The 72089-nt window shown below is 39.2% G+C and overlaps 1 protein-coding gene and 1 pseudogene across 1 annotated transcript; both read left to right on the top strand.

Annotated features, from left to right (window-relative positions):
* The first annotated feature begins 15693 nt into the window (after positions 1-15693).
* LOC140372000 (uncharacterized) lies at positions 15694-41351 on the top strand. Its single transcript, XM_072459242.1, has 7 exons — positions 15694-15875; positions 16008-16155; positions 16299-16422; positions 19832-19995; positions 39993-40134; positions 40193-40308; positions 41110-41351. Exons 1-7 carry the CDS (start codon positions 15852-15854, stop codon positions 41136-41138), a joined length of 747 nt encoding a protein of 248 aa, XP_072315343.1. The 5' UTR covers positions 15694-15851; the 3' UTR covers positions 41139-41351.
* Positions 41352-65179: 23828 nt separating this feature from the next.
* Positions 65180-69979, top strand: LOC140371906 (uncharacterized; annotated as a pseudogene).
* Positions 69980-72089: the final 2110 nt, after the last annotated feature.

The following is a 72089-nucleotide window of genomic DNA, read 5'->3' on the forward strand; positions in this document are numbered from 1 at the left end:
CAGAGATCTGAGCTGAAGTGACAACATGAGCCTCGGCGCGCTGCTCTGTAAGACTTTTGTTTCTTTGTAACGTGATGAAAATAATGACACAGTTGTTGTTGTTTTGCAGTTTGGGGCCTTCTTCTCGTCATCGGGACAAAGAGCTCAGCTCAAAGTGAGTGTCAAACGTGACCAGAGTTGGATCTACTCCACTGTCTGTGACAAAATGGATTCGTTTGCACTCGTTTTTATTAATCATTTGTCATTTACATGTGGACAAAGACAATTATGTTCAAGATATTGTAAAATGTTCATATTTTGGGTTCAGACATTTTGAAGAACTCTCTGTTTTAGACGTGTCTTTTTACTATAAAACCTTCTGCTTTATGCTCCTGCTGCACATGTTCTGGGCAGATTGTCCTCAGTCTGGACTTTCAGTGTTTGGACTGAGGACAATATTGACAGAGTCAATACGCGGGAATATTAGTGTAAATATTGATCCTAACTTCACTTTTCCCTTTGAGGCTGATGCCCTCCCACAAGAACCCTCAGCCTCTTTGAAGAAGGAACTAAACCTGCCTTTTGGAAAAGTTTAACTATTTTTGATAATGTCAAAGTGCAAAAGAATAAAATATAGCATTTCAATGTTTTTTTTTTGTTTATTTGTTTGTTGATTGATTGATTGATTTGTTTGTTTGTTTGTTGGTTTATTTATTTGTTTGTTGATTGATTTGTTGGTTTGCTTGTTTGTCTGTTTGTTGATTGATTGATTTGTTTTATTATTTGTTTGTTTGTTTGTTTGTTTATTCCGGGGTGTCATGACCACATGTTGTGGTATTATTGTTTTTGGTGATCAGAGTTTGTGTCCACAGATGTCCAGGGCGTGTCCCTCCCTCACAGCCCAGCAGGGGGCAGTGTGGTGCGGCTGCAGATGGAGGTGGAGGCCCCTGAACCCTGGAACCTGACGCTGGGGGCCTCTGTGGTCATCACATGCTCCGTGGACCGGGACCAGAACCAGGACCTGTCCGGGATCCGGGTCCGACTGGTTCAGACCACACTCGGGGCCATACAGGTGACCATACAGGTGACCATACAGGTGACCATACAGGTGACCATACAGGTGACCATACAGGTGATCATACAGGTGACCATACAGGTGACCATACAGGTGATCATACAGGTGATCATACAGGTGACCATACAGGTGACCATACAGGTGATCATACAGGTGACCATACAGGTGACCATACAGGTGATCATACAGGTGACCATACAGGTGACCATACAGGTGCCCATACAGGTGACCATACAGGTGACCATACAGGTGATCATACAGGTGACCATACAGGTGATCATACAGGTGACCATACAGGTGATCATACAGGTGACCATACAGGTGACCATACAGGTGACCATACAGGTGCCCATACAGGTGACCATACAGGTGACCATACAGGTGCCCATACAGGTGACCATACAGGTGACCATACAGGTGACCATACAGGTGACCATACAGGTGATCATACAGGTGATCATACAGGTGACCATACAGGTGACCATACAGGTGACCATACAGGTGATCATACAGGTGACCATACAGGTGACCATACAGGTGATCATACAGGTGACCATACAGGTGACCATACAGGTGCCCATACAGGTGACCATACAGGTGACCATACAGGTGATCATACAGGTGACCATACAGGTGACCATACAGGTGACCATACAGGTGATCATACAGGTGACCATACAGGTGATCATACAGGTGACCATACAGGTGATCATACAGGTGACCATACAGGTGACCATACAGGTGACCATACAGGTGACCATACAGGTGACGGTCTGTGAGCCTGCTCTAATGTCCCACAGTGGGGCTTTAAAGCGTCCTAATGTAGCTCCTCCTCACAGGCTTCAGGAGACAACAGAGGAATCACAGACGGTCATTACCACTTTAACAGTCAAGTCAGATCAGATGGTTTGAGTTTGTACATTTATGGATGAAATAAGATAAGATGAGATAAAACTATGATTTATTGTCAGCCCTAATTGTATTTTCACTTCTCAAAAATATCATTAGTGTTAAAGTGTGTCACATTTCAGCAGATCAAAGTGAAAACTATTGTATTTGTCGAGTAAAACCTAAAAATCTGGATATTGTGTGTGTTAATATCTGTTGTTGTGTGTGTTAATATCTGTTGTTGTGTGTGTCAATATCTGTTATTGTGTGTGTTAATATCTGTTGTTGTGTGTGTTAATATCTGTTGTTGTGTGTGTTAATATCTGTTGTTGTGTGTGTTAATATCTGTTGTTGTGTGTGTTAATATCTGTTGTTGTGTGTGTTAATATCTGTTGTTGTGTGTGTTAATATCTGTTATTGTGTGTGTTAATATCTGTTATTGTGTGTGTTAATATATGTTATTGTGTGTGTTAATATCTGTTGTTGTGTGTGTTAATATCTGTTGTTGTGTGTGTTAATATCTGTTATTGTGTGTGTTAATATCTGTTGTTGTGTGTGTTAATATCTGTTATTGTGTGTGTTAATATCTGTTATTGTGTGTGTTAATATCTGTTATTGTGTGTGTTAATATCTGTTGTTGTGTGTGTTAATATCTGTTATTGTGTGTGTTAATATCTGTTATTGTGTGTGTTAATATATGTTGTTGTGTGTGTTAATATCTGTTGTTGTGTGTGTTAATATCTGTTGTTGTGTGTGTCAATATCTGTTGTTGTGTGTGTTAATATCTGTTGTGTGTGTGTTAATATCTGTTGTTGTGTGTGTTAATATCTGTTGTTGTGTGTGTTAATATCTGTTGTTGTGTGTGTCAATATCTGTTGTTGTGTGTGTTAATATCTGTTATTGTGTGTGTTAATATCTGTTATTGTGTGTGTCAATATCTGTTGTGTGTGTGTCAATATCTGTTGTTGTGTGTGTTAATATCTGTTATTTTGTGTTAATATCTGTTATTGTGTGTGTTAATATCTGTTATTGTGTGTTAATATCTGTTGTGTGTGTGTTAATATCTGTTATTTTGTGTTAATATCTGTTGTTGTGTGTGTTAATATATGTTATTGTGTGTTAATATCTGTTGTGTGTGTGTTAATATATGTTATTGTGTGTTAATATCTGTTATTGTGTGTGTTAATATCTGTTGTTGTGTGTGTTAATATCTGTTATTGTGTGTTAATATCTGTTGTTGTGTGTGTTAATATCTGTTATTGTGTGTGTTAATATCTGTTGTTGTGTGTGTTAATATCTGTTATTGTGTGTTAATATCTGTTGTTGTGTGTGTTAATATCTGTTATTGTGTGTGTTAATATCTGTTGTTGTGTGTGTTAATATCTGTTATTGTGTGTGTCAATATCTGTTGTGTGTGTGTTAATATCTGTTGTTGTGTGTGTTAATATCTGTTATTGTGTGTGTTAATATCTGTTGTTGTGTGTGTTAATATCTGTTATTGTGTGTGTCAATATCTGTTGTGTGTGTGTTAATATATGTTGTTGTGTGTGTTAATATCTGTTGTTGTGTGTTAATATCTGTTGTTGTGTGTGTTAATATCTGTTGTTGTGTGTTAATATCTGTTGTTGTGTGTGTTAATATCTGTTGTTGTGTGTGTTAATATCTGTTATTGTGTGTGTTAATATCTGTTATTGTGTGTTAATATCTGTTATTGTGTGTGTTAATATATGTTGTTGTGTGTGTTAATATCTGTTGTTGTGTGTGTTAATATCTGTTGTTGTGTGTGTTAATATATGTTGTTGTGTGTGTTAATATCTGTTGTTGTGTGTGTTAATATCTGTTGTTGTGTGTGTTAATATCTGTTGTTGTGTGTGTTAATATCTGTTGTTGTGTGTGTTAATATCTGTTGTTGTGTGTGTTAATATCTGTTGTTGTGTGTGTTAATATCTGTTGTTGTGTGTGTCAATATCTGTTGTTGTGTGTGTTAATATCTGTTGTTGTGTGTGTTAATATCTGTTGTTGTGTGTGTTAATATCTGTTGTTGTGTGTGTTAATATATGTTATTGTGTGTGTTAATATCTGTTATTGTGTGTGTTAATATCTGTTATTTTGTGTGTTAATATCTGTTGTTGTGTGTGTCAATATCTGTTATTGTGTGTGTTAATATCTGTTGTTGTGTGTGTTAATATCTGTTGTTGTGTGTGTTAATATCTGTTGTTGTGTGTGTTAATATCTGTTGTTGTGTGTGTCAATATCTGTTGTTGTGTGTGTTAATATCTGTTGTTGTGTTTGTTAATATCTGTTGTTGTGTGTGTTAATATCTGTTGTTGTGTGTGTTAATATCTGTTGTTGTGTGTGTTAATATCTGTTATTGTGTGTGTTAATATCTGTTGTTGTGTGTGTTAATATCTGTTGTTGTGTGTGTTAATATCTGTTGTTGTGTGTGTTAATATCTGTTGTTGTGTGTGTTAATATCTGTTATTGTGTGTGTTAATATCTGTTATTGTGTGTGTTAATATCTGTTATTGTGTGTGTTAATATCTGTTATTGTGTGTGTTAATATCTGTTGTTGTGTGTGTTAATATCTGTTGTTGTGTGTGTTAATATCTGTTGTTGTGTGTGTTAATATCTGTTGTTGTGTGTGTTAATATCTGTTATTGTGTGTGTTAATATCTGTTATTGTGTGTGTTAATATATGTTATTGTGTGTGTTAATATCTGTTGTTGTGTGTGTTAATATCTGTTGTTGTGTGTGTTAATATCTGTTATTGTGTGTGTTAATATCTGTTATTGTGTGTGTTAATATCTGTTATTGTGTGTGTTAATATATGTTATTGTGTGTTAATATCTGTTGTTGTGTGTGTTAATATCTGTTGTTGTGTGTGTTAATATCTGTTATTGTGTGTGTTAATATCTGTTATTGTGTGTGTTAATATATGTTATTGTGTGTTAATATCTGTTGTTGTGTGTGTTAATATCTGTTGTTGTGTGTGTCAATATCTGTTATTGTGTGTGTTAATATATGTTATTGTGTGTTAATATCTGTTATTGTGTGTGTCAATATCTGTTATTGTGTGTGTCAATATCTGTTGTGTGTGTGTCAATATCTGTTATTTTGTGTGATAATATCTGTTATTGTGTGTGTTAATATCTGTTATTGTGTGTGTTAATATCTGTTATTGTGTGTGTTAATATCTGTTGTTGTGTGTGTTAATATCTGTTGTTGTGTGTGTTAATATCTGTTGTTGTGTGTGTTAATATCTGTTGTTGTGTGTGTTAATATCTGTTGTTGTGTGTGTTAATATCTGTTGTTGTGTGTGTTAATATCTGTTATTGTGTGTGTTAATATCTGTTATTGTGTGTGTTAATATATGTTATTGTGTGTGTTAATATCTGTTGTTGTGTGTGTTAATATCTGTTGTTGTGTGTGTTAATATCTGTTATTGTGTGTGTTAATATCTGTTATTGTGTGTGTTAATATCTGTTATTGTGTGTGTTAATATATGTTATTGTGTGTTAATATCTGTTGTTGTGTGTGTTAATATCTGTTGTTGTGTGTGTTAATATCTGTTATTGTGTGTGTTAATATCTGTTATTGTGTGTGTTAATATATGTTATTGTGTGTTAATATCTGTTGTTGTGTGTGTTAATATCTGTTGTTGTGTGTGTCAATATCTGTTATTGTGTGTGTTAATATATGTTATTGTGTGTTAATATCTGTTATTGTGTGTGTCAATATCTGTTATTGTGTGTGTCAATATCTGTTGTGTGTGTGTCAATATCTGTTATTTTGTGTGATAATATCTGTTATTGTGTGTGTTAATATCTGTTATTGTGTGTGTTAATATCTGTTATTGTGTGTGTTAATATCTGTTGTTGTGTGTGTTAATATCTGTTGTTGTGTGTGTTAATATCTGTTATTGTGTGTGTTAATATCTGTTGTGTGTGTGTCAATATCTGTTATTTTGTGTGTTAATATCTGTTGTTGTGTGTGTCAATATCTGTTATTTTGTGTGTTAATATCTGTTGTTGTGTGTGTTAATATCTGTTGTTGTGTGTGTTAATATCTGTTATTGTGTGTGTTAATATATGTTGTTGTGTGTGTTAATATATGTTGTTGTGTGTGTTAATATCTGTTATTGTGTGTGTTAATATCTGTTGTTGTGTGTGTTAATATCTGTTGTTGTGTGTGTTAATATCTGTTGTTGTGTGTGTTAATATCTGTTGTTGTGTGTGTTAATATCTGTTATTGTGTTTGTTAATATCTGTTGTTGTGTGTGTTAATATCTGTTGTTGTGTGTGTTAATATATGTTATTGTGTTTGTTAATATCTGTTGTTGTGTGTGTTAATATCTGTTGTTGTGTGTGTTAATATCTGTTGTTGTGTGTGTTAATATCTGTTATTGTGTGTGTTAATATATGTTATTGTGTGTTAATATCTGTTATTGTGTGTGTTAATATCTGTTATTGTGTGTGTTAATATCTGTTGTTGTGTGTGTCAATATCTGTTGTTGTGTGTGTTAATATCTGTTGTTGTGTGTGTTAATATCTGTTGTTGTGTGTTAATATCTGTTGTTGTGTGTGTTAATATATGTTGTTGTGTGTTAATATCTGTTATTGTGTGTGTTAATATCTGTTATTGTGTGTTAATATCTGTTGTTGTGTGTGTTAATATCTGTTGTTGTGTGTGTTAATATCTGTTATTGTGTGTGTCAATATCTGTTGTGTGTGTGTCAATATCTGTTGTTGTGTGTGTTAATATCTGTTGTTGTGTGTGTTAATATCTGTTATTGTGTGTGTTAATATCTGTTGTTGTGTGTGTTAATATCTGTTGTTGTGTGTGTTAATATCTGTTGTTGTGTGTGTTAATATCTGTTGTTGTGTGTGTTAATATATGTTGTTGTGTGTGTTTATATCTGTTGTTGTGTGTGTTAATATCTGTTGTTGTGTGTGTTAATATCTGTTATTGTGTGTGTTAATATCTGTTGTTGTGTGTGTTAATATCTGTTGTTGTGTGTGTTAATATCTGTTGTTGTGTGTGTTAATATCTGTTGTTGTGTGTGTTAATATCTGTTGTGTGTGTGTCAATATCTGTTATTTTGTGTGTTAATATCTGTTGTTGTGTGTGTTAATATCTGTTATTGTGTGTTAATATCTGTTGTTGTGTGTGTTAATATATGTTGTTGTGTGTGTTAATATCTGTTGTTGTGTGTGTTAATATCTGTTATTGTGTGTGTTAATATCTGTTGTTGTGTGTGTTAATATCTGTTATTGTGTGTGTTAATATCTGTTGTTGTGTGTGTTAATATCTGTTATTGTGTGTGTTAATATATGTTATTGTGTGTCAATATCTGTTGTGTGTGTGTCAATATCTGTTATTTTGTGTGTTAATATCTGTTGTTGTGTGTGTCAATATCTGTTATTTTGTGTGTTAATATCTGTTGTTGTGTGTGTTAATATCTGTTGTTGTGTGTGTTAATATCTGTTATTTTGTGTGTTAATATCTGTTGTTGTGTGTGTTAATATCTGTTGTTGTGTGTGTTAATATCTGTTGTTGTGTGTGTTAATATCTGTTGTTGTGTGTGTTAATATCTGTTGTTGTGTGTTAATATCTGTTGTTGTGTGTGTTAATATCTGTTGTTGTGTGTGTTAATATCTGTTGTTGTGTGTGTTAATATCTGTTGTTGTGTGTGTTAATATCTGTTGTTGTGTGTGTTAATATCTGTTGTTGTGTGTGTTAATATCTGTTGTTGTGTGTGTTAATATCTGTTGTTGTGTGTGTTAATATCTGTTGTTGTGTGTGTTAATATCTGTTATTGTGTGTGTTAATATATGTTATTGTGTGTGTCAATATCTGTTGTGTGTGTGTCAATATCTGTTATTTTGTGTGTTAATATCTGTTGTTGTGTGTGTCAATATCTGTTGTTGTGTGTGTCAATATCTGTTATTGTGTGTGTCAATATCTGTTGTGTGTGTGTCAATATCTGTTATTTTGTGTGTTAATATCTGTTGTTGTGTGTGTCAATATCTGTTATTTTGTGTGTTAATATCTGTTGTTGTGTGTGTTAATATCTGTTGTTGTGTGTGTTAATATCTGTTATTGTGTGTGTTAATATCTGTTATTGTGTGTGTTAATATCTGTTGTTGTGTGTGTCAATATCTGTTGTTGTGTGTGTTAATATCTGTTGTTGTGTGTGTTAATATCTGTTGTTGTGTGTGTTAATATCTGTTATTGTGTGTGTTAATATCTGTTATTGTGTGTTTTAATATCTGTTGTTGTGTGTGTTAATATCTGTTATTGTGTGTGTTAATATCTGTTGTTGTGTGTGTTAATATCTGTTGTTGTGTGTATTAATATCTGTTATTGTGTGTGTTAATATCTGTTATTGTGTGTGTCAATATCTGTTGTTGTGTGTGTTAATATCTGTTGTTGTGTGTGTTAATATCTGTTGTTGTGTGTGTTAATATATGTTGTTGTGTGTGTTAATATCTGTTGTTGTGTGTGTTAATATCTGTTGTTGTGTGTGTTAATATCTGTTGTTGTGTGTGTCAATATCTGTTGTTGTGTGTGTTAATATCTGTTGTTGTGTGTGTTAATATCTGTTGTTGTGTGTGTTAATATCTGTTGTTGTGTGTGTTAATATCTGTTATTGTGTGTGTTAATATCTGTTATTGTGTGTTTTAATATATGTTGTTGTGTGTGTTAATATCTGTTATTGTGTGTGTTAATATCTGTTGTTGTGTGTGTTAATATCTGTTATTTTGTGTGTTAATATCTGTTGTTGTGTGTGTTAATATCTGTTGTTGTGTGTGTTAATATCTGTTGTGTGTGTTAATATCTGTTGTTGTGTGTGTTAATATCTGTTGTTGTGTGTGTTAATATCTGTTATTGTGTGTGTTAATATCTGTTGTTGTGTGTGTTAATATCTGTTGTTGTGTGTGTTAATATCTGTTGTTGTGTGTGTTAATATCTGTTGTTGTGTGTGTTAATATCTGTTATTGTGTGTGTCAATATCTGTTGTTGTGTGTGTTAATATCTGTTGTTGTGTGTGTTAATATCTGTTGTTGTGTGTGTTAATATCTGTTGTTGTGTGTTAATATCTGTTGTTGTGTGTGTTAATATCTGTTGTTGTGTGTGTTAATATCTGTTGTTGTGTGTGTCAATATCTGTTATTGTGTGTGTTAATATCTGTTGTTGTGTGTGTTAATATCTGTTGTTGTGTGTGTTAATATCTGTTGTTGTGTGTGTTAATATCTGTTGTTGTGTGTGTTAATATATGTTATTGTGTGTTAATATCTGTTGTTGTGTGTGTTAATATCTGTTATTGTGTGTGTTAATATATGTTATTGTGTGTTAATATCTGTTGTTGTGTGTGTTAATATCTGTTGTTGTGTGTGTTAATATCTGTTGTTGTGTGTGTTAATATCTGTTGTTGTGTTTGTTAATATCTGTTGTTGTGTGTGTTAATATCTGTTGTTGTGTGTGTTAATATCTGTTGTTGTGTGTGTTAATATCTGTTATTGTGTGTGTTAATATCTGTTGTTGTGTGTGTTAATATCTGTTGTTGTGTGTGTTAATATCTGTTGTTGTGTGTGTTAATATCTGTTGTTGTGTGTGTTAATATCTGTTATTGTGTGTGTTAACATATGTTATTGTGTGTGTTAATATCTGTTATTGTGTGTGTTAATATATGTTATTGTGTGTGTTAATATCTGTTGTTGTGTGTGTTAATATCTGTTGTTGTGTGTGTTAATATCTGTTATTGTGTGTGTTAATATCTGTTATTGTGTGTGTTAATATATGTTATTGTGTGTTAATATCTGTTGTTGTGTGTGTTAATATCTGTTGTTGTGTGTGTCAATATCTGTTATTGTGTGTGTTAATATATGTTATTGTGTGTTAATATCTGTTATTGTGTGTGTTAATATCTGTTGTGTGTGTGTCAATATCTGTTATTTTGTGTGTTAATATCTGTTATTGTGTGTGTTAATATCTGTTATGGTGTGTGTTAATATCTGTTATTGTGTGTGTTAATATCTGTTGTTGTGTGTGTTAATATCTGTTGTTGTGTGTGTTAATATCTGTTGTTGTGTGTGTTAATATCTGTTGTTGTGTGTGTTAATATCTGTTGTTGTGTGTGTTAATATCTGTTGTTGTGTGTGTTAATATATGTTGTTGTGTGTGTTAATATCTGTTGTTGTGTGTGTTAATATCTGTTGTTGTGTGTGTTAATATCTGTTATTGTGTGTGTTAATATATGTTGTTGTGTGTGTTAATATATGTTGTTGTGTGTGTTAATATCTGTTATTGTGTGTGTTAATATCTGTTGTTGTGTGTGTTAATATCTGTTGTTGTGTGTGTTAATATCTGTTGTTGTGTGTGTTAATATCTGTTGTTGTGTGTGTTAATATCTGTTGTTGTGTGTGTTAATATCTGTTGTTGTGTGTGTTAATATCTGTTATTGTGTTTGTTAATATCTGTTGTTGTGTGTGTTAATATCTGTTGTTGTGTGTGTTAATATCTGTTGTTGTGTGTGTTAATATCTGTTATTGTGTGTGTTAATATATGTTATTGTGTGTTAATATCTGTTATTGTGTGTGTTAATATCTGTTATTGTGTGTGTTAATATCTGTTGTTGTGTGTGTCAATATCTGTTGTTGTGTGTGTTAATATCTGTTGTTGTGTGTGTTAATATCTGTTGTTGTGTGTTAATATCTGTTGTTGTGTGTGTTAATATATGTTATTGTGTGTTAATATCTGTTATTGTGTGTGTTAATATCTGTTATTGTGTGTGTTAATATCTGTTGTTGTGTGTGTTAATATCTGTTGTTGTGTGTGTTAATATCTGTTGTTGTGTGTGTTAATATCTGTTGTTGTGTGTGTTAATATCTGTTGTTGTGTGTGTTAATATCTGTTATTGTGTGTGTTAATATCTGTTATTGTGTGTGTTAATATATGTTATTGTGTGTTAATATCTGTTGTTGTGTGTGTTAATATCTGTTATTGTGTGTGTTAATATCTGTTATTGTGTGTGTTAATATCTGTTATTGTGTGTGTTAATATATGTTATTGTGTGTTAATATCTGTTATTGTGTGTGTCAATATCTGTTATTGTGTGTGTCAATATCTGTTGTGTGTGTGTCAATATCTGTTATTTTGTGTGTTAATATCTGTTATTGTGTGTGTTAATATCTGTTATTGTGTGTGTTAATATATGTTGTTGTGTGTGTTAATATCTGTTGTTGTGTGTGTTAATATCTGTTATTGTGTGTGTTAATATCTGTTGTTGTGTGTGTTAATATCTGTTGTTGTGTGTGTTAATATCTGTTATTGTGTGTGTTAATATATGTTGTTGTGTGTGTTAATATATGTTGTTGTGTGTGTTAATATCTGTTGTTGTGTGTGTTAATATCTGTTGTTGTGTGTGTTAATATCTGTTGTTGTGTGTGTTAATATCTGTTGTTGTGTGTGTTAATATCTGTTGTTGTGTGTGTTAATATCTGTTGTTGTGTGTGTTAATATCTGTTGTTGTGTGTGTTAATATATGTTATTGTGTGTTAATATCTGTTGTTGTGTGTGTTAATATCTGTTGTTGTGTGTGTCAATATCTGTTGTTGTGTGTGTTAATATCTGTTGTTGTGTGTGTTAATATCTGTTGTTGTGTGTGTTAATATCTGTTGTTGTGTGTGTTAATATCTGTTGTTGTGTGTGTTAATATATGTTGTTGTGTGTGTTAATATCTGTTGTTGTGTGTGTTAATATCTGTTGTTGTGTGTGTTAATATCTGTTGTTGTGTGTGTTAATATCTGTTGTTGTGTGTGTTAATATCTGTTGTTGTGTGTGTTAATATATGTTGTTGTGTGTGTTAATATCTGTTGTTGTGTGTGTTAATATCTGTTGTTGTGTGTGTTAATATCTGTTGTTGTGTGTCATAATGAGTAAAATGCAGTGAAATTCGGAGTCAAATGTGTTTAAACAGCTCTGATGTCACTCACACGATGTTCTGCTTTTGCTGATGAGTCGGCCCTGAAACTGGACTCAATCCTCGTGTTTTAGGTGCTTTCCTCTGCTGCCTCCTCCTCGGGGCCCCTCACCTACACTCTGGGCCCCGTCACTATGGAGGACAGGGGCCTCTACAGCTGCGAGGGCGACGGGCCGGACCAGAACCAGAACCTGAGTGTGGAGCCGGACCACAGGCTGCTCTGGGTCCACGGTGAGACGGACAGATCTGGTATTAACGTGGCGTTAATGACTCCTGCTGTTCTTTCAGACCCCATGACTCCTGCTGTTCTTTCAGACCCCATGACTCCTGCTGTTCTTTCAGACCCCATGACTCCTGCTGTTCTTTCAGACCCCATGACTCCTGCTGTTCTTTCAGACCCTGTGACTCCTGCTGTTCTTTCAGACCCCATGACTCCTGCTGTTCTTTCAGACCCCATGACTCCTGCTGTTCTTTCAGACCCCGTGACTCTTGCTGTTCATTCAGACCCCATGACTCCTGCTGTTCTTTCAGACCCCATGACTCCTGCTGTTCTTTCAGACCCCATGACTCCTGCTGTTCTTTCAGACCCTGTGACTCTTGCTGTTCTTTCAGACCCCATGACTCGCTGCTGTTCTTTCAGACCCCATGACTCCTGCTGTTCTTTCAGACCCCATGACTCCTGCTGTTCTTTCAGACCCCATGACTCCTGCTGTTCTTTCAGACCCCATGACTCCTGCTGTTCTTTCAGACCCCATGACTCCTGCTGTTCTTTCAGACCCCATGACTCGCTGCTGTTCTTTCAGACCCCATGACTCCTGCTGTTCTTTCAGACCCCATGACTCTTGCTGTTCTTTCAGACCCCATGACTCCTGCTGTTCTTTCAGACCCCATGACTCCTGCTGTTCTTTCAGACCCCGTGACTCGCTGCTGTTCTTTCAGACCCCATGACTCCTGCTGTTCTTTCAGACCCCATGACTCCTGCTGTTCTTTCAGACCCCATGACTCCTGCTGTTCTTTCAGACCCCATGACTCCTGCTGTTCTTTCAGACCCCATGACTCCTGCTGTTCTTTCAGACCCCATGACTCCTGCTGTTCTTTCAGACCCCATGACTCCTGCTGTTCTTTCAGACCCCATGACTCCTGCTGTTCTTTCAGACCCCATGACTCGCTGCTGTTCTTTCAGACCCCATGACTCCTGCTGTTCTTTCAGACCCCATGACTCTTGCTGTTCATTCAGACCCCATGACTCCTGCTGTTCTTTCAGACCCCGTGACTCTTGCTGTTCATTCAGACCCCATGACTCCTGCTGTTCTTTCAGACCCCATGACTCCTGCTGTTCTTTCAGACCCCATGACTCCTGCTGTTCTTTCAGACCCCATGACTCCTGCTGTTCTTTCAGACCCCATGACTCGCTGCTGTTCTTTCAGACCCCATGACTCCTGCTGTTCTTTCAGACCCCGTGACTCTTGCTGTTCATTCAGACCCCATGACTCCTGCTGTTCTTTCAGACCCCATGACTCCTGCTGTTCTTTCAGACCCCATGACTCCCGTTGTGACTCTGGAGCTGCTCCAGGTCCAAAGAGTCCGGTTCTTTTATGGTAAAAAGCTGATCATCGGATGTGCGCTGCCTGATGATGGCGCCGAGTGGAAGATCATGAGGTGCTCACATGTTCATTATGGGCGGGGTTAAAAAGAACAGGGCGGGGTTAAAAAGAACAGGGCGGGCTTAAAAAGGACAGGGCGGGGTTAAAAAGAAGGGGTTAAAAAGGACAGGGCGGGGTTAAAAAGAACAGGGCGGGGTTAAAAAGAACAGGGCGGGGCTAGAAAGAACAGGGCGGGGTTAAAAAGAACAGGGCGGGGTTAAAAAGAACAGGGCGGGGCTAGAAAGAACAGGGCGGGGTTAAAAAGAACAGGGCGGGGTTAAAAAGAACAGGGCGGGGTTAGAAAGGACAGGGCGGGGTTAAAAAGAACAGGGCGGGGTTAAAAAGAACAGGGCGGGGTTAGAAAGGACAGGGCGGGGTTAGAAAGGACAGGGCGGGGTTAAAAAGAACAGGGCGGGGTTAGAAAGGACAGGGCGGGGTTAGAAAGGACAGGGCGGGGTTAAAAAGAACAGGGCGGGGTTAGAAAGGACAGGGCGGGGTTAAAAAGAACAGGGCGGGGTTAAAAAGAACAGGGCGGGGTTAGAAAGGACAGGGCGGGGTTAGTCTTACCTGCGGGCACCTGTAAAATCAAACAAAACTTTTCCTGTGAGTTTGACATGAGGACTCTGAGTTTGACATGAGGACTCTGAGTTTGACATGAGGACTCTGAGTTTGACATGAGGACTCTGAGTTTGACATGAGGACTCTGAGTTTGACATGAGGACTCTGAGTTGGGAGAAGGTCAGGTGACATGGTTTGCTGGTTGGGTTCAGTGCGAGTGAGAAAAGCGGGAGCGTCTCGGAGTGTCCGGATCAGGAGCGCTCAGGCGACGTCGTGTCCTGCGCCGTCTCCTCGCTGCCTTTCCCAGTCTCCAGAACACGACAGTACAAACCGTTCTGGTGCGAATCCTCCACCGGACTCAAGAGCAACGTCCTCAACCTCACGGAGACAGGTGAGACTCACTTCAGGCCCGGTTTAGACCTGGTTTAGACCTGGTTTAGTCCTGGTTTAGACCTGGTTTAGACCTGGTTTAGACCTGGTTTAGACCTGGTTTAGTCCTGGTTTAGACCTGGTTTAGACCTGGTTTGGACCTGGTTTAGACCTGGTTTAGATCTGGTTTAGACCTGGTTTAGACCTGGTTTAGACCTGGTTTAGTCCTGGTTTAGACCTGGTTTAGACCTGGTTTAGTCCTGGTTTAGACCTGGTTTAGACCTGGTTTAGACCTGGTTTAGACCTGGTTTAGTCCTGGTTTAGACCTGGTTTAGACCTGGTTTAGACCTGGTTTAGTCCTGGTTTAGTCCTGGTTTAGTCCTGGTTTAGACCTGGTTTAGTCCTGGTTTAGACCTGGTTTAGACCTGGTTTAGACCTGGTTTAGTCCTGGTTTAGTCCTGGTTTAGTCCTGGTTTAGACCTGGTTTAGACCTGGTTTAGACCTGGTTTAGTCCTGGTTTAGACCTGGTTTAGACCTGGTTTAGACCTGGTTTAGTCCTGGTTTAGTCCTGGTTTAGTCCTGGTTTAGTCCTGGTTTAGACCTGGTTTAGACCTGGTTTAGACCTGGTTTAGTCCTGGTTTAGACCTGGTTTAGTCCTGGTTTAGACCTGGTTTAGACCTGGTTTAGACCTGGTTTAGACCTGGTTTAGTCCTGGTTTAGTCCTGGTTTGGACCTGGTTTAGTCCTGGTTTAGTCCTGGTTTAGACCTGGTTTGGACCTGGTTTAGTCCTGGTTTAGTCCTGGTTTAGACCTGGTTTGGACCTGGTTTAGTCCTGGTTTAGTCCTGGTTTAGACCTGGTTTAGTCCTGGTTTAGACCTGGTTTAGACCTGGTTTAGACCTGGTTTAGTCCTGGTTTAGACCTGGTTTAGTCCTGGTTTAGACCTGGTTTGGACCTGGTTTAGTCCTGGTTTAGTCCTGGTTTAGTCCTGGTTTGGACCTGGTTTAGACCTGGTTTAGACCTGGTTTAGACCTGGTTTAGTCCTGGTTTAGACCTGGTTTAGACCTGGTTTGGACCTGGTTTAGACCTGGTTTAGTCCTGGTTTAGACCTGGTTTGGACCTGGTTTAGACCTGGTTTAGACCTGGTTTAGATCTGGTTTAGACCTGGTTTAGACCTGGTTTCATTCTCCCGTGGCAGAATTAAAGGAGAGGGCTGGGCGTCAGTTGCTGTGGTCAAAGTTCGACTTGGTTCCTTCTTGGTTCCTTGGTGCTGGAGACTCTGTGACCTTCACGTGTGAAGTCAAACTGGACGAACACAACAACAGTGAGAAGTGTGACCTCCAGCTGATCCACACCACCATGGACCTCCAACCAAACATGACGGTCTGACACACTGGATACACTGTGAAGTCGAGCCCTGGGGACCCTGAGGCCCCTGAGGCCCCTGGAGGCCCCTGGAGGCCCCTCGGAGGCCCCGGGGCCCTTGCAGCATGACTCAGTTGGTTTCTGGTGCAGGTGGTGTTGAGCCAGCGCGCGTCTCGGCCCATAAACTACACTCTGAACTCTGTTTCCCATGAGCACCAGGGAGTGTGGAGTTGCTACGACGACGGGACTCTTCCTCATGTGTCATCTATGCCCTGGCATCACTTCCTGTGGGTCGAAGGTCAGTGACAGCAAGACTCTGAGGGTAAAAGAACGTTCCAGGAGGTAACAAAGAAGATAGGTTTTAGGTGGGAGGGCTTACTCAGTGTCCTGGTGGAACACTCCAGAACAAATGAGGGATTACACGGACACTCTTGTTTGCAGACGACTCGGCTCACGTCACCATCCACGTCCTGAGCCACAACAGAACACAGTTCCTCCACAACGAGCTGCTGACTGTGGGCTGCAGACTGCCCCAGGGCGAGCACGACCACTGGAGGCTCATGAGGTCAGTCGCTCTTTACTCGTGGGTTTCTGTCGTTAGTTTGCGAAATAAACATAGACCTGTCCATAGAGACAATCGGGGTTGTGTCATACTGGGGGGCGTGGCCTGGTGTGGGGGGCGTGGCTTAAATTCAATTGGATTTCAACCTTTTCACTCTCAAAATAAATTTCCTGGTGAATTGTGTCTGTTGTCATGTCTGTTGTCATGTCTGTTGTCATGTCTGTTGTCATGTCTGTCGTCGTGTCTGTCGTCATGTCTGTTGTCATGTTGTCATGTCTGTTGTCATGTCTGTTGTCATGTTGTCATGTCTGTCGTCATGTCTGTTGTTATGTCTGTTGTCATGTCTGTTGTCATGTTGTCATGTCTGTTGTCATGTCTGTCGTCATGTCTGTTGTCATGTCTGTCGTCGTGTCTGTTGTCATGTCTGTCGTCGTGTCTGTTGTCATGTCTGTTGTCATGTCTGTTGTCATTTTGTCATGTCTGTTGTCATGTTGTCATGTCTGTTGTCATGTCTGTCGTCATGTCTGTTGTCATTTTGTCATGTCTGTTGTCATGTCTGTCGTCGTGTCTGTTGTCATGTCTGTTGTCATGTCTGTTGTCATGTCTGTCGTCGTGTCTGTCGTCATGTCTGTTGTCATGTTGTCATGTCTGTTGTCATGTCTGTTGTCATGTTGTCATGTCTGTTGTCATGTTGTCATGTCTGTTGTCATGTCTGTCGTCATGTCTGTTGTCATGTCTGTCGTCATGTCTGTTGTCATGTCTGTCGTCGTGTCTGTCGTCATGTCTGTTGTCATGTTGTCATGTCTGTTGTCATGTCTGTTGTCATGTTGTCATGTCTGTTGTCATGTTGTCATGTCTGTTGTCATGTCTGTCGTCATGTCTGTTGTCATGTCTGTTGTCATGTCTGTCGTCGTGTCTGTCGTCATGTCTGTTGTCATGTTGTCATGTCTGTTGTCATGTCTGTTGTCATGTTGTCATGTCTGTTGTCATGTTGTCATGTCTGTTGTCATGTCTGTCGTCATGTCTGTTGTCATGTCTGTCGTCGTGTCTGTTGTCATGTCTGTCGTCGTGTCTGTTGTCATGTCTGTTGTCATGTCTGTTGTCATTTTGTCATGTCTGTTGTCATGTCTGTCGTCATGTCTGTTGTCATGTCTGTTGTCATGTCTGTCGTCGTGTCTGTTGTCATGTCTGTTGTCATGTCTGTTGTCATGTCTGTCGTCGTGTCTGTCGTCATGTCTGTTGTCATGTTGTCATGTCTGTTGTCATGTCTGTTGTCATGTTGTCATGTCTGTTGTCATGTTGTCATGTCTGTTGTCATGTCTGTCGTCATGTCTGTTGTCATGTCTGTCGTCATGTCTGTTGTCATGTCTGTCGTCGTGTCTGTCGTCATGTCTGTTGTCATGTTGTCATGTCTGTTGTCATGTCTGTTGTCATGTTGTCATGTCTGTTGTCATGTTGTCATGTCTGTTGTCATGTCTGTCGTCATGTCTGTTGTCATGTCTGTTGTCATGTCTGTCGTCGTGTCTGTCGTCATGTCTATTGTCATGTTGTCATGTCTGTTGTCATGTCTGTTGTCATGTTGTCATGTCTGTTGTCATGTCGTCATGTCTGTTGTCATGTCTGTCGTCGTGTCTGTCGTCATGTCTATTGTCATGTTGTCATGTCTGTTGTCATGTCTGTTGTCATGTCTGTTGTCATGTTGTCATGTCTGTTGTCATGTTGTCATGTCTGTTGTCATGTCTGTCGTCGTGTCTGTTGTCATGTCTGTCGTCGTGTCTGTTGTCATGTCTGTTGTCATTTTGTCATGTCTGTTGTCATGTCTGTCGTCATGTCTGTTGTCATGTCTGTTGTCATGTCTGTTGTCATGTTGTCATGTCTGTTGTCATGTCTGTCGTCATGTCTGTTGTCATGTCTGTTGTCATGTTGTCATGTCTGTTGTCATGTCTGTCGTCATGTCTGTTGTCATGTCTGTTGTCATGTCTGTTGTCATGTCTGTCGTCATGTCTGTCGTCATGTCTGTTGTGATGTTGTCATGTCTGTCGTCGTGCCTGTCGTCGTGTCTGTTGTCAGGTCTGTTGTCGTGTCTGTCGTCGTGTCTGTCGTCGTGTCTGTCGTCATGTCTGTCGTCATGTCTGTTGTCATGTCTGTTGTCATGTTGTCATGTCTGTTGTCATGTTGTCATGTCTGTCGTCATGTCTGTCGTCATGTCTGTTGTGATGTTGTCATGTCTGTTGTCATGTCTGTTGTCATGTCTGTCGTCATGTCTGTCGTCATGTCTGTTGTGATGTTGTCATGTCTGTTGTCATGTCTGTTGTCATGTTGTCATGTCTGTTGTCATGTCTGTTGTCATGTTGTCATGTCTGTTGTCATGTTGTCATGTCTGTTGTCATGTCTGTCGTCATGTCTGTTGTTATGTCTGTTGTCATGTCTGTTGTCATGTTGTCATGTCTGTTGTCATGTCTGTTGTCATGTCTGTCGTCATGTCTGTTGTCATGTCTGTCGTCGTGTCTGTTGTCATGTCTGTCGTCGTGTCTGTTGTCATGTCTGTTGTCATTTTGTCATGTCTGTTGTCATGTCTGTTGTCATGTCTGTTGTCATGTCTGTTGTCATGTCTGTCGTCATATCTGTCGTCATGTCTGTCGTCATGTCTGTTGTGATGTTGTCATGTCTGTTTTCATGTCTGTTGTCATGTTGTTATGTCTGTTGTCATGTTGTCATGTCTGTTGTCATGTCTGTCGTCATGTCTGTTGTCATGTCTGTCGTCATGTCTGTTGTTATGTCTGTTGTCATGTCTGTTGTCATGTTGTCATGTCTGTTGTCATGTCTGTCGTCATGTCTGTTGTCATGTCTGTCGTCGTGTCTGTTGTCATGTCTGTCGTCGTGTCTGTTGTCATGTCTGTTGTCATGTCTGTTGTCATTTTGTCATGTCTGTTGTCATGTCTGTTGTCATGTCTGTTGTCATGTCTGTTGTCATGTCTGTTGTCATGTCTGTCGTCATGTCTCGTCATGTCTGTTTTCAGGTGTCTGTTGTTATGTCTGTTGTCATGTTGTCATGTCTGTTGTCATGTCTGTTGTCATGTCTGTTGTCATGTCTGTTGTCATGTCTGTTGTCATGTCTGTTGTCATGTCTCGTCATGTCTGTTTTCAGGTGTCTGTTGTTATGTCTGTTGTCATGTCTGTTGTCATGTCTGTTGTCCTGTCTGTTGTTATGTCTGTTGTCGTGTCTGTCATCGTGTCTGTCGTCATGTCTGTCGTCGTGCCTGTCGTCGTGTCTGTCGTCGTGTCTGTCGTCGTGTCTGTCGTCGTGTCTGACGTCGTGTCTGTCGTCGTGTCTGTCGTCGTGTCTGTCGTCGTGTCTGTCGTCGTGTCTGTCGTCGTGTCTGGCTAGCATGAAGGGGGCGTGTCTCTGCAGGTTTAACAAATGGGAAGGCATGTTGGAGGCGTGTCCTGGGGCTCAGGTGTCAGGGGAGGTCCTGTCCTGCTCGGAGAGGATGGTGTACCCCTGGGCAGACCGGCTGTACTGGTGCCAGTCCGACCTGGGCCAGAGGAGCAACGCCCTCAACATCAGCAACACCGGTAAGACAAAAGTGTGACAAAAATGTGACAAAGGTGTGATAAAAGTGTGACAAAAGTGTGACAAAAGTGTGATAAAAGTGTGACAAAGTGTGACAAAAGTGTGATAAAAGTGTGACAAAGTGTGACAAAAGTGTGATAAAGTGTGACAAAAGTGTGATAAAAGTGTGAGAAAAGTGTGACAAAAGTGTGATAAAAGTGTGACAAAAGTGTGATAAAAGTGTGACAAAAGTGTGATAAAAGTGTGATAAAAGTGACAAAAGTGTGAGAAAAGTGTGACAAAAGTGTGATAAAAGTGTGACAAAAGTGTGACAAAGTGTGACAAAAGTGTGATAAAAGTGTGACAAAAGTGTGATAAAAGTGTGACAAAAGTGTGATAAAAGTGTGATAAAAGTGACAAAAGTGTGAGAAAAGTGTGACAAAAGTGTGATAAAAGTGTGACAAAAGTGTGACAAAGTGTGACAAAAGTGTGATAAAAGTGTGACAAAAGTGTGATAAAAGTGTGACAAAAGTGTGAAAAAGTGTGACAAAAGTGTGACAAAAGTGTGACAAAAGTGTGATGAAAGTGTGACAAAAGTGTGATAAAAGTGTGATAAAAGTGACAAAAGTGTGAGAAAAGTGTGACAAAAGTGTGATAAAAGTGTGACAAAAGTGTGACAAAGTGTGACAAAAGTGTGATAAAAGTGTGACAAAAGTGTGATAAAAGTGTGACAAAAGTGTGAAAAAGTGTGACAAAAGTGTGACAAAAGTGTGACAAAAGTGTGATAAAAGTGTGACAAAAGTGTGACAAAAGTGTGATAAAAGTGTGACAAAGTGTGACAAAAGTGTGACAAAAGTGTGACAAAAGTGTGACAAAAGTGTGACAAAGTGTGACAAAAGTGTGAGAAAAGTGTGACAAAAGTGTGACAAAAGTGTGATAAAAGTGTGACAAAAGTGTGATAAAAGTGTGACAAAAGTGTGATAAAAGTGTGACAAAAGTGTGACAAAGTGTGACAAAAGTGTGACAAAAGTGTGACACAAAAGTGTGATAAAAGTGTGACAAAGTGTAACAAAAGTGTGATAAAAGTGTGACAAAGTGTGACAAAAGTGTGACAAAAGTGTGATAAAAGTGTGACACAGTGTGACAAAAGTGTGATAAAAGTGTGACAAAGTGTGACAAAAGTGTGATAAAAGTGTGACAAAAGTGTGATAAAAGTGTGACAAAGTGTGATAAAAGTGTGACAAAAGTGTGATAAAAGTGTGACAAAGTGTGACAAAGTGTGACAAAAGTGTGATAAAAGTGTGACAAAGTGTGATAAAAGTGTGACAAAAGTGTGATAAAAGTGTGACAAAGTGTGACAAAGTGTGACAAAAGTGTGATAAAAGTGTGACAAAGTGTGACAAAAGTGTGATAAAAGTGTGACAAAAGTGTGATAAAAGTGTGACAAAAGTGTGACAAAGTGTGACAAAAGTGTGACAAAAGTGTGACACAAAAGTGTGATAAAAGTGTGACAAAGTGTGACAAAAGTGTGATAAAAGTGTGACAAAGTGTGAGAAAAGTGTGACAAAAGTGTGATAAAAGTGTGACAAAAGTGTGACAAAGTGTGACAAAAGTGTGATAAAAGTGTGACAAAAGTGTGATAAAAGTGTGACAAAAGTGTGATAAAAGTGTGATAAAAGTGACAAAAGTGTGATAAAAGTGTGACAAAAGTGTGATAAAAGTGTGACAAAAGTGTGACAAAGTGTGACAAAAGTGTGATGAAAGTGTGACAAAAGTGTGATAAAAGTGTGATAAAAGTGACAAAAGTGTGAGAAAAGTGTGACAAAAGTGTGATAAAAGTGTGACAAAAGTGTGATAAAAGTGTGACAAAAGTGTGACAAAGTGTGACAAAAGTGTGACAAAAGTGTGATAAAAGTGTGACAAAGTGTGATAAAAGTGTGACAAAAGTGTGATAAAAGTGTGACAAAGTGTGACAAAGTGTGACAAAAGTGTGATAAAAGTGTGACAAAGTGTGACAAAAGTGTGATAAAAGTGTGACAAAAGTGTGATAAAAGTGTGACAAAAGTGTGACAAAGTGTGACAAAAGTGTGACAAAAGTGTGACACAAAAGTGTGATAAAAGTGTGACAAAGTGTGACAAAAGTGTGATAAAAGTGTGACAAAGTGTGACAAAAGTGTGATAAAGTGTGACAAAAGTGTGATAAAAGTGTGAGAAAAGTGTGAGAAAAGTGTGATAAAAGTGTGACAAAAGTGTGATAAAAGTGTGACAAAAGTGTGATAAAAGTGTGATAAAAGTGACAAAAGTGTGAGAAAAGTGTGACAAAAGTGTGATAAAAGTGTGACAAAAGTGTGACAAAGTGTGACAAAAGTGTGATAAAAGTGTGACAAAAGTGTGATAAAAGTGTGACAAAAGTGTGATAAAAGTGTGATAAAAGTGACAAAAGTGTGATAAAAGTGTGACAAAAGTGTGATAAAAGTGTGACAAAAGTGTGACAAAGTGTGATAAAAGTGTGACAAAAGTGTGATAAAAGTGTGACAAAAGTGTGAAAAAGTGTGACAAAAGTGTGACAAAAGTGTGACAAAAGTGTGATGAAAGTGTGACAAAAGTGTGATAAAAGTGTGATAAAAGTGACAAAAGTGTGAGAAAAGTGTGACAAAAGTGTGATAAAAGTGTGACAAAAGTGTGACAAAGTGTGACAAAAGTGTGATAAAAGTGTGACAAAAGTGTGATAAAAGTGTGACAAAAGTGTGAAAAAGTGTGACAAAAGTGTGACAAAAGTGTGACAAAAGTGTGATAAAAGTGTGACAAAAGTGTGACAAAAGTGTGATAAAAGTGTGACAAAGTGTGACAAAAGTGTGATAAAAGTGTGACAAAGTGTGACAAAGTGTGACAAAAGTGTGATAAAAGTGTGACAAAGTGTGATAAAAGTGTGACAAAAGTGTGATAAAAGTGTGACAAAGTGTGACAAAGTGTGACAAAAGTGTGATAAAAGTGTGACAAAGTGTGACAAAAGTGTGATAAAAGTGTGACAAAAGTGTGATAAAAGTGTGACAAAAGTGTGATAAAAGTGTGACAAAAGTGTGACAAAGTGTGACAAAAGTGTGACACAAAAGTGTGATAAAAGTGTGACAAAGTGTGACAAAAGTGTGATAAAAGTGTGACAAAAGTGTGATAAAAGTGTGACAAAAGTGTGACAAAGTGTGACAAAAGTGTGATAAAAGTGTGACAAAAGTGTGATAAAAGTGTGACAAAAGTGTGATAAAAGTGTGATAAAAGTGACAAAAGTGTGATAAAAGTGTGACAAAAGTGTGATAAAAGTGTGACAAAAGTGTGACAAAGTGTGACAAAAGTGTGATGAAAGTGTGACAAAAGTGTGATAAAAGTGTGATAAAAGTGACAAAAGTGTGAGAAAAGTGTGACAAAAGTGTGATAAAAGTGTGACAAAAGTGTGATAAAAGTGTGACAAAAGTGTGACAAAGTGTGACAAAAGTGTGACAAAAGTGTGATAAAAGTGTGACAAAGTGTGATAAAAGTGTGACAAAAGTGTGATAAAAGTGTGACAAAGTGTGACAAAGTGTGACAAAAGTGTGATAAAAGTGTGACAAAGTGTGACAAAAGTGTGATAAAAGTGTGACAAAAGTGTGATAAAAGTGTGACAAAAGTGTGACAAAGTGTGACAAAAGTGTGACAAAAGTGTGACACAAAAGTGTGATAAAAGTGTGACAAAGTGTGACAAAAGTGTGATAAAAGTGTGACAAAGTGTGACAAAAGTGTGATAAAGTGTGACAAAAGTGTGATAAAAGTGTGAGAAAAGTGTGACAAAAGTGTGATAAAAGTGTGACAAAAGTGTGATAAAAGTGTGACAAAAGTGTGATAAAAGTGTGATAAAAGTGACAAAAGTGTGAGAAAAGTGTGACAAAAGTGTGATAAAAGTGTGACAAAAGTGTGACAAAGTGTGACAAAAGTGTGATAAAAGTGTGACAAAAGTGTGATAAAAGTGTGACAAAAGTGTGATAAAAGTGTGATAAAAGTGACAAAAGTGTGATAAAAGTGTGACAAAAGTGTGATAAAAGTGTGACAAAAGTGTGACAAAGTGTGATAAAAGTGTGACAAAAGTGTGATAAAAGTGTGACAAAAGTGTGAAAAAGTGTGACAAAAGTGTGACAAAAGTGTGACAAAAGTGTGATGAAAGTGTGACAAAAGTGTGATAAAAGTGTGATAAAAGTGACAAAAGTGTGAGAAAAGTGTGACAAAAGTGTGATAAAAGTGTGACAAAAGTGTGACAAAGTGTGACAAAAGTGTGATAAAAGTGTGACAAAAGTGTGATAAAAGTGTGACAAAAGTGTGAAAAAGTGTGACAAAAGTGTGACAAAAGTGTGACAAAAGTGTGATAAAAGTGTGACAAAAGTGTGACAAAAGTGTGATAAAAGTGTGACAAAGTGTGACAAAAGTGTGATAAAAGTGTGACAAAGTGTGACAAAGTGTGACAAAAGTGTGATAAAAGTGTGACAAAGTGTGATAAAAGTGTGACAAAAGTGTGATAAAAGTGTGACAAAGTGTGACAAAGTGTGACAAAAGTGTGATAAAAGTGTGACAAAGTGTGACAAAAGTGTGATAAAAGTGTGACAAAAGTGTGATAAAAGTGTGACAAAAGTGTGATAAAAGTGTGACAAAAGTGTGACAAAGTGTGACAAAAGTGTGACACAAAAGTGTGATAAAAGTGTGACAAAGTGTGACAAAAGTGTGATAAAAGTGTGACAAAGTGTGAGAAAAGTGTGACAAAAGTGTGATAAAAGTGTGACAAAAGTGTGACAAAGTGTGACAAAAGTGTGATAAAAGTGTGACAAAAGTGTGATAAAAGTGTGACAAAAGTGTGACAAAAGTGTGACAAAAGTGTGACAAAAGTGTGATAAAAGTGTGACAAAAGTGTGACAAAAGTGTGATAAAAGTGTGACAAAAGTGTGATAAAAGTGTGACAAAAGTGTGATAAAAGTGTGACAAAGTGTGACAAAAGTGTGATAAAAGTGTGACAAAAGTGTGAAAAAGTGTGACAAAAGTGTGACAAAAGTGTGATAAAAGTGTGACAAAAGTGTGATAAAAGTGTGACAAAAGTGTGATAAAAGTGTGACAAAAGTGTGATAAAAGTGTGACAAAAGTGTGAAAAAGTGTGACAAAAGTGTGACAAAAGTGTGATAAAAGTGTGATAAAAGTGACAAAAGTGTGAGAAAAGTGTGACAAAAGTGTGATAAAAGTGTGACAAAAGTGTGACAAAGTGTGACAAAAGTGTGATAAAAGTGTGACAAAAGTGTGATAAAAGTGTGACAAAAGTGTGAAAAAGTGTGACAAAAGTGTGACAAAAGTGTGATAAAAGTGTGACAAAAGTGTGACAAAAGTGTGATAAAAGTGTGACAAAGTGTGACAAAAGTGTGACAAAAGTGTGACAAAAGTGTGACAAAAGTGTGACAAAGTGTGACAAAAGTGTGAGAAAAGTGTGACAAAAGTGTGACAAAAGTGTGATAAAAGTGTGACAAAAGTGTGATAAAAGTGTGACAAAAGTGTGACAAAAGTGTGATAAAAGTGTGACAAAAGTGTGATAAAAGTGTGACAAAAGTGTGATAAAAGTGTGACAAAACTGTGACAAAGTGTGACAAAAGTGTGACAAAAGTGTGACACAAAAGTGTGATAAAAGTGTGACAAAGTGTGACAAAAGTGTGATAAAAGTGTGACAAAGTGTGAGAAAAGTGTGACAAAAGTGTGATAAAAGTGTGACAAAAGTGTGACAAAGTGTGACAAAAGTGTGATAAAAGTGTGACAAAAGTGTGATAAAAGTGTGACAAAAGTGTGATAAAAGTGTGACAAAGTGTGACAAAAGTGTGACAAAAGTGTGATAAAAGTGTGACAAAAGTGTGACAAAGTGTGACAAAAGTGTGACAAAAGTGTGACAAAAGTGTGACAAAAGTGTGATAAAAGTGTGACAAAAGTGTGATAAAAGTGTGACAAAAGTGTGACAAAATAGTGATAAAGTGTGACAAAAGTGTGATAAAAGTGTGATAAAAGTGTGACAAAAGTGTGATAAAAGTGTGACAAAATTGTGATAAAGTGTGACAAAAGTGTGACAAAAGTTTGATAAAAGTGTGACAAAATAGTGATAAAGTGTGACAAAAGTGTGATAAAAGTGACAAAAGTGTGAGAAAAGTGTGAGAAAAGTGTGATAAAAGTGTGATAAAAGTGTGACAAAGTGTGACAAAAGTGTGATAAAAGTGTGACAAAAGTGTGAAAAAGTGTGACAAAAGTGTGACAAAAGTGTGATAAAAGTGTGACAAAAGTGTGATAAAAGTGTGACAAAAGTGTGAAAAAGTGTGACAAAAGTGTGACAAAAGTGTGACAAAGTGTGACAAAAGTGTGATAAAAGTGTGACAAAAGTGTGATAAAAGTGTGACAAAAGTGTGAAAAAGTGTGACAAAAGTGTGACAAAAGTGTGACAAAAGTGTGATGAAAGTGTGACAAAAGTGTGATAAAAGTGTGATAAAAGTGACAAAAGTGTGAGAAAAGTGTGACAAAAGTGTGATAAAAGTGTGACAAAAGTGTGACAAAGTGTGACAAAAGTGTGATAAAAGTGTGACAAAAGTGTGATAAAAGTGTGACAAAAGTGTGAAAAAGTGTGACAAAAGTGTGACAAAAGTGTGACAAAAGTGTGATAAAAGTGTGACAAAAGTGTGACAAAAGTGTGATAAAAGTGTGACAAAGTGTGACAAAAGTGTGACAAAAGTGTGACAAAAGTGTGACAAAAGTGTGACAAAGTGTGACAAAAGTGTGACAAAAGTGTGACAAAAGTGTGACAAAAGTGTGATAAAAGTGTGACAAAAGTGTGATAAAAGTGTGACAAAAGTGTGATAAAAGTGTGACAAAAGTGTGACAAAGTGTGACAAAAGTGTGATAAAAGTGTGACAAAAGTGTGACAAAGTGTGACAAAAGTGTGACAAAAGTGTGACACAAAAGTGTGATAAAAGTGTGACAAAGTGTGACAAAGTGTGACAAAAGTGTGATAAAAGTGTGACAAAGTGTGACAAAAGTGTGACAAAAGTGTGATAAAAGTGTGACAAAGTGTGACAAAAGTGTGATAAAAGTGTGACAAAGTGTGACAAAGTGTGACAAAAGTGTGATAAAAGTGTGACAAAGTGTGATAAAAGTGTGACAAAAGTGTGATAAAAGTGTGACAAAGTGTGACAAAGTGTGACAAAAGTGTGATAAAAGTGTGACAAAGTGTGACAAAAGTGTGACAAAAGTGTGACACAAAAGTGTGATAAAAGTGTGACAAAGTGTGACAAAGTGTGACAAAAGTGTGATAAAAGTGTGACAAAGTGTGACAAAAGTGTGACAAAAGTGTGATAAAAGTGTGACAAAGTGTGACAAAAGTGTGATAAAAGTGTGACAAAGTGTGACAAAGTGTGACAAAAGTGTGATAAAAGTGTGACAAAGTGTGATAAAAGTGTGACAAAAGTGTGATAAAAGTGTGACAAAGTTTGACAAAAGTGTGATAAAAGTGTGACAAAAGTGTGATAAAAGTGTGACAAAAGTGTGATAAAAGTGTGACAAAAGTGTGACAAAGTGTGACAAAAGTGTGACAAAAGTGTGACACAAAAGTGTGATAAAAGTGTGACAAAGTGTGACAAAAGTGTGATAAAAGTGTGACAAAGTGTGATAAAAGTGTGACAAAAGTGTGATAAAAGTGTGACAAAAGTGTGATAAAAGTGTGACAAAGTGTGACAAAAGTGTGACAAAAGTGTGATAAAAGTGTGACAAAAGTGTGACAAAGTGTGACAAAAGTGTGACAAAAGTGTGACAAAAGTGTGACAAAAGTGTGATAAAAGTGTGACAAAAGTGTGATAAAAGTGTGACAAAAGTGTGATAAAAGTGACAAAAGTGTGAGAAAAGTGTGACAAAAGTGTGATAAAGTGTGACAAAAGTGTGATAAAAGTGTGACAAAGTGTGACAAAGTGTGACAAAAGTGTGATAAAAGTGTGATAAAAGTGTGACAAAAGTGTGATAAAAGTGTGACAAAAGTGTGATAAAAGTGTGACAAAAGTGTGACAAAGTGTGACAAAAGTGTGATAAAAGTGTGACAAAAGTGTGATAAAAGTGTGACAAAAGTGTGAAAAAGTGTGACAAAAGTGTGACAAAAGTGTGACAAAAGTGTGACAAAAGTGTGACAAAGTGTGAGAAAAGTGTGAGAAAAGTGTGATAAAAGTGTGATAAAAGTGTGACAAAAGTGTGATAAAAGTGTGACAAAGTGTGACAAAAGTGTGATAAAAGTGTGACAAAGTGTGACAAAAGTGTGATAAAAGTGTGACAAATGTGTGATAAAAGTGTGACAAAAGTGTGACAAAGTGTGACAAAAGTGTGATAAAATTGTGACAAAAGTGTGATAAAAGTGTGACAAAAGTGTGATAAAAGTGTGACAAAAGTGTGATAAAAGTGTGACAAAGTGTGACAAAGTGTGACAAAAGTGTGATAAAAGTGTGACAAAGTGTGACAAAAGTGTGATAAAAGTGTGACAAAAGTGTGATAAAAGTGTGACAAAAGTGTGACAAAGTGTGACAAAAGTGTGACAAAAGTGTGACACAAAAGTGTGATAAAAGTGTGACAAAGTGTGACAAAAGTGTGATAAAAGTGTGACAAAGTGTGAGAAAAGTGTGACAAAAGTGTGATAAAAGTGTGACAAAAGTGTGACAAAGTGTGACAAAAGTGTGATAAAAGTGTGACAAAAGTGTGATAAAAGTGTGACAAAAGTGTGATAAAAGTGTGATAAAAGTGACAAAAGTGTGATAAAAGTGTGACAAAAGTGTGATAAAAGTGTGACAAAAGTGTGACAAAGTGTGACAAAAGTGTGATAAAAGTGTGACAAAGTGTGATAAAAGTGTGACAAAAGTGTGATAAAAGTGTGACAAAGTGTGACAAAGTGTGACAAAAGTGTGATAAAAGTGTGACAAAGTGTGACAAAAGTGTGATAAAAGTGTGACAAAAGTGTGATAAAAGTGTGACAAAAGTGTGACAAAGTGTGACAAAAGTGTGACAAAAGTGTGACACAAAAGTGTGATAAAAGTGTGACAAAGTGTGACAAAAGTGTGATAAAAGTGTGACAAAGTGTGAGAAAAGTGTGACAAAAGTGTGATAAAAGTGTGACAAAAGTGTGACAAAGTGTGACAAAAGTGTGATAAAAGTGTGACAAAAGTGTGATAAAAGTGTGACAAAAGTGTGATAAAAGTGTGATAAAAGTGACAAAAGTGTGATAAAAGTGTGACAAAAGTGTGATAAAAGTGTGACAAAAGTGTGACAAAGTGTGACAAAAGTGTGATGAAAGTGTGACAAAAGTGTGATAAAAGTGTGATAAAAGTGACAAAAGTGTGAGAAAAGTGTGACAAAAGTGTGATAAAAGTGTGACAAAAGTGTGATAAAAGTGTGACAAAAGTGTGACAAAGTGTGACAAAAGTGTGACAAAAGTGTGATAAAAGTGTGACAAAGTGTGATAAAAGTGTGACAAAAGTGTGATAAAAGTGTGACAAAGTGTGACAAAGTGTGACAAAAGTGTGATAAAAGTGTGACAAAGTGTGACAAAAGTGTGATAAAAGTGTGACAAAAGTGTGATAAAAGTGTGACAAAAGTGTGACAAAGTGTGACAAAAGTGTGACAAAAGTGTGACACAAAAGTGTGATAAAAGTGTGACAAAGTGTGACAAAAGTGTGATAAAAGTGTGACAAAGTGTGACAAAAGTGTGATAAAGTGTGACAAAAGTGTGATAAAAGTGTGAGAAAAGTGTGACAAAAGTGTGATAAAAGTGTGACAAAAGTGTGATAAAAGTGTGACAAAAGTGTGATAAAAGTGTGATAAAAGTGACAAAAGTGTGAGAAAAGTGTGACAAAAGTGTGATAAAAGTGTGACAAAAGTGTGACAAAGTGTGACAAAAGTGTGATAAAAGTGTGACAAAAGTGTGATAAAAGTGTGACAAAAGTGTGATAAAAGTGTGATAAAAGTGACAAAAGTGTGATAAAAGTGTGACAAAAGTGTGATAAAAGTGTGACAAAAGTGTGACAAAGTGTGATAAAAGTGTGACAAAAGTGTGATAAAAGTGTGACAAAAGTGTGAAAAAGTGTGACAAAAGTGTGACAAAAGTGTGACAAAAGTGTGATGAAAGTGTGACAAAAGTGTGATAAAAGTGTGATAAAAGTGACAAAAGTGTGAGAAAAGTGTGACAAAAGTGTGATAAAAGTGTGACAAAAGTGTGACAAAGTGTGACAAAAGTGTGATAAAAGTGTGACAAAAGTGTGATAAAAGTGTGACAAAAGTGTGAAAAAGTGTGACAAAAGTGTGACAAAAGTGTGACAAAAGTGTGATAAAAGTGTGACAAAAGTGTGACAAAAGTGTGATAAAAGTGTGACAAAGTGTGACAAAAGTGTGATAAAAGTGTGACAAAGTGTGACAAAGTGTGACAAAAGTGTGATAAAAGTGTGACAAAGTGTGATAAAAGTGTGACAAAAGTGTGATAAAAGTGTGACAAAGTGTGACAAAGTGTGACAAAAGTGTGATAAAAGTGTGACAAAGTGTTACAAAAGTGTGATAAAAGTGTGACAAAAGTGTGATAAAAGTGTGACAAAAGTGTGATAAAAGTGTGACAAAAGTGTGACAAAGTGTGACAAAAGTGTGACACAAAAGTGTGATAAAAGTGTGACAAAGTGTGACAAAAGTGTGATAAAAGTGTGACAAAAGTGTGATAAAAGTGTGACAAAAGTGTGACAAAGTGTGACAAAAGTGTGATAAAAGTGTGACAAAAGTGTGATAAAAGTGTGACAAAAGTGTGATAAAAGTGTGATAAAAGTGACAAAAGTGTGATAAAAGTGTGACAAAAGTGTGATAAAAGTGTGACAAAAGTGTGACAAAGTGTGACAAAAGTGTGATGAAAGTGTGACAAAAGTGTGATAAAAGTGTGATAAAAGTGACAAAAGTGTGAGAAAAGTGTGACAAAAGTGTGATAAAAGTGTGACAAAAGTGTGATAAAAGTGTGACAAAAGTGTGACAAAGTGTGACAAAAGTGTGACAAAAGTGTGATAAAAGTGTGACAAAGTGTGATAAAAGTGTGACAAAAGTGTGATAAAAGTGTGACAAAGTGTGACAAAGTGTGACAAAAGTGTGATAAAAGTGTGACAAAGTGTGACAAAAGTGTGATAAAAGTGTGACAAAAGTGTGATAAAAGTGTGACAAAAGTGTGACAAAGTGTGACAAAAGTGTGACAAAAGTGTGACACAAAAGTGTGATAAAAGTGTGACAAAGTGTGACAAAAGTGTGATAAAAGTGTGACAAAGTGTGACAAAAGTGTGATAAAGTGTGACAAAAGTGTGATAAAAGTGTGAGAAAAGTGTGACAAAAGTGTGATAAAAGTGTGACAAAAGTGTGATAAAAGTGTGACAAAAGTGTGATAAAAGTGTGATAAAAGTGACAAAAGTGTGAGAAAAGTGTGACAAAAGTGTGATAAAAGTGTGACAAAAGTGTGACAAAGTGTGACAAAAGTGTGATAAAAGTGTGACAAAAGTGTGATAAAAGTGTGACAAAAGTGTGATAAAAGTGTGATAAAAGTGACAAAAGTGTGATAAAAGTGTGACAAAAGTGTGATAAAAGTGTGACAAAAGTGTGACAAAGTGTGATAAAAGTGTGACAAAAGTGTGATAAAAGTGTGACAAAAGTGTGAAAAAGTGTGACAAAAGTGTGACAAAAGTGTGACAAAAGTGTGATGAAAGTGTGACAAAAGTGTGATAAAAGTGTGATAAAAGTGACAAAAGTGTGAGAAAAGTGTGACAAAAGTGTGATAAAAGTGTGACAAAAGTGTGACAAAGTGTGACAAAAGTGTGATAAAAGTGTGACAAAAGTGTGATAAAAGTGTGACAAAAGTGTGAAAAAGTGTGACAAAAGTGTGACAAAAGTGTGACAAAAGTGTGATAAAAGTGTGACAAAAGTGTGACAAAAGTGTGATAAAAGTGTGACAAAGTGTGACAAAAGTGTGATAAAAGTGTGACAAAGTGTGACAAAGTGTGACAAAAGTGTGATAAAAGTGTGACAAAGTGTGATAAAAGTGTGACAAAAGTGTGATAAAAGTGTGACAAAGTGTGACAAAGTGTGACAAAAGTGTGATAAAAGTGTGACAAAGTGTGACAAAAGTGTGATAAAAGTGTGACAAAAGTGTGATAAAAGTGTGACAAAAGTGTGATAAAAGTGTGACAAAAGTGTGACAAAGTGTGACAAAAGTGTGACACAAAAGTGTGATAAAAGTGTGACAAAGTGTGACAAAAGTGTGATAAAAGTGTGACAAAGTGTGAGAAAAGTGTGACAAAAGTGTGATAAAAGTGTGACAAAAGTGTGACAAAGTGTGACAAAAGTGTGATAAAAGTGTGACAAAAGTGTGATAAAAGTGTGACAAAAGTGTGACAAAAGTGTGACAAAAGTGTGACAAAAGTGTGATAAAAGTGTGACAAAAGTGTGACAAAAGTGTGATAAAAGTGTGACAAAAGTGTGATAAAAGTGTGACAAAAGTGTGATAAAAGTGTGACAAAGTGTGACAAAAGTGTGATAAAAGTGTGACAAAAGTGTGAAAAAGTGTGACAAAAGTGTGACAAAAGTGTGATAAAAGTGTGACAAAAGTGTGATAAAAGTGTGACAAAAGTGTGATAAAAGTGTGACAAAAGTGTGATAAAAGTGTGACAAAAGTGTGAAAAAGTGTGACAAAAGTGTGACAAAAGTGTGATAAAAGTGTGATAAAAGTGACAAAAGTGTGAGAAAAGTGTGACAAAAGTGTGATAAAAGTGTGACAAAAGTGTGACAAAGTGTGACAAAAGTGTGATAAAAGTGTGACAAAAGTGTGATAAAAGTGTGACAAAAGTGTGAAAAAGTGTGACAAAAGTGTGACAAAAGTGTGATAAAAGTGTGACAAAAGTGTGACAAAAGTGTGATAAAAGTGTGACAAAGTGTGACAAAAGTGTGACAAAAGTGTGACAAAAGTGTGACAAAAGTGTGACAAAGTGTGACAAAAGTGTGAGAAAAGTGTGACAAAAGTGTGACAAAAGTGTGATAAAAGTGTGACAAAAGTGTGATAAAAGTGTGACAAAAGTGTGACAAAAGTGTGATAAAAGTGTGACAAAAGTGTGATAAAAGTGTGACAAAAGTGTGATAAAAGTGTGACAAAACTGTGACAAAGTGTGACAAAAGTGTGACAAAAGTGTGACACAAAAGTGTGATAAAAGTGTGACAAAGTGTGACAAAAGTGTGATAAAAGTGTGACAAAGTGTGAGAAAAGTGTGACAAAAGTGTGATAAAAGTGTGACAAAAGTGTGACAAAGTGTGACAAAAGTGTGATAAAAGTGTGACAAAAGTGTGATAAAAGTGTGACAAAAGTGTGATAAAAGTGTGACAAAGTGTGACAAAAGTGTGACAAAAGTGTGATAAAAGTGTGACAAAAGTGTGACAAAGTGTGACAAAAGTGTGACAAAAGTGTGACAAAAGTGTGACAAAAGTGTGATAAAAGTGTGACAAAAGTGTGATAAAAGTGTGACAAAAGTGTGACAAAATAGTGATAAAGTGTGACAAAAGTGTGATAAAAGTGTGATAAAAGTGTGACAAAAGTGTGATAAAAGTGTGACAAAATTGTGATAAAGTGTGACAAAAGTGTGACAAAAGTTTGATAAAAGTGTGACAAAATAGTGATAAAGTGTGACAAAAGTGTGATAAAAGTGACAAAAGTGTGAGAAAAGTGTGAGAAAAGTGTGATAAAAGTGTGATAAAAGTGTGACAAAGTGTGACAAAAGTGTGATAAAAGTGTGACAAAAGTGTGAAAAAGTGTGACAAAAGTGTGACAAAAGTGTGATAAAAGTGTGACAAAAGTGTGATAAAAGTGTGACAAAAGTGTGAAAAAGTGTGACAAAAGTGTGACAAAAGTGTGACAAAGTGTGACAAAAGTGTGATAAAAGTGTGACAAAAGTGTGATAAAAGTGTGACAAAAGTGTGAAAAAGTGTGACAAAAGTGTGACAAAAGTGTGACAAAAGTGTGATGAAAGTGTGACAAAAGTGTGATAAAAGTGTGATAAAAGTGACAAAAGTGTGAGAAAAGTGTGACAAAAGTGTGATAAAAGTGTGACAAAAGTGTGACAAAGTGTGACAAAAGTGTGATAAAAGTGTGACAAAAGTGTGATAAAAGTGTGACAAAAGTGTGAAAAAGTGTGACAAAAGTGTGACAAAAGTGTGACAAAAGTGTGATAAAAGTGTGACAAAAGTGTGACAAAAGTGTGATAAAAGTGTGACAAAGTGTGACAAAAGTGTGACAAAAGTGTGACAAAAGTGTGACAAAAGTGTGACAAAGTGTGACAAAAGTGTGACAAAAGTGTGACAAAAGTGTGACAAAAGTGTGATAAAAGTGTGACAAAAGTGTGATAAAAGTGTGACAAAAGTGTGATAAAAGTGTGACAAAAGTGTGACAAAGTGTGACAAAAGTGTGATAAAAGTGTGACAAAAGTGTGACAAAGTGTGACAAAAGTGTGACAAAAGTGTGACACAAAAGTGTGATAAAAGTGTGACAAAGTGTGACAAAGTGTGACAAAAGTGTGATAAAAGTGTGACAAAGTGTGACAAAAGTGTGACAAAAGTGTGATAAAAGTGTGACAAAGTGTGACAAAAGTGTGATAAAAGTGTGACAAAGTGTGACAAAGTGTGACAAAAGTGTGATAAAAGTGTGACAAAGTGTGATAAAAGTGTGACAAAAGTGTGATAAAAGTGTGACAAAGTGTGACAAAGTGTGACAAAAGTGTGATAAAAGTGTGACAAAGTGTGACAAAAGTGTGACAAAAGTGTGACACAAAAGTGTGATAAAAGTGTGACAAAGTGTGACAAAGTGTGACAAAAGTGTGATAAAAGTGTGACAAAGTGTGACAAAAGTGTGACAAAAGTGTGATAAAAGTGTGACAAAGTGTGACAAAAGTGTGATAAAAGTGTGACAAAGTGTGACAAAGTGTGACAAAAGTGTGATAAAAGTGTGACAAAGTGTGATAAAAGTGTGACAAAAGTGTGATAAAAGTGTGACAAAGTTTGACAAAAGTGTGATAAAAGTGTGACAAAAGTGTGATAAAAGTGTGACAAAAGTGTGATAAAAGTGTGACAAAAGTGTGACAAAGTGTGACAAAAGTGTGACAAAAGTGTGACACAAAAGTGTGATAAAAGTGTGACAAAGTGTGACAAAAGTGTGATAAAAGTGTGACAAAGTGTGATAAAAGTGTGACAAAAGTGTGATAAAAGTGTGACAAAAGTGTGATAAAAGTGTGACAAAGTGTGACAAAAGTGTGACAAAAGTGTGATAAAAGTGTGACAAAAGTGTGACAAAGTGTGACAAAAGTGTGACAAAAGTGTGACAAAAGTGTGACAAAAGTGTGATAAAAGTGTGACAAAAGTGTGATAAAAGTGTGACAAAAGTGTGATAAAAGTGTGACAAAGTGTGACAAAGTGTGACAAAAGTGTGATAAAAGTGTGATAAAAGTGTGACAAAAGTGTGATAAAAGTGTGACAAAAGTGTGATAAAAGTGTGACAAAAGTGTGACAAAGTGTGACAAAAGTGTGATAAAAGTGTGACAAAAGTGTGATAAAAGTGTGACAAAAGTGTGAAAAAGTGTGACAAAAGTGTGACAAAAGTGTGACAAAAGTGTGACAAAAGTGTGACAAAGTGTGAGAAAAGTGTGAGAAAAGTGTGATAAAAGTGTGATAAAAGTGTGACAAAAGTGTGATAAAAGTGTGACAAAGTGTGACAAAAGTGTGATAAAAGTGTGACAAAGTGTGACAAAAGTGTGATAAAAGTGTGACAAATGTGTGATAAAAGTGTGACAAAAGTGTGACAAAGTGTGACAAAAGTGTGATAAAATTGTGACAAAAGTGTGATAAAAGTGTGACAAAAGTGTGAAAAAGTGTGAAAAAGTGTGACAAAAGTGTGACAAAAGTGTGATAAAAGTGTGACAAAAGTGTGACAAAGTGTGACAAAAGTGTGAGAAAAGTGTGACAAAAGTGTGACAAAAGTGTGACAAAAGTGTGATAAAAGTGTGACAAAAGTGTGACAAAAGTGTGACAAAAGTGTGATAAAAGTGTGACAAAGTGTGACAAAAGTGTGATAAAAGTGTGACAAAAGTGTGACAAAAGTGTGACAAAAGTGTGATAAAGTGTGACAAAAGTGTGATAAAAGTGTGACAAAAGTGTGAAAAAGTGTGACAAAAGTGTGATAAAAGTGTGACAAAGTGTGACAAAAGTGTGATAAAAGTGTGACAAAAGTGTGATAAAAGTGTGACAAAAGTGTGATAAAAGTGTGATAAAAGTGTGACAAAAGTGTGATAAAAGTGTGACAAAAGTGTGACAAAGTGTGACAAAAGTGTGATAAAAGTGTGACAAAAGTGTGATAAAAGTGTGACAAAAGTGTGAAAAAGTGTGACAAAAGTGTGAAAAAAGTGTGACAAAAGTGTGATAAAAGTGTGACAAAAGTGTGACAAAGTGTGACAAAAGTGTGACAAAAGTGTGACAAAAGTGTGACAAAAGTGTGACAAAAGTGTGATAAAGTTTGACAAAAGTGTGATAAAAGTGTGACAAAAGTGTGACAAAAGTGTGATAAAAGTGTGACAAAGTGTGACAAAAGTGTGATAAAAGTGTGACAAAGTGTGACAAAAGTGTGATAAAAGTGTGACAAAAGTGTGATAAAAGTGTGACAAAAGTGTGATAAAAGTGTGACAAAAGTGTGATAAAAGTGTGATAAAAGTGTGACAAAGTGTGACAAAAGTGTGACAAAAGTGTGATAAAAGTGTGACAAAGTGTGACAAAAGTGTGATAAAAGTGTGACAAAAGTGTGACAAAAGTGTGAAAAAGTGTGACAAAAGTGTGACAAAAGTGTGATGAAAGTGTGACAAAAGTGTGACAAAAGTGTGATAAAAGTGTGACAAAAGTGTGACAAAGTGTGACAAAAGTGTGATAAAAGTGTGACAAAAGTGTGATAAAAGTGTGACAAAGTGTGACAAAAGTGTGATAAAAGTGTGACAAAGTGTGAGAAAAGTGTGAGAAAAGTGTGATAAAAGTGTGACAAAAGTGTGACAAAGTGTGACAAAAGTGTGATAAAGTTTGACAAAAGTGTGATAAAAGTGTGACAAAAGTGTGACAAAAGTGTGATAAAAGTGTGACAAAGTGTGACAAAAGTGTGATAAAAGTGTGACAAAGTGTGACAAAAGTGTGATAAAAGTGTGACAAAAGTGTGACAAAAGTGTGATAAAAGTGTGAAAAAAGTGTGACAAAAGTGTGACAAAAGTGTGATAAAAGTGTGACAAAAGTGTGATAAAAGTGTGATAAAAGTGTGACAAAGTGTGACAAAAGTGTGACAAAAGTGTGATAAAAGTGTGACAAAGTGTGACAAAAGTGTGATAAAAGTGTGACAAAAGTGATAAAAGTGTGACAAAAGTGTGACAAAATAGTGATAAAGTGTGACAAAAGTGTGATAAAAGTGTGATAAAAGTGTGACAAAAGTGTGATAAAAGTGTGACAAAATTGTGATAAAGTGTGACAAAAGTGTGACAAAAGTTTGATAAAAGTGTGACAAAATAGTGATAAAGTGTGACAAAAGTGTGATAAAAGTGTGATAAAAGTGTGACAAAAGTGTGATAAAAGTGTGACAAAAGTGATAAAAGTGTGACAAAAGTGTGACAAAGTGTGACAAAAGTGTGATAAAAGTGTGACAAAAGTGTGATAAAAGTGTGACAAAAGTGTGAAAAAGTGTGACAAAAGTGTGACAAAAGTGTGATAAAAGTGTGACAAAAGTGTGACAAAAGTGTGAGAAAAGTGTGACAAAAGTGTGATAAAAGTGTGACAAAGTGTGACAAAAGTGTGACAAAAGTGTGAGAAAAGTGTGACAAAATTGTGATAAAGTGTGACAAAAGTGTGATAAAAGTGTGACAAAAGTGTGATAAAAGTGTGACAAAAGTGTGACAAAAGTGTGACAAAGTGTGACAAAAGTGTGACAAAAGTGTGATAAAAGTGTGACAAAATTGTGATAAAGTGTGACAAAAGTGTGACAAAAGTGTGATAAAAGTGTGACAAAAGTGTGATAAAAGTGTGACAAAAGTGTGAAAAAGTGTGAAAAAGTGTGACAAAAGTGTGACAAAAGTGTGACATTTACTTTTGCAAATACTGAAAAAAAGTACAATATGTAAAAATGTCTAAAGCAACAGCCCCTAAGACGGTGAAAGCGATTGTACGGCGACGCTGACTTGATTTTTCGTTTTACCGACCCGGCGGTCCGACTTTTTCGTATTATACGGAATCAAAATAATCACCAATCGAATAAAATGTATATATTTACATACACTCGCTATGTGTCACCACCAACCGGAAAGTGGTATAACCTCATTTCTGTCCGGCATGTGAGCGACACTGTGTTTGGTTACGCTTCATCCGCTCTTTGGCCACAACGGTTCATTCACCATCCAATTTGTATCAAATCATCCACTGACCAAAAAACATTAAATACAACTATCGAAGTCAATATGTTTACATGACGTACGACTAATGTTGCCCCGAGGTGGGGGTCCCGAGGTGGGTCCTGAGGTGGGGGTCCGGAGGTGGGTCCCGAGGTGGGGGTCGCGCGGTGGGGGTCCCGAGGTGAGGGTCCCGTGGTGGGGGTCCCGCGGTGGGGGTCCCGAGGTGAGGGTCCCGTGGTGGGGGTCCCGCGGTGGGGGTCCCGAGGTGAGGGTCCCGAGGTGAGGGTCCCGCGGTGGGGGTCCCGCGGTGGGGGTCCCGAGGTGAGGGTCCCGCGGTGGGGGTCCCGAGGTGAGGGTCCCGCGGTGGGGTCCCGAGGTGAGGGTCCCGCGGTGGGGGTCCCGAGGGGGCAAAGCCTCTAGAGTTCGGGGCGAACAGCCTGTAGCAGGAACAGCAAAAGTGTCAAAAGGAAGAAATAGTAAAAAGTAATAGACACAAATGTTCTGGACTATGACTATAAAGTTCCTTTATGGTTTGAAGTTGAATATTTCTAATGTTGGCTCTTGATTTATTGACTTTTTGTGAAATCCTTGGTGCTTTAAATGTTTTGTTGACGTTAAACAAACTCATGTATCAATAATTTCTTTGTTTATTGTACAGACACTACATTTCTTGTCAAATGACGGTTTTGCCAGGTAATATTTTTATTTTCCCACCCGGTGTCCAATGGTCCAATGTCCGGAAAAAATCTGTAAAACTAAAGATCAAGTCAGTGTGGCCTAATGAGGTAAAACTTGATGAAATGACACATATTCATGTGCAATTACTGTCGTGATCACATGACATGGTATTTATGTATTTATTTATTTATTTGTCTATGGGAGTTTTTATTTATTTATAGGAGATCTTCTACTGAAAGTGTTTTTCAGAATTCCTATAAGTGATCTGTTCTTCTGGATCTACCTCTGGATCTTCCTGCGTTGCAACAATGAAATTTCCCCATGTGGGACAATAAAAGAATATCTTATCTTATCTTATCTTAAATCAGTGAAAGTGTTAAAGAGTTGAAACAGAACAAAAATCCTACAATCCTAAAAAGCAATAACATGCTTTATGACATCATAAGTGTCTTTATGACATCATAAGTGTCTGTTTATGACATCATAAGTGTCTGCTTTATGACATCATAAGTGTCTTTATGACATCATAAGTGTCTGTTTATGACATCATAAGTGTCTCTTTATGACATCATAAGTGTCTTTATGAAATCATAAGTGTCTTTATGACATCATAAGTGTCTCTTTATGACATCATAAGTGTCTCTTTATGACATCATAAGCAGACACTCAATAACACACACAAACATTTATACACCATAAATATTGAACCCCACAAAGTATTGTTCCATCCTTTAACAAACATCGACAAATAGTGATTCTGGTGACGAGTTACGGACAAAAAGGGGCGGTTCAGCAGGTGTGGTTTCCTTGTGCAGTTATCAGCAGTGTCCTGGAAGCTCCGCCTCTTCCTGTGACGGAGGGCGACGACATCCCTCTGCGGTGTTTGAAGAGGGACAGAAAGACGGGCAACGTCGCACCGGCTTCGGCGATTTTCAAACACGACGATCAATACATCAGGTGAGAGGACTTTACCGCTTGTCAAAAGACGATTCTGAACGTTCTCCTGCGTCTTCAGCCTGAGCAACGACGGAACGTTCACGGTGAAAAATGTGACCAAAGAGAACGAAGGACTTTATGAGTGTCGAGTGGAAGACGAGGTTTACACCGGCAAAGTCTACGTCACGGTCAGAGGTACGAAGAGTCCTCCAGGGGACGTGTCACATGAGAGCCTCCTCCAGGGGGCGTGTCACATGTGAGCGTCCTCCAGGGGGCGCGTCACATGTGGACAGCATCCTCCAGGGGGCGTGTCACATGTGACAGCGTCCTCCAGGGGAGGTGTCACATGTGGACAGCGTCCTCCAGGGGGCGTGTTACATGTGGACAGCGTCCTCCAGGGGGCGTGTCACATGAGAGCGTCCTCCAGGGGGCTCGTCACATGAGAGCGTCCTCCAGGGGGCGTGTCACATGTGGACAGCGTCCTCCAGGGGGCGTGTCACATGTGAGCGTCCTCCAGGGGGCGTGTCACATGTGGACAGCGTCCTCCAGGGGGCGTGTCACATGTGGACAGCGTCCTCCAGGGGGCATGTCACATGTGGACAGCGTCCTCCAGGGGGCGTGTCACATGTGGACAGCGTCCTCCAGGGGGCGTGTCACATGTGAGCGTCCTCCAGGGGGCGTGTCACATGAGAGCGTCCTCCAGAAGCGTGTCACATGTGGACAGCGTCCTCCAGGGGGCGTGTCACATGTGAGCGTCCTCCAGGGGGCGTGTCACATGTGGACAGCGTCCTCCAGGGGGCGTGTCACATGTGGACAGCGTCCTCCAGGGGGCGTGTCACATGTGGACAGCGTCCTCCAGGGGGCGTGTCACATGTGGACAGCGTCCTCCAGGGGGCGCGTCACATCTTTCATTTATCCAATTCAAATTCTATTTCCCTAGTTAACTACACAGTGCCCCATAAATCGAACTAAACTGTGGTGTTGGTGTCTCCACAGCTCGGCGTCAGGAGCAGAAGGGCCACTAGAGCCTCGGGGTCTTCGGGTACTCGTGTCCTGTGTCACGCCCCTCGAGGCACCCACTGCTGTGATTTTGGGTGTTACAAAAATGTATTGAATTTAATTGAATTGAACTGTGTGTTGTTCCGGAGCCTAAGAGCTGGACTGAGCTAACGGCTAACGGCTAACGGCTAACGGCTAACATATTCAATAAACATTCCATGAACCAAGCAACTGTAAAACACCTACAATGTTTGCATTTTGTTTCAAGGTGGCACGGAAAGAAACCTTGAATCTGATTTAAAACTCTACAATTATCAAAAGAAAAAGGGGCGGAGCCAGAATATGAAGCTCAATGGTCTCATATTGAGAGTAATGTTGTGCCGCAGGTTCCTGTACAGGCCTTACTGGCAGATGAGGTAGACCACACCCCTTTTTCCTTTGGTTGTTGAAGAGTTTTTAATCAGATCCACAGGACAAGTCCGTAAGTGTCCTTAGATGGCCCAGAGGCCACACTTGAACATCTCTGAGATCTGAAAATGTCTGTGAACCCAAACCTATAGTGATTTGGAGGATTTGCAGAAGAATGCTTCATGAGGCTTCATGAGGCTTCATAAGGCTTCATGAGGCTTCATGCGGCTTCATGAGGCTTCATGCGGCTTCATGAGGCTTCATGAGGCTTCATGAGGCTTCATGCGGCTTCATGAGGCTTCATGCGGCTTCACGAGGCTTCATGTGGCTTCATGCGGCTTCATGAGGCTTTATGAGGTTTTATGAGGCTTTATGAGGCTTCATGAGGCTTCACGAGGCTTCATGCGGCTTCACGAGGCTTCAAAAGGCTTCATGAGGCTTCATGAGGCTTCATGAGGCTTCATGAGGCTTCATGCAGCTTCATGAGGCTTCATGAGGCTTCATGAGGCTTCATGAGGCTTCACGAGGCTTCATGAGGCTTCATGCGGCTTCCTGAGGCTTCATGCGGCTTCATGAGGCTTCATGAGGCTTCATGCGGCTTCATGAGGCTTTATGAGGCTTCATGAGGCTTCATGCGGCTTCACGAGGCTTCATGTGGCTTCATGCGGCTTCATGAGGCTTCATGAGGCTTTATGAGGTTTTATGAGGCTTTATGAGGCTTCATGAGGCTTTATGAGGCTGCATGAGGCTTTATGAGGCTTTATGAGGCTTCATGAGGCTTCATGAGGCTTTATGAGGCTTCATGAGGCTTTATGAGGCTGCATGAGGCTTTATGAGGCTTTATGAGGCTTCATGAGGCTTCATGAGGCTTTATGAGGCTTCATGAGGATTTATGAGGCTTTATGAGGCTTTATGAGGTTTTATGAGGCTTCATGAGGCTTCATGAGGATTTATGAGGCTTTATGAGGCTTTATGAGGCTGCGATTAGAGCCAGAGGAGCAAACAACACATATGTACAAGGGATTTTATTGTTTTTATTTGTAATACATATGCAAAGAATTTAATCCATTTTGGAAACAGGCCCCTCCTCCAGGAAGTACTCTGTACCCGTAACACGCCCCCAAATATACCCTTAGAGTAGACTACGAAACAGGAAGCATGAAATGAGATCTTTAAACAATAATGATCCAAATAAAGGCTCTCAGATTTAGAAAGGCCCAAAAGCCTCAGGCTTTATTTACAGTCTGGTTGCTTGGTAACAGCTGTGGAATGACCTCTAACATCATAAACTGATCAAACTGAAATCTTAACGATGTTGACGATGTTTTAGTTAAACTTGTCAATCTTCAGATCAGGTTTTCTGGACTTTGCTTTTGTGTGTTTGAATGGACAAAGGTCGTGTGATGACCTTTGAACTCTTCATCAAGGTCGTGTGATGACCTTTGAACTCTTCATCAGGGTCATGTGATGACCTTTGAACTCTTCATCAAGGTTGTGTGATGACCTTTGAACCCTTCATCAGGGTCATGTGATGACCTTTGAACTCTTCATCAGGGTCATGTGATGACCTTTGAACTCTTCATCAGGGTCATGTGATGACCTTTGAACTCTTCATCAGGTCATGTGATGACCTTTGAACTCTTCATCAGGGTCATGTGATGACCTTTGCACTCTTCATTAGGTCATGTGATGACCTTTGAACTCTTCATCAGGGTCATGTGATGACCTTTGAACTCTTCATCAGGGTCATGTGATGACCTTTGAACTCTTCATCAGGGTCATGTGATGACCTTTGAACTCTTCATCAGGTCATGTGATGACCTTTGAACTCTTCATCAGGGTCATGTGATGACCTTTGAACTCTTCATCAGGGTCATGTGATGACCTTTGAACTCCTCAGGTTCAGTCTTAGTTGAATGACGATTTTGAAAGGATTTTAAATAATTGAAATCTCAGTTTTAATCAAAAAATGTCTAAAAAGTCTGAAGTTTAGATCCGAAACACCTGATTCTTTCATCACTTCATGTTTCAGTCTTTTGTCATTTCTCCTGGACCCGTTTAAAATGTGAACGTTGAGGGTCTTCAGTCCCGGAGGGTCTTCAGTCCCGGAGGGTCTTCAGTCCAGGAGGGTCTTTAGTCCGAATCCGTGTCTTTGGAGCAGCAGAACAACCCTGGCACTCGGTTCTTCTCGCCCGGCGCTGGCCTGGCGCCGCCGTCCGAGCAGATGGACTTCCTGAGGGTCCGGATGTGCTGCTCCTGCTCCCGGATCTTGGACTCCAGGTGGGACTGGATGGCGACGCCCAAAGACTCCAGGTCCAGGGACGCTCCGTAGACCTCCCACGTCATGCCGCGCTCGTCCCACAGCACGTCCTGCAGCGGCTCATCACCGTCCTCCGCCCCAGAGCTGCCAGAAGAGCCGCCGGACCCTCGGGGGCCGCCGGACCCGCCCTCGTCCAGCTCAAACTCAAGCCTAATCTCTGGATTCAGGTTCTTTTTCAAACGGGACGAGAACGAACTGCCCTGGGGCGACGCAATCAAACACGTGCACCGACTCCTGAGCTCCACGCCCACTTTGCACCTGTGCTGCAGAGTGGGCGGGGCACGTGATGGGTGGTTCGGACAGGTGAAGCAGACGGCGGGTGGGCCGTGCGGGTTCGGAGACGTCCCCGAGGCCTTGTCCACAGAGTCCACTCGGGTCTGGACTCCGACGGAGCGCAGGTCCGGCTCCGTCAGCGTGGAGGCCTCACGGAAGCGCCGCGTTGCCACGAAGCGGAGCGGCGGGCGGCGGCTGTTGTTGGCGCGTGTGACATTTCCCTGCTGCCGGTGCCGCTCGTTGCCGCGGGGCGTCGCGGTCGTGCCGGGCGTCGAGGGGCCCGGGCCGTCGATCAGCGAGGCCTCGTGGGACGGAGGAGACGGCGGTTTCACCTCGGGCGTTCTGGAGGCTCCGAGTCCCTCACGAGCTGCAGATCAAACACAGCTTCAGTCACCGCCGGCTTTTTCTACAGAAAGTACTTTTATTATGGTCATTTTAGTCTTTATTTGTCACGCGGCATCGACAAAGTCATTCATGTCCCAAAGAACAGACGACAACATGAAACATTCACCCAGAATAAAGCATGGAAAGCGTCATCGACAGCCAGTTTGAAGGTCTATCGCCGTGACAACGCGACACCACAGAACACAAGCAGCGCAGTATAAGTATCACAACTAAAAGTACTATATAACCTGTTTTAGGAACTATTCATCTTTTCAAATGCTGTGGTTTTGATGAGGAAATTGGTCAACAAAAGTCAATTCGAGCACATTTCTTAATTTTCGAGTGCTTTTTGTGTTTCTATTTGTGTTTGACCTCTGACCTCTCGGGAGTGACATCATCGTGAACGTGATGAAAAGAGAGGCACTTTCTTCTTGACTTTCTTCCTCAAGTCAAGCGCAGATACTTTCAGTGAAGTACTTTACCTTGAGTACTTTGTGACTTTATGCTGGTTCTTACCCTTGGCAGACGCTGGACTCTTGGGACCTGGACTCGCCGGGTTGGACCCGTGCAACGCCGCCCTCGCCTTCAGACGGGAAGAGGCTTTGGACCTCGCCCGACTCTGGAAGATCCCGCCGGTTGGAACGCGCCGATTCGCCGCCGTGTCGCCGCGGACGCCCTGGGACCCCGCGGGCGGAGCTGCGGCCCCGGTCCCCGAGGCGGCCGGACGTCCGGAGGATTCGGACCAGGTTCTGGAGCAGGTTCTGGAGCAGGTTCTGGAGCAGGTTCTGGAGCAGGTTCTGGAGCAGGTTCTGGAGCAGGTTCTGGACTTCGAGGCGCTTGAGTCCGAACAGTCAAGTCTGTCCAAAGACCTGGAGCCTTTGATTTTATCCGACGCCATTTTGACTCCGGACGTCGGTTTCACACGTTTGTCATTCCTTTTTCCTGCACGATGAAAAACAGGGAAATCCAAGAGGAGGATCTGGTTGTCAAGGAACCAAAGGCAAGTTTGACATGTTTATCTTCAGCTCTAAAAGGTCCAAAAAAACCTGTAAATGCAGATAAAGACCAAAGACTCAAGCACAAAGTCTGGTCCAAGAATGAAAGAAAACTGTCCCAAACGTCGACTTCATCATCTCAAAGATCGACAGAAAGTCAAACTGAACCAGATCCGGAGGAGAAAAACTCAAATGGTCCAATCTTTTCATGTCGTCGACGCAAAGATTTTGTCACGTTGTAAACAACAACATCAACAAAAATATCAACAAAAACATCAACAAAAACATCAACAAAAACATCAACAAAAACATCAACAAAAACCAGCTCAAACTTGTATCGAAAGAAAAACAAGGATCAAACGTTTTGCGTCTCGTTTGACCAAAGTCAAGAACGAGACGCTGCTCACGTCCTCCTGTGTCTGTGAACCAGAGAAGAAGAGCAGCTGAGGGAGGGGCCTGCACCAGAGGGAGGGGCCTGCAGAGCGCTCCCAGCATGCACCGCTCCACCCTGCAGCCACCGGAGGGAGGGGCCTGTGCACACACCAGAGGGAGGGGCCTGCGCGCACACCAGAGGGAGGGGCCTGCGCGCACACCAGAGGGAGGAGCCTGCGCGCACACCAGAGGGAGGGGCCTGCGCGCACAACGGAGGGAGGGGCCTGCGCGCACACCAGAGGGAGGAGCCTGCGCGCACACCAGAGGGAGGGGCCTGCGCGCACAACGGAGGGAGGGGCCTGCGCGCACACCAGAGGGAGGGGCCTGCGCGCACACTGGAGGGAGGGGCCTGCGCGCACACCGGAGGGAGGGGCCTGCGCGCACACCAGAGGGAGGGGCCTGCGCGCACACCAGAGGGAGGGGCCTGCGCGCACACCAGAGGGAGGGGCCTGCGCGCACACCAGAGGGAGGGGCCTGTGCACACACCGGAGGGAGGGGCCTGCGCGCACACCAGAGGGAGGGGCCTGCGCGCACACCTGCAGAGCACTCCCAGCATGCACCGCTCCACGTTGCAGCCACCCGACTCAGCAGTCGGCCGGAGCGAGCGGCGTTAACCGTCGTTTTAACGTCACATGTGCAGGGTTAAAGTCCCAAACGTCTCCACAGACACTTGGTGACATCACAAGGTGAACGTGACTCAGATCCGGACGTCGTTATGACGTCACGAGCTGCTTTAGTGCTGAGTTTATGTGTAAAACAAGTGCTGCACATCGCGGAATGTGAGAATCAAACGCGGCGCTAACATTCTACACATTATTTTAAGACACAACTTCTGATATTTGTTTGTTATATTAACTTTTATATTTAATACTTTACTTGTACTTTGTAAGAACAGGATTTTGAATATTTTGTGTCACGACACGAATCACCCTCTAGTTTATTCTGTGTCTGAGTCACAAGGCTCAGGCGACCTCTCAGGGTCAGAGGTCAGAAGGCTCAGGCGACCTCTCAGGGTCAGAGGTCAGAAGGCCCAGGCGACCTCTCAGGGTCAGAGGTCAAAAGGCTCAGGCGACCTCTCAGGGTCAGAGGTCAGAAGGCTCAGGCGACCTCTCAGGGTCAGAGGTCATATCTCTGCGATCACTGGTTCTGTCGACACAAAACACAAAAAAAGTCACATTCTTCTCACAAAGTGGAGCCGTTCTTCATCTCCTCGTGTCAGAGGTCAGAGGTCAGGGTCAGGGTTATGGGTCACATCATTCATCTCCAAAGACGAGATCGTGTCAGAGGTCAGAGGTCAGGGTCAGGGTTATGGGTCACATTGTTCATCTCCAAAGACAAGATTGTGTCAGAGGTCAGGGGTCAGGGTTATGGGTCACATTGTTCATCTCCAAAGACAAGATCGTGTCAGAGGTCAGAGGTCAGGGTCAGGGTCAGGGTTATGGGTCACATCATTCATCTCCAAAGACGAGATCGTGTCAGAGGTCAGAGGTCAGTGCACTTATAGATATAAGTATAGTGCACTTATAGATATAAGTATAGTGCACTTATATAAGTATAGTGCACTTATAGATATAAGTATAGTGCACTTATATAAGTATAGTGCACTTATAGATATAAGTATAGTGCACTTATAGATATAAGTATAGTGCACTTATATAAGTATAGTGCACTTATAGATATAAGTATAGTGCACTTATATAAGTATAGTGCACTTATAGATATAAGTATAGTGCACTTATAGATATAAGTATAGTGCACTTATATAAGTATAGTGCACTTATAGATATAAGTATAGTGCACTTATATAAGTATAGTGCACTTATAGATATAAGTATAGTGCACTTATAGATATAAGTATAGTGCACTTATATAAGTATAGTGCACTTATAGATATAAGTATAGTGCACTTATAGATATAAGTATAGTGCACTTATAGATATAAGTATAGTGCACTTATAGATATAAGTATAGTGCACTTATAGATATAAGTATAGTGCACTTATATAAGTATAGTGCACTTATATAAGTATAGTGCACTTATAGATATGAGTATAGTGCACTTATATAAGTATAGTGCACTTATAGATATAAGTATAGTGCACTTATAGATATAAGTATAGTGCACTTATAGATATAAGTATAGTGCACTTATAGATATAAGTATAGTGCACTTATATAAGTATAGTGCACTTATAGATATAAGTATAGTGCACTTATAGATATAAGTATAGTGCACTTATAGATATAAGTATAGTGCACTTATATAAGTATAGTGCACTTATAGATATAAGTATAGTGCACTTATAGATATAAATATAGTGCACTTATATAAGTATAGTGCACTTATAGATATAAGTATAGTGCACTTATAGATATAAGTATAGTGCACTTATATAAGTATAGTGCACTTATAGATATAAGTATAGTGCACTTATATAAGTATAGTGCACTTATAGATATAAGTATAGTGCACTTATAGATATAAGTATAGTGCACTTATAGATATAAGTATAGTGCACTTATAGATATAAGTATAGTGCACTTATATAAGTATAGTGCACTTATAGATATAAGTATAGTGCACTTATAGATATAAATATTGTGCACTTATATAAGTATAGTGCACTTATAGATATAAGTATAGTGCACTTATAGATATAAGTATAGTGCACTTATATAAGTATAGTGCACTTATAGATATAAGTATAGTGCACTTATATAAGTATAGTGCACTTATAGATATAAGTATAGTGCACTTATAGATATAAGTATAGTGCACTTATATAAGTATAGTGCACTTATAGATATAAGTATAGTGCACTTATAGATATAAGTATAGTGCACTTTTATAAGTATAGTGCACTTATAGATATAAGTATAGTGCACTTATATAAGTATAGTGCACTTATAGATATAAGTATAGTGCACTTATAGATATAAATATAGTGCACTTATATAAGTATAGTGCACTTATAGATATAAATATAGTGCACTTATAGATATAAGTATAGTGCACATATATAAGTATAGTGCACTTATAGATATAAGTATAGTGCACTTATAGATATAAGTATAGTGCACTTATATAAGTATAGTACACTTATAGAAATAAGTATAGTGCACTTATAGATATAAGTATAGTGCACTTATAGATATAAGTATAGTGCACTTATATAATTATAGTGCACTTATAGATATAAGTATAGTGCACTTATAGATATAAGTATAGTGCACTTATATATATAAGTATAGTGCACTTATAGATATGAGTATAGTGCACTTATAGATATAAGTATAGTGCACTTATATAAGTATAGTGCACTTATAGATATAAGTATAGTGCACTTATAGATAGAAGTATAGTGCACTTATATAAGTATAGTGCACTTATAGATATAAGTATAGTGCACTTATAGATATAAGTATAGTGCACTTATAGATATAAATATAGTGCACTTATAGATATAAGTATAGTACACTTATAGATATAAGTATAGTGCACTTATAGATATAAGTATAGTGCACTTATATAAGTATAGTGCACTTATAGATATAAGTATAGTGCACTTATATAAGTATAGTGCACTTATAGATATAAGTATAGTGCACTTATAGATATAAGTATAGTGCACTTATATAAGTATAGTGCACTTATAGATATAAGTATAGTGCACTTATATAAGTATAGTGCACTTATAGATATAAGTATAGTGCACTTATAGATATAAGTATAGTGCACTTATATAAGTATAGTGCACTTATAGATATAAGTATAGTGCACTTATAGATATAAGTATAGTGCACTTTTATAAGTATAGTGCACTTATAGATATAAGTATAGTGCACTTATATAAGTATAGTGCACTTATAGATATAAGTATAGTGCACTTATAGATATAAATATAGTGCACTTATATAAGTATAGTGCACTTATAGATATAAGTATAGTGCACTTATAGATATAAGTATAGTGCACATATATAAGTATAGTGCACTTATAGATATAAGTATAGTGCACTTATAGATATAAGTATAGTGCACTTATATAAGTATAGTACACTTATAGAAATAAGTATAGTGCACTTATAGATATAAGTATAGTGCACTTATAGATATAAGTATAGTGCACTTATATAAGTATAGTGCACTTATAGATATAAGTATAGTGCACTTATAGATATAAATATAGTGCACTTATATAAGTATAGTGCACTTATAGATATAAGTATAGTGCACTTATAGATATAAGTATAGTGCACATATATAAGTATAGTGCACTTATAGATATAAGTATAGTGCACTTATAGATATAAGTATAGTGCACTTATATAAGTATAGTACACTTATAGAAATAAGTATAGTGCACTTATAGATATAAGTATAGTGCACTTATAGATATAAGTATAGTGCACTTATATAATTATAGTGCACTTATAGATATAAGTATAGTGCACTTATATATATATAAGTATAGTGCACTTATAGATATGAGTATAGTGCACTTATAGATATAAGTATAGTGCACTTATATAAGTATAGTGCACTTATAGATATAAGTATAGTGCACTTATAGATAGAAGTATAGTGCACTTATATAAGTATAGTGCACTTATAGATATAAGTATAGTGCACTTATGCACTTATAGATATAAGTATAGTGCACTTATAGATATAAGTATAGTGCACTTATAGATATAAGTATAGTGCACTTATATAAGTATAGTGCACTTATAGATATAAGTATAGTGCACTTATAGATATAAATATAGTGCACTTATATAAGTATAGTGCACTTATAGATATAAGTATAGTGCACTTATAGATATAAGTATAGTGCACTTATATAAGTATAGTGCACTTATAGATATAAGTATAGTGCACTTATATAAGTATAGTGCACTTATAGATATAAGTATAGTGCACTTATAGATATAAGTATATTGCACTTATATAAGTATAGTGCACTTATAGATATAAGTATAGTGCACTTATAGATATAAGTATAGTGCACTTTTATAAGTATAGTGCACTTATAGATATAAGTATAGTGCACTTATATAAGTATAGTGCACTTATAGATATAAGTATAGTGCACTTATAGATATAAATATAGTGCACTTATATAAGTATAGTGCACTTATAGATATAAGTATAGTGCACTTATAGATATAAGTATAGAGCACATACATAAGTATAGTGCACTTATAGATATAAGTATAGTGCACTTATAGATATAAGTATAGTGCACTTATATAAGTATAGTACACTTATAGAAATAAGTATAGTGCACTTATAGATATAAGTATAGTGCACTTATAGATATAAGTATAGTGCACTTATATAATTATAGTGCACTTATAGATATAAGTATAGTGCACTTATAGATATAAGTATAGTGCACTTATATATATAAGTATAGTGCACTTATAGATATGAGTATAGTGCACTTATAGATATAAGTATAGTGCACTTATATAAGTATAGTGCACTTATAGATATAAGTATAGTGCACTTATAGATATAAGTATAGTGCACTTATATAAGTATAGTGCACTTATAGATATAAGTATAGTGCACTTATAGATATAAGTATAGTGCACTTATAAGTATAATGCACTTATATAAGTATAGTGCACTTATAGATATAAGTATAGTGCACTTATAGATATAAGTATAGTGCACTTATATAAGTATAGTGCACTTATAGATATAAGTATAGTGCACTTATATAAGTATAGTGCACTTATAGATATAAGTATAGTGCACTTATATAAGTATAGTGCACTTATAGATATAAGTATAGTGCACTTATATAAGTATAGTGCACTTATAGATATAAGTATAGTGCACTTATATAAGTATAGTGCACTTATAGATATAAGTATAGTGCACTTATAGATATAAGTATAGTGCACTTATATAAGTATAGTGCACTTATAGATATAAGTATAGTGCACTTATAGATATAAGTATAGCACACTTATAGATATAAGTATAGTGCACTTATAGATATGAGTATAGTGCACTTATAGATATAAGTATAGTGCACTTATATAAGTATAGTGCACTTATAGATATAAGTATAGTGCACTTATATAAGTATAGTGCACTTATAGATATAAGTATAGTGCACTTATAGATATAAGTATAGTGCACTTATAGATATAAGTATAGTGCACTTATAGATATGAGTATAGTGCACTTATAGATATGAGTATAGTGCACTTATATAAGTATAGTGCACTTATATAAGTATAGTGCACTTATAGATATAAGTATAGTGCACTTATAGATATAAGTATAGTGCACTTATATAAGTATAGTGCACTTATAGATACAAGTATAGTGCACTTATATAAGTATAGTGCACTTATAGATATAAGTATAGTGCACTTATATAAGTATAGTGCACTTATAGATATAAGTATAGTGCACTTATAGATATAAGTATAGTGCACTTATAGATATAAGTATAGTGCACTTATAGATATGAGTATAGTGCACTTATAGATATGAGTATAGTGCACTTATATAAGTATAGTGCACTTATATAAGTATAGTGCACTTATAGATATAAGTATAGTGCACTTATAGATATAAGTATAGTGCACTTATACAAGTATAGTGCACTTATATAAGTATAGTGCACTTATAGATATGAGTATAGTGCACTTATATAAGTATAGTGCACTTATAGATATAAGTATAGTGCACTTATAGATATAAGTATAGTGCACTTATAGATATAAGTATAGTGCACTTATATAAGTATAGTGCACTTATAGATATAAGTATAGTGCACTTATATAAGTATAGTGCACTTATAGATATAAGTATAGTGCACTTATATAAGTATAGTGCACTTATAGATATAAGTATAGTGCACTTATAGATATAAATATAGTGCACTTATATAAGTATAGTGCACTTATAGATATAAGTATAGTGCACTTATAGATATAAGTATAGTGCACTTATATAAGTATAGTGCACTTATAGATATAAGTATAGTGCACTTATAGATATAAGTATAGTGCACTTTTATAAGTATAGTGCACTTATAGATATAAGTATAGTGCACTTATATAAGTATAGTGCACTTATAGATATAAGTATAGTGCACTTATAGATATAAATATAGTGCACTTATATAAGTATAGTGCACTTATAGATATAAGTATAGTGCACTTATAGATATAAGTATAGTGCACATATATAAGTATAGTGCACTTATAGATATAAGTATAGTGCACTTATAGATATAAGTATAGTGCACTTATATAAGTATAGTACACTTATAGAAATAAGTATAGTGCACTTATAGATATAAGTATAGTGCACTTATAGATATAAGTATAGTGCACTTATATAATTATAGTGCACTTATAGATATAAGTATAGTGCACTTATAGATATAAGTATAGTGCACTTATATATATAAGTATAGTGCACTTATAGATATGAGTATAGTGCACTTATAGATATAAGTATAGTGCACTTATATAAGTATAGTGCACTTATAGATATAAGTATAGTGCACTTATAGATAGAAGTATAGTGCACTTATATAAGTATAGTGCACTTATAGATATAAGTATAGTGCACTTATAGATATAAGTATAGTGCACTTATATAAGTATAGTACACTTATAGAAATAAGTATAGTGCACTTATAGATATAAGTATAGTGCACTTATAGATCTAAGTATAGTGCACTTATAGATATGAGTATAGTGCACTTATATACGTATAGTGCACTTATATATATGAGTATAGTGCACTTATAGATCTAAGTATAGTGCACTTATATAAGTATAGTGAACTTATAGATATGAGTATAGTGCACTTATAGATCTAAGTATAGTGCACTTATAGATATAAGTATAGTGCACTTATATAAGTATAGTGCACTTATATATAAGTATAGTGCACTTATAGATATAAGTATAGTGCACTTATAGATATAAGTATAGTGCACTTATATAAGTATAGTGCACTTATAGATATGAGTATAGTGCACTTATAGATCTAAGTATAGTGCACTTATATAAGTATAGTGCACTTATAGATATAAGTATAGTGCACTTATAGAAATAAGTATAGTGCACTTATAGATATAAGTATAGTGCACTTATAGATATAAGTATAGTGCACTTATAGATATACGTATAGTGCACTTATAGATATAAGTATAGTGCACTTATATAAGTATAGTGCACTTATAGATATAAGTATAGTGCACTTATAGATATAAGTATAGTGCACTTATAGATATAAGTATAGTGCACTTATATAAGTATAGTGCACTTATAGATATAAGTATAGTGCACTTATAGATATAAGTATAGTGCACTTATAGATATAAGTATAGTGCACTTATATAAGTATAGTGCACTTATAGATATGAGTATAGTGCACTTATAGATATAAGTATAGTGCACTTATATAAGTATAGTGCACTTATAGATATGAGTATTGTGCACTTATAGATATAAGTATAGTGCACTTATAGATATGAGTATAGTGCACTTATTGATCTAAGTATAGTGCACTTATAGATATACGTATAGTGCACTTATATAAGTATAGTGCACTTATAGATATAAGTATAGTGCACTTATAGATATAAGTATAGTGCACTTATATAAGTATAGTGCACTTATATATAAGTATAGTGCACTTATAGATATGAGTATAGTGCACTTATAGATATAAGTATAGTGCACTTATAGATATGAGTATAGTGCACTTATTGATCTAAGTATAGTGTACATATAGATATAAGTATAGTGCACTTATATAAGTATAGTGCACTTATAGATATAAGTATAGTGCACTTATAGATATAAGTATAGTGCACTTATAGATATAAGTATAGTGCACTTATAGATATACGTATAGTGCACTTATATAAGTATAGTGCACTTATAGATATAAGTATAGTGCACTTATAGATATAAGTATAGTGCACTTATAGATATAAGTATAGTGCACTTATATATATATATAAGTATAGTGCACTTATAGATGTAAGTATAGTGCACTTATAGATATAAGTATAGTGCACTTATTCAAGTATAGTGCACTTATAGATATAAGTATAGTGCACTTATAGATATAAGTATAGTGCACTTATAGATATAAGTATGGTGCACTTATATAAGTATAGTGCACTTATAGATATAAGTATGGTGCACTTATATAAGTATAGTGCACTTATAGATATAAGTATAGTGCACTTATAGATATAAGTATAGTGCACTTATAGATATACGTATAGTGCACTTATATAAGTATAGTGCACTTATAGATATAAGTATGGTGCACTTATAGATATAAGTATAGTGCACTTATAGATATAAGTATGGTGCACTTATATAAGTATAGTGCACTTATAGATATAAGTATAGTGCACTTATATAAGTATAGTGCACATATAGATATAAGTATAGTGCACTTATAGATATAAGTATAGTGTACTTATAGATATACATATAGTGCACTTATATAAGTATAGTGCACTTATAGATATAAGTATAGTGCACTTATATAAGTATAGTGCACATATAGATATAAGTATAGTGCACTTATATAAGGATAGTGCACTTATAGATATAAGTATTGTGCACTTATATAAGTATAGTGCACTTATAGATATAAGTATAGTGCACTTATATAAGTATAGTGCACTTATAGATATAAGTATAGTGCACTTATAGATATAAGTATAGTGCACTTATATAAGTATAGTGCACTTATATAAGTATAGTGCACTTATAGATATGAGTATAGTGCACTTATAGATATAAGTATAGTGCACTTATAGATATAAGTATAGTGCACTTATAGATATAAGTATAGTGCACTTATATAAGTATAGTGCACTTATAGATATAAGTATAGTGCACTTATATAAGTATAGTGCACTTATAGATATAAGTATAGTGCACTTATATAAGTATAGTGCACTTATAGATATAAGTATAGTGCACTTATATAAGTATAGTGCACTTATAGATATAAGTATAGTGCACTTATAGATATAAATATAGTGCACTTATATAAGTATAGTGCACTTATAGATATAAGTATAGTGCACTTATAGATATAAGTATAGTGCACTTATATAAGTATAGTGCACTTATAGATATAAGTATAGTGCACTTATAGATATAAGTATAGTGCACTTTTATAAGTATAGTGCACTTATAGATATAAGTATAGTGCACTTATATAAGTATAGTGCACTTATAGATATAAGTATAGTGCACTTATAGATATAAATATAGTGCACTTATATAAGTATAGTGCACTTATAGATATAAGTATAGTGCACTTATAGATATAAGTATAGTGCACATATATAAGTATAGTGCACTTATAGATATAAGTATAGTGCACTTATAGATATAAGTATAGTGCACTTATATAAGTATAGTACACTTATAGAAATAAGTATAGTGCACTTATAGATATAAGTATAGTGCACTTATAGATATAAGTATAGTGCACTTATATAATTATAGTGCACTTATAGATATAAGTATAGTGCACTTATAGATATAAGTATAGTGCACTTATATATATAAGTATAGTGCACTTATAGATATGAGTATAGTGCACTTATAGATATAAGTATAGTGCACTTATATAAGTATAGTGCACTTATAGATATAAGTATAGTGCACTTATAGATAGAAGTATAGTGCACTTATATAAGTATAGTGCACTTATAGATATAAGTATAGTGCACTTATAGATATAAGTATAGTGCACTTATATAAGTATAGTACACTTATAGAAATAAGTATAGTGCACTTATAGATATAAGTATAGTGCACTTATAGATATAAGTATAGTGCACTTATAGATCTAAGTATAGTGCACTTATAGATATGAGTATAGTGCACTTATATACGTATAGTGCACTTATATATATGAGTATAGTGCACTTATATATCTAAGTATAGTGCACTTATATAAGTATAGTGAACTTATAGATATGAGTATAGTGCACTTATAGATCTAAGTATAGTGCACTTATAGATATAAGTATAGTGCACTTATATAAGTATAGTGCACTTATATATAAGTATAGTGCACTTATAGATATAAGTATAGTGCACTTATAGATATAAGTATAGTGCACTTATATAAGTATAGTGCACTTATAGATATGAGTATAGTGCACTTATAGATCTAAGTATAGTGCACTTATATAAGTATAGTGCACTTATAGATATAAGTATAGTGCACTTATAGAAATAAGTATAGTGCACTTATAGATATAAGTATAGTGCACTTATAGATATAAGTATAGTGCACTTATAGATATACGTATAGTGCACTTATAGATATAAGTATAGTGCACTTATATAAGTATAGTGCACTTATAGATATAAGTATAGTGCACTTATAGATATAAGTATAGTGCACTTATAGATATAAGTATAGTGCACTTATATAAGTATAGTGCACTTATAGATATAAGTATAGTGCACTTATAGATATAAGTATAGTGCACTTATAGATATAAGTATAGTGCACTTATATAAGTATAGTGCACTTATAGATATGAGTATAGTGCACTTATAGATATAAGTATAGTGCACTTATATAAGTATAGTGCACTTATAGATATGAGTATAGTGCACTTATAGATATAAGTATAGTGCACTTATAGATATGAGTATAGTGCACTTATTGATCTAAGTATAGTGCACTTATAGATATACGTATAGTGCACTTATATAAGTATAGTGCACTTATAGATATAAGTATAGTGCACTTATAGATATAAGTATAGTGCACTTATATAAGTATAGTGCACTTATATATATAAGTATAGTGCACTTATAGATATGAGTATAGTGCACTTATAGATATAAGTATAGTGCACTTATAGATATGAGTATAGTGCACTTATTGATCTAAGTATAGTGTACATATAGATATAAGTATAGTGCACTTATATAAGTATAGTGCACTTATAGATATAAGTATAGTGCACTTATAGATATAAGTATAGTGCACTTATAGATATAAGTATAGTGCACTTATAGATATACGTATAGTGCACTTATATAAGTATAGTGCACTTATAGATATAAGTATAGTGCACTTATAGATATAAGTATAGTGCACTTATAGATATAAGTATAGTGCACTTATATATATATATAAGTATAGTGCACTTATAGATGTAAGTATAGTGCACTTATAGATATAAGTATAGTGCACTTATTCAAGTATAGTGCACTTATAGATATAAGTATAGTGCACTTATAGATATAAGTATAGTGCACTTATAGATATAAGTATGGTGCACTTATATAAGTATAGTGCACTTATAGATATAAGTATGGTGCACTTATATAAGTATAGTGCACTTATAGATATAAGTATAGTGCACTTATAGATATAAGTATAGTGCACTTATAGATATACGTATAGTGCACTTATATAAGTATAGTGCACTTATAGATATAAGTATAGTGCACTTATAGATATAAGTATAGTGCACTTATAGATATAAGTATGGTGCACTTATATAAGTATAGTGCACTTATAGATATAAGTATAGTGCACTTATATAAGTATAGTGCACATATAGATATAAGTATAGTGCACTTATAGATATAAGTATAGTGTACTTATAGATATACATATAGTGCACTTATATAAGTATAGTGCACTTATAGATATAAGTATAGTGCACTTATATAAGTATAGTGCACATATAGATATAAGTATAGTGCACTTATATAAGGATAGTGCACTTATAGATATAAGTATTGTGCACTTATATAAGTATAGTGCACTTATAGATATAAGTATAGTGCACTTATATAAGTATAGTGCACTTATAGATATAAGTATAGTGCACTTATAGATATAAGTATAGTGCACTTATATAAGTATAGTGCACTTATATAAGTATAGTGCACTTATAGATATGAGTATAGTGCACTTATAGATATAAGTATAGTGCACTTATAGATATAAGTATAGTGCACTTATAGATATACGTATAGTGCACTTATATAAGTATAGTGCACTTATAGATATAAGTATAGTGCACTTATAGATATAAGTATAGTGCACTTATATAAGTATAGTGCACTTATATATATAAGTATAGTGCACTTATAGATATAAGTATAGTGCACTTATAGATATAAGTATAGTGCACTTATTCAAGTATAGTGCACTTATAGATATAAGTATAGTGCACTTATAGATATAAGTATAGTGCACTTATATATATAAGTATGGTGCACTTATATAAGTATAGTGCACTTATAGATATAAGTATGGTGCACTTATATAAGTATAGTGCACTTATAGATATACGTATAGTGCACTTATATAAGTATAGTGCACTTATAGATATAAGTATAGTGCACTTATAGATATAAGTATAGTGCACTTATAGATATAAGTATAGTGCACTTATAGATATAAGTATGGTGCACTTATATAAGTATAGTGCACTTATATAAGTATAGTGCACTTATATAAGTATAGTGCACTTATAGATATGAGTATAGTGCACTTATATAAGTATAGTGCACTTATATATATAAGTATAGTGCACTTATAGATATAAGTATAGTGCACTTATAGATATACGTATAGTGCACTTATAGATATACGTATAGTGCACTTATAGATATACGTATAGTGCACTTATAGATATACGTATAGTGCACTTATATATATAAGTATAGTGCACTTATAGATATAAGTATAGTGCACTTATAGATATACGTATAGTGCACTTATAGATATACGTATAGTGCACTTATAGATATAAGTATAGTGCACTTATAGATATACGTATAGTGCACTTATAGATATACGTATAGTGCACTTATAGAGATAAGTATAGTGCACTTATAGATATACGTATAGTGCACTTATAGAAATACGTATAGTGCACTTATAGATATACGTATCGTGCACTTATAGAACAGAGTAACATGACGAAATGAAGAGGAATAAACACAAACAATAGTCGGTATTTGATAAAACAGCTTCAGTGGCGTTAGTGACTCTGAACTACATGTGGAACATTGTTATATTTAAACATCACAGACCTTTTTGCTGTTGGAAAGTTTGTCATTTATAACTTTCTTTCATGGTTTTTTTAATAACAAAAGCAATAAAAACCTCCAAGTTCACATTATATTCTATATATATAAACAATAGAAGTCAAGCGATACTTAGCGTTAGCCTTATGCAAGTAATAAACTAAAAACACACAGTGTGTTTGTCGTCATGGTTACAGAGTTTGACTGACACATGTCTCGTCACGGATTGAAATCAGCCGCTTTCATTTCAACACGGATAAAGCAGAAAACAGCTGAGCAGCTCAATCTGAGTCTGAACGTACTTTAGTCAAAGACTCTGTAGAAGCAGTTTGAAGACGTAAACACGGAAAACACAGCGAGCACTTCCTGTAGGCGCGAACATGTCTGTGTCACACGTCTGTGTCACACGTCTGTGTCGCACGTCTGTGTCGCACGTCTGTGTCGCACGTCTGTGTCACGTCTGTGTCGCACGTCTGTGTCGCACGTCTGTGTCTCACGTCTGTGTCGCACGTCTGTGTCACGTCTGTGTCACGTCTGTGTCGCACGTCTGTGTCGCACATCTGTGTCACGTCTGTGTCGCACGTCTATGTCACGTCTGTGTCGCACGTCTGTATCGCACGTCTGTATCGCACGTCTGTGTCACACGTCTGTGTCACACGTCTGTGTCACGTCTGTGTCACACGTCTGTGTCACGTCTGTGTCACACGTCTGTGTCGCACGTCTGTGTCGCACGTCTGTGTCGCACGTCTGTGTCACGTCTGTGTCAAACGTCTGTGTCACGTCTGTGTCGCACGTCTGTGTCGCACATCTGTGTCACACGTCTGTGTCACATATCTGTGTCACGTCTGTGTCACGTCTGTGTCGCACGTCTGTGTCACGTCTGTGTGGCACGTCTGTGTGGCACGTCTGTGTCACACGTCTGTGTCACACGTCTGTGTCACGTCTGTGTCACACGTCTGTGTCGCATGTCTGTGTCGCACGTCTGTGTCACGTCTGTGTCGCACGTCTGTGTCGCACGTCTGTGTCGCACGTCTGTGTCGCATGTCTGTGTCACGTCTGTGTCACACGTCTGTGTCACGTCTGTGTCGCACGTCTGTGTCACACGTCTGTGTCACACGTCTGTGTCACGTCTGTGTCACACGTCTGTGTCACGTCTGTGTCACGTCTGTGTCACGTCTGTGTCACGTCTGTGTAGCACGTCTGTGTCACACGTCTGTGTCACACGTCTGTGTCACACGTCTGTGTCACGTCTGTGTCACGTCTGTGTCACGTCTATGTCACGTCTGTGTCACACGTCTGTGTCGCATGTCTGTGTCGCACGTCTGTGTCACGTCTGTGTCACACGTCTGTGTCACGTCTGTGTCACACGTCTGTGTTGCACGTCTGTGTCGCACGTCTGTGTCACGTCTGTGTCACACGTCTGTGTCACACGTCTGTGTCACACGTCTGTGTTGCACGTCTGTGTCGCACGTCTGTGTCACGTCTGTGTCACACGTCTGTGTCGCACGTCTGTGTCGCACGTCTGTGTCACACGCCTGTGTCACGTCTGTGTCACGTCTGTGTCACGTCTGTGTCGCACGTCTGTGTCGCACGTCTGTGTCGCATGTCTGTGTCTCGTCCGTGTCACACGTCTGTGTCACACGTCTGTGTCACGTCTGTGTCACACGTCTGTGTCGCACGTCTGTGTCGCACGCCTGTGTCACGTCTGTGTCTCACGTCTGTGTCGCACGTCTGTGTCACGTCTGTGTCACGTCTGTGTCGCACGTCTGTGTCGCACATCTGTGTCACGTCTGTGTCGCACGTCTATGTCATGTCTGTGTCGCACGTCTGTATCGCACGTCTGTATCGCACGTCTGTGTCACACGTCTGTGTCACACGTCTGTGTCACACGTCTGTGTCACGTCTGTGTCACACGTCTGTGTCGCACGTCTGTGTCGCACGTCTGTGTCGCACGTCTGTGTCACGTCTGTGTCGCACGTCTGTGTCGCACGTCTGTGTCGCATGTCTGTGTCTCGTCCGTGTCACACGTCTGTGTCGCACGTCTGTGTCGCACGCCTGTGTCACGTCTGTGTCACACGTCTGTGTCGCACGTCTGTGTCACACGTCTGTGTCACACGTCTGTGTCACGTCTGTGTCGTACGTCTGTGTCACGTCTGTGTCGCACGTCTGTGTCGCACGTCTGTGTCGCACATCTGTGTCACGTCTGTGTCACACGTCTGTGTCATGTCTGTGTCGCACGTCTGTGTCGCACATCTGTGTCACACGTCTGTGTCACACATCTGTGTCACGTCTGTGTCGCACGTCTGTGTCACGTCTGTGTGGCACGTCTGTGTGGCACGTCTGTGTCACACGTCTGTGTCACACGTCTGTGTCACGTCTGTGTCACACGTCTGTGTCGCATGTCTGTGTCACGTCTGTGTCGCACGTCTGTGTCGCACATCTGTGTCACACGTCTGTGTCACACATCTGTGTCACGTCTGTGTCACGTCTGTGTCGCACGTCTGTGTCACGTCTGTGTGGCACGTCTGTGTGGCACGTCTGTGTCACACGTCTGTGTCACACGTCTGTGTCACGTCTGTGTCACACGTCTGTGTCGCACGTCTGTGTCGCACGTCTGTGTCACGTCTGTGTCGCACGTCTGTGTCGCACGTCTGTGTCGCACGTCTGTGTCGCATGTCTGTGTCACGTCTGTGTCACACGTCTGTGTCACGTCTGTGTCGCACGTCTGTGTCACACGTCTGTGTCACACGTCTGTGTCACGTCTGTGTCACACGTCTGTGTCACGTCTGTGTCACGTCTGTGTCACGTCTGTGTCACGTCTGTGTAGCACGTCTGTGTCACACGTCTGTGTCACACGTCTGTGTCACGTCTGTGTCACGTCTGTGTCACGTCTATGTCACGTCTGTGTCACACGTCTGTGTCGCATGTCTGTGTCGCACGTCTGTGTCACGTCTGTGTCACACGTCTGTGTCACGTCTGTGTCACACGTCTGTGTTGCACGTCTGTGTCGCACGTCTGTGTCGCACGTCTGTGTCACGTCTGTGTCACACGTCTGTGTCACGTCTGTGTCACACGTCTGTGTTGCACGTCTGTGTCGCACGTCTGTGTCACGTCTGTGTCACACGTCTGTGTCGCACGTCTGTGTCGCACGTCTGTGTCACACGCCTGTGTCACGTCTGTGTCACGTCTGTGTCACGTCTGTGTCGCACGTCTGTGTCGCACGTCTGTGTCGCACGTCTGTGTCGCACGTCTGTGTCGCACGTCTGTGTCGCACGCCTGTGTCACGTCTGTGTCTCACGTCTGTGTCGCACGTCTGTGTCACGTCTGTGTCACGTCTGTGTCACGTCTGTGTCGCACGTCTATGTCACGTCTGTGTCGCACGTCTGTATCGCACGTCTGTGTCACACGTCTGTGTCACACGTCTGTGTCACACGTCTGTGTCACGTCTGTGTCACACGTCTGTGTCGCACGTCTGTGTCGCACGTCTGTGTCGCACGTCTGTGTCACGTCTGTGTCGCACGTCTGTGTCGCATGTCTGTGTCTCGTCCGTGTCACACGTCTGTGTCGCACGTCTGTGTCGCACGCCTGTGTCACGTCTGTGTCACACGTCTGTGTCGCACGTCTGTGTCGCACGTCTGTGTCACACGTCTGTGTCACGTCTGTGTCGTACGTCTGTGTCACGTCTGTGTCGCACGTCTGTGTCGCACGTCTGTGTCGCACATCTGTGTCACGTCTGTGTCACACGTCTGTGTCACGTCTGTGTCGCACGTCTGTGTCGCACATCTGTGTCACACGTCTGTGTCACACATCTGTGTCACGTCTGTGTCGCACGTCTGTGTCACGTCTGTGTGGCACGTCTGTGTGGCACGTCTGTGTCACACGTCTGTGTCACACGTCTGTGTCACGTCTGTGTCACACGTCTGTGTCGCATGTCTGTGTCACACGTCTGTGTCACACGTCTGTGTCACGTCTGTGTCGCACGTCTGTGTCACGTCTGTGTCGCACGTCTATGTCACGTCTGTGTCGCACGTCTGTGTCGCACGTCTGTGTCACGTCTGTGTCACACGTCTGTGTCACACGTCTGTGTCACGTCTGTGTCGCACGTCTATGTCACGTCTGTGTCGCATGTCTGTGTCGCACGTCTGTGTCACGTCTGTGTCACACGTCTGTGTCACACGTCTGTGTCGCACGTCTATGTCACGTCTGTGTCACGTCTGTGTCACACGTCTGTGTCACACGTCTGTGTCGCACGTCTGAGTCAAACGTCTGTGTCACATGTCTGTGTCGCACGTCTGTGTCACGTCTGTGTCACGTCTGTGTCGCACGTCTGTGTCGCACGCCTGTGTCACGTCTGTGTCACGTCTGTGTCACGTCTGTGTCGCACGTCTGTGTCGCACGTCTGTGTCGCATGTCTGTGTCTCGTCCGTGTCACACGTCTGTGTCACACGTCTGTGTCACACGTCTGTGTCACGTCTGTGTCGCACGTCTGTGTCACGTCTGTGTCGCACGTCTGTGTCGCACGTCTGTGTCGCACGTCTGTGTCGCTCGTCTGTGTCGCACGTCTGTGTCGCACGTCTGTGTCGCACGTCTGTGTCGCACGTCTGTGTCGCACGTCTGTGTCGCACGTCTGTGTCGCACGTCTGTGTCGCACGTCTGTGTCGCACGTCTGTGTCACTAGTGTAAAAAGCGTAGCTCGATGGCGTAACTACTACGTTCAAAAGGGCGTAAAGTAGCTATTTTCCTCTGGAGAAACCCATGTGACGTAGTCACTTTTTATTGTGATTTGATTGGCTAAAAATCCCCATTGCTTTTGTATGAGGCTCTGGGGCTTTTCAAAGCGCCCCACGGGAACAAAGTGACGCAGGCTGCGCAGCAGACCACAGACCACGCGGCGCGCAAACAAAGTATACATCTATATCTATCATAGATATATATATGGATATATATTATTATTTTACACATTTACACTAATAAGAATATAAGATATTTCTGAATGAATTATATTGTTTTTAGACACAAAAAATATACGTAGTTGGCAGATTGACAGGGGGGCGGAGCCCTAGCGCCCTTAATGCTGCTTTTACTTGAGTTCTGTACCATTTCTACCACTCTAACTGTGAGTGTGGTTTCCTCCTCTCCTGTTCCTCAGATGAACGTGGACGATGTCCCGTCGCACTCTCACGTCGCTCTTGATCCACACCTTTCTGTGTTTCCACTGCTTTTTGTTGTTTACTCTAAAAAACTGCACCCTGGAGTTCTCGGAGGAAGTCGTGGTGACGTGCCAATCTCGCCAGCTGCAGGAAATACCGGACGACGCGCCTCCGAACTCGTACATGCTGGACGTGGGCTTCAACGAGATATCGCGAATACGCAGCACGGACTTGCACGGGTGTGTCCGGCTGGCCTCATTCAGCGTCACTCACAACCGGCTGTCCCGCATCGACCGCGAGGCTTTTGTCAATTTGAACTCGTTGAAAATCTTGAATCTTTCCCACAACCAGCTCACAAACCTGACGGAGCTCACGTTCACCGGCCTGAAACAACTCGTGACGCTGAACCTTATGCACAACCACGTCTCCCAAATCGCCCCGAGCGCTTTTCGGCCGCTGTTCAGTTTAAAACGTGTCAATTTTGAATTCAATCGCATCAAATACTTAACGGACGCGGCGGCACTTTTTAAACTTCCAAACATGGAGCTCATCTCTTTGAGTTACAACCTTTTCACGTCTTTCAGTTCCGATGATCTCCCGTTGAACTCGTCAAACGTCAGAGTCATATCTTTGGGTTCCAACAGATTCAGCTTAAAACGAGATATTTTCCCTCATCTCCGTTCACTCGACTTAAGCGGAAGTAAAAGCATCGAGTGGCACGTGGCAAGTCATTCTTTTATGAGCAACGTGACGGAGCTGTTTTTGGGGAAGGGAATTAGCCTAGCTGCATTTAGAGCCATTCTGAACAGCACCCATTCCTTACTAAATCTAACCATCACTTCCCTTACGCCACAAACTCTAAAGCTTTTCACACACGTCGCATGTTCAATTACGTCGGTAAAAACGCTCACTCTGACTTTTAACACACTGCAGTTTATAGACGACCAGGTTTTCCAGCCGTGTTCACAACTTACCGAGCTCCAGTTGCCCTTGAACAATCTAAACGAACTGTCCGACCAAGCCTTAAAGTCGCTCACGCAACTGCAACTCCTTCGACTGTCCGAAAACCAGCTGCGTAAAGTTCCTCTGACCGTACAGGAACTGTTGACTCTGGAGAACTTGGATCTCAGTTTCAATTACATCCAGGAGATCCACTGTCTGGACTTTGCCAATTTAACCAAACTGACGACGCTCAATCTGATGAGGAACACCATCGCGCACCTGGATCAATGCTCCTTTCAGAACCTGCGCAGTCTGCGGACTCTGAACATCGGACAAAACAACGTGCGCACAATTGAGAGCGCGTTCCAGGTCGATATGTCGCAGCTCCAAGTGTTACTTTTGACGAACAACAACGGCCGCTTCACGCTTGGGCCGGGGGAGTTCAGAAACCTGTCCTCGCTGCGCTCTTTGAACCTGAAGGCGGCCAAGTATATCGTGACGTTGGGCGGCGTTTTTGAAGGCTTGGAAAGACTTGTGCGTTTGATCTGTTGGACGAGTGAGGTGACGAAGAAGGTTTTTGAAGGGCTGCGAGATTTAAACCATCTAGAACTTCACATGGATTGGTTGTCCTCACACACAAACACAGACGCCAATCAAAACGACACACAGGAGCCGGGATTTCCGAGTTTACCAAATCTGAAGGAGCTTTTGATTTACGTTGACCCTGAATTCAGCCCAGACATTTCTCCAGATCTCTTCCGGGGCCTCGGATCGTTGGACTATTTATTCCTGAGCCACTTCTTCGGCGCGTCCGTCCACCCGCGCACGTTCACGCACACGCCGCTCCTGACCAGTCTGTCCATCACGAACTGCGATCTCTCCACTTTATCCCCGGAGGTTTTTGAGCCGATCCAAAATGTGCGGCAACTCGATCTCTCCAACAACAAACTCAACAAGCTGGACTTTCTCGCCAACCTCGGTGCGCTGCAGAAGCTCCGAGTGAGCGACAACCATCTCTCGGTTATAAACGAGGCGGTCTTCCAGACGCTTCCGTCCCTGACATATCTGGACGTCTCCAAGAACGCGCTGCTCTGCGACTGTCTGAACGTGGGCTTTCTGCGGTGGGTGCGCGGCAGTAACCGGACGCAGGTGGTGGACGGCGCGCAGTACCGGTGCGTGTCGCCGGTCACTCACGCCGAGCACAGGTTCCTGGACTTCGACGAGCGGCCGTGCAGGATCGACTTCGGGTTCGTCCTCTTCGCGACCACGTCCTCCGTGACTCTGCTCACTATGATCGTGTCCTCCGTCTATCGCTTCCTGAGGGGGCATCTGGCTTATGCGTACTACCTCTTTCTGGCCTATCTTTACGACACGAAAAGGCGGAGGAGGAGGGACGCCGCTCACCGCTACGACGCGTTCATCTCTTACAACTTCACGACGAGGAGTGGGTCTACAACGAGATGCTGCCGGTGCTGGAGGGAGAGCAGGGCTGGAGGCTGTGTCTGCACCACCGCGACTTCCAGCCAGGTAAGGGAACTTTACGGACACATTAGACCGTTAGTCCGATAAATATAATCTAGAGTCTTATACTTTTTACTCCTTTTTATACCTTTAGTAATTCCAGTTTGTGTGTGTGAGGGGCGTGGCTAAAGCTAGTGTGTGTGAGGGGTGTGGCTAAAGCTAGTGTGTGTGAGGGGCGTGGCTAAAGCTAGTGTGTGTGAGGGGCGTGGCTAAAGCTAGTGTGTGTGAGGGGCGTGGCTAAAGCTAGTGTGTGTGAGGGGCGTGGCTAAAGCTAGTGTGTGTGAGGGGCGTGGCTAAAGCTAGTGTGTGTGAGGGGCGTGGCTAAATAAAAGTGTGTGTGAGGGGCGTGGCTAAAGCTAGTGTGTGTGAGGGGCGTGGCTAAAGCTAGTGTGCGTGAGGGGCGTGGCTAAAGATAAGATAAGGTAAGATAAGATATTCCTTTATTGTCCCACATGGGGAAATTTCATTGTTGCAACGCAGGTAGATCCAGAGGTAGATCCAGAAGAACAGATCACTTATAGGAAGTCTGAAAAACACTTTCAGTAGAAGATCTCCTATAAATAAATAAAAACTCCCATAGACAAATAAATAAATAAATACATAAATACCATGTCATGTGATCACGACAGTAATTGTGGCTAAAGCTAGTGTGTGTGAGGGGCGTGGCTAAAGCTAGTGTGTGTGAGTGGCGTGGCTAAAGCTAGTGTGCGTGAGGGGCGTGGCTAAAGCTAGTGTGTGTAAGGGGTGTGGCTAAAGCTAGTGTGCGTGAGGGGCGTGGCTAAAGCTAGTGTGTGTGAGGGGCGTGGCTAAAGCTAGTGTGTGTGAGGGGTGTGGCTAAAGCTAGTGTGTGTGAGGGGCGTGGCTAAAGCTAGTGTGTGTGAGGGGCGTGGCTAAAGCTAGTGTGTGTGAGGGGTGTGGCTAAAGCTAGTGTGTGTGAGGGGTGTGGCTAAAGCTAGTGTGTGTGAGGGGCGTGGCTAAAGCTAGTGTGTGTGAGGGGCGTGGCTAAAGCTAGTGTGTTTGAGGGGCGTGGCGTCTGAACCTCTCTTATGTCTTTGGTTTTGGGTCATGTCAGACGCTTTATGACCTGGAAACATCAGATTGTGGCTCTTGACAAAGCGAGTGCCGTGCGGCCGTAAACAGGAAACGGCTGTTGCTAACGCGCTTTCCTAGCTTTGTGTTGCTAAGGCTCCACATAGTCGTTAGCATCAGTGGAAACACGGCGCTTTAGCACGAGATCAAGTCAGAGTTTGGAGACAAATGATTCTTTTGTGTTTCTCTGTTTGTTGCCGCCTTGTTTTGGCCTGAGTCTGCGTTCTCTCTGGACCTATCATCTGGCTCTAAAGCTGTCCTGGAGCCAAAAGCGAGCCACACCCCTTAAACAGACCGGTACGGTGAGGACACCTTTGGGCAGTACCAAACCAGTCGAAACAAGGCCACTGTATATTTTGCTGAATGTCCTCTTTCTCTCTTTGATGATCAACAAACAAACAGTCGCCAAGGTTCCGTTGGCGTTTCCTCTACAAACGTGTCTCGAGTTTGAGCTGTGCCCTCGTCTCGTGTCCTTTCAGGCAGAGCCATCGCAGAGAACATCACGGACGCCATCTACGGCAGCAGAAAGACGCTGTGTGTGATCAGCCGGCACTATCTGCAGAGCGAGTGGTGCTCCCGGGAGTTTCAGATGGCCAGGTCTGTGCGCCACCTTCCCCTGCTCGCCGCACACTTCACGCACACTTCATCCGTCAAGCGCGTCGCGTCGATTTTTCCAGAGATGGAAACAAAAAGAAGATACGCTAAGATATGTTAGCGCTATTTGTCCCACAAAGGGGAAAAGTGCCATAAACTCTGACACGCTGTGCAGGGTTTAAATGTTTCACATCTGTGACGGCCCTGGCCACCTTTTTGTGTGTGGGGGACGAGCCACTTCCTGTTTCCTCTGGGGGATGGGCCTATCCGGAGTCTCCACCTGCAGCCCCTCCCACATACCTACATAAAACTAAATCAATCTGAACTCGTCCACAGTCAGAATATTGTTTTTCGTAGTTTCTGGTTTTGTAACGACACGTCTCGTCCACAGCGTCCGCCTCTTTGACGAGCAGAAGGACGTCCTGATCCTGGTGTTTCTGAAGGAGCTGTCGCCGTGGCAACTGTCGCCGTTTTATCAGATGAGACGCCTGGTGAAGCGGCGCTCGTACCTCAGCTGGCCCCGACCGGCTCAGCACAGGGCCGTGTTCTGGCAGAAGCTGCAGCAGGCTCTGCACACCGACGGGCTCGAGGGCCCATCGTAGAGCCTCTGGAGAGACTTTAGAAACACCGAGGGACTCAAGAGAAACTTCTGCTTTTTACCCGAACCCAGACCATTCAAAGAGGAAGTGTCTGGGTTTCCTTAGCAGAAGTTGTTTGTTGCATTTACTAGAAATTGCAACAGACAACTTCTGCAATTACCATTGTTTAGAATGTGCCGGCCGCCGCGCTCGCCCCGCCGCGCTCGCCCCGCCGCGCTTGCCCCGCCGCGTCCTAAATGAGCCGTTAGGTTTAAATGTGACTTAATTTCCTTTTTTCTGGTTTTGCTTCATTTTGTCTGTGCTTTTTATGTTAAATATTCTTTATATTTGAAAAATTACAAACAAATAAAATCAAAACAAATGTGTCATGAACTGTGGATCAGGAGGTTCCAGGGTTCAGCGGGATTTCCATAGAAATACAGGACTTGTCTAAAGTCGGACTTGACTCGGACTCAGACTCAGACAGAACGAGATTTAAATATATTTATTGGGAGTGTTTACAGAGCCGCGGAGCGTGGCCGAAACTGCTGGGCTATTTTCATCTATTTTATCAGGGTCAGGGTCAGGGTTAGGTTCAGGGTCAGGGTCAGGGTTAGGGTCAGGGTCAGTGTTAGCCATGAGGCTATATGGCAGTGCCGCGGCTCCTGAAACTGCTGGGCCATTTGACCCCATATTTATTACACATTGAACTATAGAATCATCGAGATGAATACGCTTGTGTCCATCACTTTGTAACTTCAGAACTCCAGAGACAGACCGCCTCCAGCCGTTAGCATTAGATGTTAGCATTAGATGTTAGCATTAGATTTTAGCATTAGATGTTAGCATTAGATGTTAGCATTAGATGTTAGCATTAGACATTAGCGTAAATAAAAGTTGTATGAACTGATTGAGGAAGTCTTTCATTAGTTTGTCTGATTTGAGCTCCAGAGCATCCTCTCTCTGCAGGTGAGAATGTTCTTCTGTTGTTCTGTCACAAGCAGCTGACTCTGACATCGCCATGGAAACCACCGCCAAGTGTCAATCTGGGAGAAAAGAAGAGCGACGCCGACAGGACGTTTGTTTTCAGCTCAGATCTTTGTCAGAACCAGAACCATCTTTGTCCAGATGAAACTTTCTGAAACGACGATGGATGAGAGCGAGATGAGACATTAAACAAACCGTCACCCTCACAGAGCATGACGCTGGGGTGGGAGGGGCCGATGGTGCAGGTCGGCAGCCCCAGGGCAGCTGTGGCTACACTCACACCTAAACGTTTCCAAGGTTACGACGGCGGAGCTTTTCTCGCAGTATAAAGTTTTGCTTTTATTGACCGTTGAGACTTAAAATACATTTTTAACCAAATAAAGATGGAAATATCATCATGTGATACTTCACTGAAGCTTCTGGAATATTAATGAATAAACACATCTTTGGACATGAATGATCTTTAATCCTCTAAATATTGAGCGTTTTGCCGCACACGCTCAGAGGTTACAAAGGAACAGAGCGTCGCTGCTTGTTTGTTTGTTTGTTTGTTCTCCTCTTGACGCTTCTCGACCAATCAGAGTGAGAGCTGAGGATGCTCCTGTCACCTGCACCTGTCGGGCGTTTGTGAGCTGTGCCGGGTCTTTTTTTACCACACGCTCAGACGCTGCTGCAGCTTCAGTCAGACCTGAGGGACCCCTGAGTGACCCGAGCTGAGACCTGATCCGAGCTGAGACCTGATCCGAGCTAAGACCTGACCCGAGCTGAGACCTGACCCGAGCTGCGACCTGACCCGAGCTGAGACCTGATCCGAGCTGAGACCTGATCCGAGCTGAGACCTGAGCCGAGCTGAGACCTGACCCGAGCTGAGACCTGATCCGAGCTGAGACCTGACCCGAGCTGAGACCTGACCCGAGCTGCGACCTGACCCGAGCTGAGACCTGACCCGAGCTGAGACCTGATCCGAGCTGAGACCTGACCCGAGCTATGACCTGACCCGAGCTGAGACCTGACCCGAGCTGAGACCTGACCCGAGCTGAGACCTGATATAAGCTGAGACCTGACCCGAGCTGAGACCTGACCCGAGCTGAGACCTGACCCGAGCAGAGACCTGACCCGAGCTGAGACCTGACCGGAGCTGCGACCTGACCCGAGCTGAGACCTGACCCGAGCTGAGACCTGATCCGAGCTGAGACCTGACCCGAGCTGCG

Source organism: Eucyclogobius newberryi, unplaced genomic scaffold (genome assembly GCF_026437365.1).
Source record: "Eucyclogobius newberryi isolate DKJ021-1_F unplaced genomic scaffold, fEucNew1.0.hap1 SCAF_22, whole genome shotgun sequence".
In the NCBI taxonomy this organism is placed as follows: domain Eukaryota; kingdom Metazoa; phylum Chordata; class Actinopteri; order Gobiiformes; family Gobiidae; genus Eucyclogobius; species Eucyclogobius newberryi.

Excerpts from the sequence above, each read along its gene's own strand:
- LOC140372000 (XM_072459242.1), top strand. The coding sequence starts at position 15,852 with ATGGACCTCCAACCAAACATGACG. Across the intron at positions 15,876-16,007 it reads ACCTCCAACCAAACATGACG|GTGGTGTTGAGCCAGCGCGC; the intron begins GTCTGACACACT and ends TTTCTGGTGCAG. Across the intron at positions 40,135-40,192 it reads CACGACGATCAATACATCAG|CCTGAGCAACGACGGAACGT; the intron begins GTGAGAGGACTT and ends CTGCGTCTTCAG.